Genomic DNA, 72,089 nt, shown 5'->3' with positions numbered 1-72,089 from the left:
GAAGAAAGTGGTGTGCAATTTAGTGTTCGTCTTGATGTATCGAAAAAGCCTCAGATCTGCCCCTTCTAAAAATTCCGAATTGTGTGAGTGGGAGAGCCAAGAATCCCCAAAATCCTCGGAATCCAGATCATCCTTCATCCGCCACGAAACCATCGAAATTAAATCTTGCATGCCAAATAACAATTCATCGTACAGGAGAGAGTGAGCTTGTTGAAATTCCGAAAGCACCACGTTCGAAATCTGTTCCATGGATATTTCTACCCCGCGATACCCCACAATCTGTCGATCCAAAGACCATCGAGCTTGGTGTTTAGCAATGGAAGCCTTACTCACCTTGAATAAATATAAACGCCACTGAAGAATGTAACCGAAGGGGGTCTCGGCTAATTGTTGAAAGAACTTCTTGCAGAGCGTGGTGAGGAGAATGGGAATTTGATCTTCGTCCTCTTGCTCTTGAAAACAGACAAAACCAAAGAGGATCAGTTGCGCCGTCCACGTGAGAGCCGACAGGTAACTATTAAAATTTCCTGGCTCTTCCCACAATCCCCGCCCATAAATCATGCGACTCTTCATAGCACAAAAACTCAAGACCGGTGATTTAAACGGTGCACTTCCAATCGAGTGACAAATCAAGGCTAGATATAATCGTCGAATAGCATGCTTCAAAGCTAATTCAGATTCTCGGGATCTTCCATATTCAAGGCTTCCATGATAGCATCCATCGCACGAATTTGGGTTGAGGTCGGTTCGATAATATCACGTGGTAATGATTGATCCGATTCCGTGGCGGTGAAAAAGCCATCCTCCGAATACACCACTCGATAATAATATACCAAGAGTTGTTTCCCGATCAGAAGTATTTGACCAACGTCGAAGCATTCTTGTGATATCGGAACCCATCCGCCTTGCCACTCGCTCCGGAATAAAATTCATTGAGGATGTTAGCTCGCTGCTGAGTCATCTTACGATCGGGGGATGTATCAGAGCACAATTGATAGGCATCTCGCATCATAGCTTCGGCGGCATGGAGGATGCGAACAAGTTGAGGATCATCCGCTTCAAGGTAATCTCCATCCAATTCCTTCTTCGATGGGAGCTTATACGAAGCCCAAATCTCCTCGTCTTTTAAATGAACTAAGTGAAAAGGGAACTTGGTGACGTCGTGCAACCACGGTACCCTCTCGGAGCGAGATTCCTTAATGTCCCGAACGACGCCCAGCTGCCTTGAAGAGATCCTTTTTGACATTCAACGCATCTTGCTCAATCTGATCAATGGAATCCTTCTCCGACCGGGTTAAAGGGATCACATCGCCATTTCCACCATGGGGCCAGGAATTTGCAACACCACAAAGTAATCAACATACCTCGGTGCAGTTAAAGTACGTTTGGAGTAAGCATGCCTGCCATAGCGGGGTCGATTTGTGCTCGCTCGCTTTCCGGCCATGAGTCACCATGTGATCCCGCTTCGTGGGAGGTGAGTGGTTATAAAACGGATGGATCGCATGATAACACTGAAAGCCGTGGAAGACTCTGAGATGCTCTAACTGCGCAGCCCTACGCGCAGGTTTGTCTTCTCGCAATTGACGCTTTCGTCTTCAGACCTTAACGATTGAGCGTAAGCTCAGTGAGGCTTTCAAAAGATCACCTGACAGGCGGTGGGTGGTCGTCTCGTGAGTTTTGGAGGTGTTGCGCGATACTTCGGGCCCCCTGGAGGCGATGCACGTCTGGCACTGTGGCAGATCAGAACCTGGTGGTCAGAGTTGTATGCGAGGTCGCAGGCCATGCGGAATGGCAACGAGACGTTCTACGGTTGCAAGATCGGGATGGGAGGCGGGGATGAGGAACCAAGAAATCCCCCTTTGTGAAATCCCTTTTATAAACTCATGTGGGGGTCGTGTGGGGTCTTGGGGTTATGTTCCCAGACAAATAACGGCCGTGCCCTCCTTTTATGCCATGAAAGGGCCCTCGCATAAGGGGTAGGGTAATTTGTAAATTAATAATCTGATTTCTTGAATATATAGTATTTTAATAATAATATATAAGGATTGTTTCGAGATTATATAAATTGTAAATAAAAAGAATTATTTCGAAAAGGAAATGAAAAACTCCTTTTATTTCGGATTTTTTAAAATCAACCTTACCCTTAATATAATCCTTAGCCTTTATATATATAATTAATTCAATATATTTTCATACTAAGTAGATTATTAATAATAAAGATTGATATAAAAAAACTTATTGTTTTTATATACTTAATTTATCTAATAGCGTTTTATAGATTAATATAAAGATCTTTATATATTAAAAACTAATTATAATAATATAGAATTATACTCAAGAATATTATAATAAGTATTTATAATTTAATTTCAAAGCATTAACTCTAATCAATATAAATTAATTAAACTATACTATAGATTTTAAAGATTTTCAATTAGAATTTCTAATTATTAAAGAAATATCTTTTCAGTATTGTTTTTGTATAATTTATGGAAATGTTATATTATATTATTTAATAAGATATCTTATTATCTTTTTTTAATTTCGAAATATACTTATATTAATATTAATATATTCTTAAAATTAAGATTTTTATTAATAATTTATCAAAATAGAATAATAAAGTATTATCCTTAAGTATTATTGAAAAGTATTGTTATATTGATTTAATTCAATATTAATATTCCTATGAAATTTATAAAATATTTGAAGTTTTTAATTAAGAAAATTATAATCTTTATTGATATATACTTTTATTATATTTGGAAATAAATTATATATATATTCTATATATAATATGTATAATACATTTTCTTTTGATATTATATAATCTGATATTATATAAGATTTGAAAATAAGATTGATTTTAATCTTATAAATATAATATAAATATTTGATTAAATAAATTTGAAATAAATACTGATATATATAATAATCTTTTCAACCTAATTATTTTATACATATTTAAATGATCCCTTCTTAAATCCTCTACCTTTTTTCTCAATCTTTTTTATACATTTATCTAATACTTCTTTCAAAATAAGTTTAATAAAACTTTAACATAATTTAAACCATCTTTTCATTATTTAAACTTAAAACCATAAACAAGAAGCTAAATTTATAAAAATTTAAACATTTTACAATATACAACTTTAAAAATAATTTTAATTCAATCATTATATCATTCTTAAAATTAATTTTATAATTATTACCCTTTATATTATCTAAATTATAAATTAATAATCTATATAATAATATTAACATTCATTTAGAATTATATAAGATTGGAAATACTTAAATTCTATTATTTTCCCTAAAATATAAAGTTTACTTCATATGAAGTGTTTCAGAAATTAAAAAATATATTAAATAATAATATTCAATATTATATTATATCGAATATATTTCATATAGTATATATAAAACATAATAGATACAAATAAAATTAATATAAATCAAATTATCCTAAAGAAATTATAATTATAATCCAAAAAGATAATATGAAGAATATAATATTTTAATTCTTTCATATAAATTATATATAAACTTAATTTAATACAATTTTGTTTATTTTTTTAAAAGATATCTTTTCTTATTAGATTTAATTTTATTATTTTCTAATTAAGTTTAATCAATTATTAATTAATATTAAGTAAATTTGATAAAATATATATAAATAGATAAATTGTTTGTTTCTATCTACCCTCTTTATATAAAAAGGAAATTATTATATTTATATATGTGTATTATCCTTATCCTTTCATTTATATTATCAATATTGAAAAAATAATCTTTTTATTTATTCATTATAAAATTTATAATCATTAGATATAATCTCTAATAAAATTAAAGATTTGATAATGAATCTAATAAATTTAATATTATTCAATTAATTTAAAAACTAAATATTTGATATTATCAATATAACACTCTCAAAATATAAAAGAATTTATAAATAATTCTATTATATTTGATAGATAATAAATAAATAATAAAATAATAACTTTATCAGAATTTAACAAAATTATATTGTTCGAAAAGAATAATATTAAATTTGAATTGAATACTACTAATTCTTATTCTTTAATATATATCATAATAAAGAATAAGATATAGATTAAAATTAATATAAAAGTTGTCACTATATTATTGATTATTCTTATTCATATAAAAGCAAATATGAAATTATACTAAAATAATATAAGAATTTACATTTCTTTAGAAAAAACATTAATTTTAATTTAAATCATATATTATAATTGAAATCAAAGTACTAGGCTCTTAATCTATAATATTATTAATTAATATTAGTATCACTATGAGAATAATAAAGTTAATAAAATACTATAATTTATACTATTGTTTCTATTACTTAATGTTCTAAAAGCTAGAGCTACGAAACATATTACTATAAGTCGGGTACCCTACTTTCGGGCCATCCCTGTTTTAGGCCACTCTTTACCATTAAAAATCTCAAAAAATGGAATTTTTAACTTTCTTATTTATAAATAGAATTTATTGAAAATTTGTGTATATATAATTCAGATTGTTTTGAATCTAATCTGAAAATTTTAGATTTTTAGGATTTTTCTGTATTGAAATCTAAAGCTTCAAAATATCGATTTTTTAATTTGTATGAGAATCACATATAAATTTAGAACTTTTATAAAATCTTTAATAACTTTTTAATAACAATCATTAAAAGAAAACTATATATCTTTTTGAAAGTTTTGAGCTTAAATCTATATAGAAATTCAAAAAAAATTCAAAAAAATTAACTGATATAAAGATATAGTATACAGTGAGTTTGAAGTAGTATAAATAATCCCTGCAATTTTGAGGGTATTCTTTTAAATTTCTATTTATAGGAAATTTTCTTTTTTTTCTAAATCCTTCAAAATAAATATGTTATAAATTTATAATAAAATTTTATAGTTTATTTTTAATAATTTTTATTAAAAAGTTATAAAGATTTTATAAAAGTTTCAAATTTGTATGTGATTCTCATACAAATTTAAAAATCGATATTTTGAAGCTCTAGATCTCAATACAGAAAATTCCTAAAAATCTGAAATTTTCAAGCTAAACTAAAAATGATCTAATTATATATATATAAATTTTCAATAAATTCTATCTATAAATAAGAAAGTTAAAAATTCCATTTTTGGTGTAAAAAGTGGCCCAAAAGGGGGGTGGCCCGAAAGTAGGGTACCCGACTTAGTATCGGAAGATACTAGTGTCAACGCTAGTGTAATCACATGATCCCTATCGCAATAATTATATTACCTCTAACTAAGCATATAAAAAGATTAGCTTATAAAAATATACTTTTAAATACAGAGATTCGTACACTTCAAAAGGCAAATAAAGCATTAAGTAAACAAAAAGCTCTTGATATATTATCTCAACAAGAGGTTGATATTCAGATTCGATACAACGAGTATTAAAAAGGAGGGAATTCTAATAGGAAAGCATTTTTTAATCGAAATTATAGTAAATGAGGAAGACAAATCATAATGCAAGAACTTATCAAAATATTATAATAGATCCTAGATTATTAGAGTCTTTATAGTTTTAATCAATCGATTCAATCGTTGTTGAATAATATAGGTTTGAAAGTATAAATTCAAGTAAAAGTGATCCACTCGGTGATAAACCTCGTTGTGACTTTTCAAAATAGTTTTCTAGTTGTATATATATCACTGCGAAATAGGACGTCTTTATCATATAAAAGGTTAGATAATAATAAGTTCGAAGTAAACAGGTGGAGTGAGAAGGATCATCTCTAGACTTATATAGGATTATGAGCGAGAGGTTTGAAATAAGAACTCTTGTTTTATAAGCTTGTTTTATATATCACTGGGCAGTGGATTCAAGGGTTACTCTCAATGAAATTGAATAAGAAGTAATTATTGACATTTGCTTGATAGGTTTAAGCTTTTAAGCGAGCTAGCCGAGTACTTTGCTGCCGTAATACCACAAAGATATCCTATAGAGACGTTGTCGAGGACTAGCGAACTAATATAAACGATGAGCGACTTAACTTGGCCACATTACGGAAAGCCTATGGATCATTCTTAAGGGATAAACATACCTGGGAGGGATACTCAATCAGCATTCTGCCCTCTAACCTACAAACCCAGAAACGTTGGCGATATTCAGGGTCTTTCCTGCTGGCATGGTGCACCATCCGTCGTCACCATTGGGAGGCTGGTAGATGTATTTATCGCCGTTCTTGTAGACAACAGTCAGTCCTGAGACGCCACCGCGACCAGGCCCATCGAAATAAATCTGTCCGTCGTCTTGGAGAGTCGCGCTACCCCCTTGCGCATTCCAGCTCCAGTGTTTTGGGTCGGAATTGTAGAATCTGAAGCCCCTTTGGCCCTCGATATTGCCTGATGCGCCGGGGCCAAAGTAGGAGCATGGGCTGGCTAGGGCTGAGGCCGTGAAGGCTGCAAGGAGAGGCAGAAGTTGTTGGGATGTGAGCTTCATTTTGACAATTATCGGGTAGGCGTGGAAAGCGATATGAGACTCTTATGGTAGGAGTTACAGGAATAGTAGCAATTGCAGAGAAGAGGAGTACTGTGAGGTTTGATGAGAACTTTGTGAAATGCGTTTGTTGTTAGACTATATATACGTTAGGAAAGTAACTCCTTAATCATCATGCGTAGGCTAGGCAGGCAGTTAACCGTAGTACTACCGCCATCAAATGGATAGTAGTGGGATTATACTTTTAGCTTTGCTGAGTAATTCGTATATCAATAGAGATTCTCCAATCTTAGCTCATTTTGAGAATATACTATTTCTATGCTCTAGTCTAGCTACCAGCCTCGCAAATCATCATCTTGGCTTAAGCGGCAGAGCACTTTGCGGATATTCGAGGTGACAGGTATTTCATGCATAGCCTAGGTATACTAGTCACATTCGGATGCATTAACATTACAATAAGCTTAATTCTGTTCGTCTAAACTTTAATATGTTGTCAAACGCGCGTTTCGGCGAACAAGCAAGTGGCCGAAAGTGAGTACCGTGCACACCATCAAAATACAGATGAACCTGACTATCCCCTAGACCGCTAGTTACGGCCGGGTTCGCTTATAATGCCTTATCAGCTAATCAAAGTGTTAAAATCTAAAAGGTTTTAATATAATAAATTGTATTTCTTTCGAAGATGAAATATAATAGGATTTAAAAACTTTAAGAAATTTCTTTATATGAATAAAATATATAAATCTATAATAAACCTTTTAATCATTACTATTCTAATAAAATCTAATAAAAATTTCAAGTTAAATGATTTTTATATTTAATGTAATATATAAAGTTATTAATGTTCTTACTCATATATGAACTATATTTCCTAGTCGTAACTAACGGTCTAGAGGATAAGCCTAAATGTCTATATATAGGAGTTACTTGTATATATGGTTTCAGCCTTATACATTCAGCTTTCTCATTTTCATTAAATCTGTTATATTAATTTATGAATTCATCATATAATAGATCAAAGCTTAAGTCATTACCATCATCTTTTATAAGGGCATTTGGAAAATTAGGATCATTTACTCTTAAAAAAAAACATGCCCGTTTAAGTCAAATTTATCATATACATTTTTTGGAGATCTAAAAGTATGCTTGTATAAAGGGGATTACCGTATTGTACGTGCCCGTATATCTAGGTTCATCTATAATACGTATTGTTAAGCACTCAGTTTCGACATTCTTTTCTTCGTCGAATAGAACGTACTAGCGAGGAAATTACGGGAACTGCCTTAAATTCCCAATCAGAAGCTATCAGCATTGAAAAGCAATCTCATTTTATGGAATTAGGAAGTATACTTGCAAACTTAAAGCATCTGTACCATATTCGCTCATTCAATCGTTCAAATGGCGGCAGCAAGCTGAAATTCATTTTGACGGATCATATAGCGAAATAATGCCACCGCGGAATCCCTGGTGTCACAAGGATCGGATTATAAACGGCGGATTCAGTGTGGTTTTTACATTAAAAATGATATTGTTTACGAAGTCAGGTGTAGCGAGAATAGAACTCTATTCCCTTTGGATAGAGGCTTGGAGAGCGAAGGAAGATAGGGAATACCACACCTGGTTGACGATAAAGGGGATGTCTGCTTTTGAAACTCTAAGCATAAGAAAGACTAGTCAACATATTATCAGATGATCATGTCATTATGCAGAACCATACTAACTCAACAGAGCCGAAAGCAACTGTAATTACAGGCTACACTTTGTGTTTTGCGAATCGATTAAGGTTTATTCGCAGCTGTGGCCCCTGTATGTGAGGAGAAGCACGGCCGCTTTTTAGTGTGTTTTAAAACACACTTAGAGTGCGTTCGGACATATTTATTTCAATTATTAAACATCGTTTATTTAGTAAATAATATAAAATAATATGTTTATTCAACATAATATATAATGAAATAAATTCTTAGAAACTATTTAAATTCGAATAATTATCTTGTAAATAATTTGAGCTTTTCTTATGTAATAATTGTAAAGTTCGATTTTCAAGCTTTACAATTAATATTTAAAAGAAAATCAACATTTCGATTTTTTTTTAATATTTTCCATTATTTCTATTTATATTACTTTTATAAAAATCCTAATATATATTTTATATAATTATAAATATAGTATATAATCTAGATATTATTCAAATATATCAATGTTTATTAAACATTATATCAAGTCAAACATATTAGGAATTGAAAATTTATTAGAATTTCTAATAACTTATGAAATTTCAAATATCGAGATAATATTCTACATAATTTATTCTAATTCAAACAGTATATATACTCTATTAAAATATTTAGAGTTATTTGAATTATTTGACAAATAAAATTAACTAATAATTAAGCTCTGATAATTTCATAAAAGTGATCCGAACGCACCCTTACCCTTTCAACCTTTATTCCTGCGGTGACGTTGATATACGAGTTAAATCCCTTGAGCAGCATGGAGTTACGCTTACTAATGCGATATCGTACGAGATTACTCGCGAAATAGTACTTTGGAATCCCCTGAGTCCCCGCATTTCTGCCATAACTGCCGCTAGAGCGCTAGCGCCGCCTAGATCCGGAGCCTGCATGCTTACTAGAGAAGGATTCAGGGCTGAGCATTAATATCAATAAGGTTTCTCTACATAGAATGACAAGGATGATTGTCACGAGATAATTTATAAAATTTATTGTTGGCACTTTCCTGCCGTTATTACATATCGTTAGAAAGTCGTCATTTGGCAAGTTCCGTCGAGGACAGGATGGTATGTTGGGCGCAGCGCCAAGTATGAGAATGTGTTTAGTCGCATGAATTTCGGTGATCAGAAAGAAGCATATGAAAACATATCACATTATATCTGTGAGTCCAGTATTAAGAGGCTGATGAAGTACTTAAAGAGTCTCATTTCCCATCATTGTTTCTATCCAGCACTCTTAAATTGACATCTTTACAACCACTTCGAATACTATTCATCCGACAATCATTACTCAATAATCACGCTCAATTTAATTCAGAAATACTCTGTTCAATCATCAAGATTACACTTCATATCAGGTAAGTGCGACTTGGGCTATTGAAAGACAAAAAAAGTCTGACCGAGTATTATCTCATAGTTCAATATGGTTCAGTTCGGAAGCACACTTCTACCTCTCCTGATGGCTGTGGCTACTGTCAGCGGTTATTCCTGGACGCAATGTACAAATGCAGACCGGTGCGACCTTGCGAGCGGTGGAGGCTCAACGACAGTAGGCGGTCAGAATAACGGCCGTGAAGGCCAGCGTTTCCATTATGTTGGCGGCTATGTCTTTACTTATGACACATGCTCCGATTTTGTCTACAGAGCCGGAGATGGCTACTGGTATTCACACGAGAAGGATGGACTCTTCGTCTCCCCAACTGGATATGTGCGTTTTGCTCATGATTGCAACATGATGGTAATCAACAACAAGGCTGCAGCTGTTGGCGTCACATACTGGACAAAGAGTTCAGGAGCTGACTGCTGCCTTCCCGATGAGGTTGGTCACAACATTTTCAGAGTTGGGGCCTATTACACTGGTAGAGGTGGTTAGAGTTGCGGTTATAACAATCACTACCACAGAGGGTCTTTATCTTTAAGTTGTGGCGAGGATTCAGACCAAGGGCCATATGGAGGGGGGGGACAAGCAGCTAAAGAGGGTGTATGAAGGGGCGTTGTGGGGGGTTTATATATAAAAGAGTCTCGAATCTTTACTTTCTTTAGAGCTTTCGATACACTTGTATACTATTTAGTAGTGTTGGTATCATCATAGGGGTATTAAAGTCAATATAGTACAATTCAAGCATTCACATCATGACCTCTGACATTTCATTTCTATTTCCTATAATTTAATCTTCGTAACAACACTTAAAGTTCTAACAACCAGAACTACAAAACCTGCATATCATAAAATGAAGGTACTAGGGTTTGCGCTAGTACCATCATGTAATGCCTATTCCAACAACTAGGCCTAGGCGTAAGCCAATAATTATTGACTAGACCCCCAACTCCTAACTATTATTCCAAGGATTTTTTTGATGGTCAGTACTAGTGGTGACTATAACCCTAAGGGCAGTAATGACCCTAACACCCTCCCTGTGGTGACAAAGTTAATATTACAGATGAAGAGAAATTCAGTATAAATCCCTATACAAATTTCTATTATATATATAACGATATTAATCTCTCTTTTGTTATTAATGAAATATTGGTTTTGTTAATAATGAATATTATCAATACAAAATGTAATCTATTTATTATTAAATTTTAATAGAAAAAAAGAAAATAAGGGTCTTTAAGATTCTAAGATCTTTGAATATTAGAGTTGTAGAAAAGGTGGATGGAAGAGAGTGTGTGTAGAGGTTAGGAGAAGGTTATAGAGGTGAATAGGAGTTAAGGAAGAGGAGGAGGGGAGTGAGTATAGGGGCTAGAATGAATGAAAGATATTAGTTTAAAGTTTAAAGGGGGGTTTGTTTATGAATTGTAATATTTTATCTTTAATTTATTCTTTAATTAGAAGTTTTATTATTATATTATATGATGTAGAATATATTAAATAAATAGTTTGATTTTAATATAAATAAGATTTTTTTATTTGAAAGTGATTATTTTAAGTCAAAAGTTAGAATTAGCTTTTGAAATTTAATAAATCCTAACTATTATTCTAAGGATTTTTTTGGTGGTTACTATTAGTAATGACTCATTTCGATAAGGGGGTAATAACCTAGTTAAAAACCCTCTAATTAGTTATTATTCTTCCTAGCTTTAATTTGAAGGGTTTCAAAAATCCGAAAAAAGAAATGAATAGAAATTCAATAGGATTATTTATATATGAAATTAGATTTTGAATATCTTTAATATTAATTGATTTATAAAGATTATAAGAAAAGCTAGATTTAATAAGGTTATTGAAAAGTTATGATAATTTATAGAAAATAAAGGAATAATAATTAACAAAAAAGTATTAAAAGTTATTAATTAGTTACTATTTTTTTTTAGTTTTAATTTAGAGCTTTTTAAAGATTTAAAAAAGGAATTTATAGATATTTAATTAAATTATATTTATTTGAAATTAGAATTCGAAAAGGTTTAGAATTGAAGATCTTATATTGAATTGAAATAACCCTAATTTTGAAGAGATTGAAAGGGTTGAAGAAAAACTATAATAATTCTTTAAAGGTAGGGGGAATAATAATTAGTAAAATGGATAAATTTAAATATCATTCTAAATCTAATCCAAAATGAAAATTTAATTAATATTTTATAATAAATTAGGGTTTAATTTTATTTATATATTGGATTTTGAAATTAAATTTTAATTATCTTTTAAATTAATTGATCTATATTACTTCTAAAAAAGCTTTAATTCATAAAAACAAGAAGATAATGATTAATGAAAAAAAGGTTATTATTCTATATGGAGTAATTATTATTATTATTATTATTATTATTATTATTATTAATAATATATACATTTAATTCTGAATAGTTTAGAATTAAAGAATCTATAGGAAGATAGATAAAAGCCTAAAAAGAAACTTATAAAATAACTGTAACTATTATTCTATAAACTTTTTTAATAATCAATATTAATAATAATTATAATCCTAAAGGAAATAATAATCCATATAAAAAATCACCATTTAATTATTGTCTTTTTACCCTTTAATTTTTAGTTTTTTAAAAATTAAAAAAAAAATGAATAAAAATTCAATTGAATTATTTATATATAAAGTTAGATTTTTAATATCTTTAGTATTAATTGATTTATATTATTAATTTTAAAGCTTAAGATTAATAAGGTTAAAGAAAAGTTATAATAATTTTCGAAAATAAAAGAATAATAATTACAACTTTAAAAATAATAATAATTCAAATAAAAAGTCATTATTTAATTATTACCTTTTTACCCTTTAATTTTAAGTTTCTTAAAAATTAAAAAAAAAGTAAATAAAAATTTAATTGAATTATTTATATATAAAATCAGATTTTTAATATATTTAATATTAATCGATCTATATTATTAATCTTAAAGTTTAAAGTTAATAAAATTAAAAAAAAATTATAATAATTTATAAAATAAATGAATTTGGTTATTATTTCCTTATCTTTTAATTTTAAGCTTTTCAAAAATTTAAAAAAAGAAATGAATAAAAATTTAATTTAATTATTTATATATAAAATTAGATTTCTAATATTTTCAATGTTAATTGGTTTGTATTATTAATTTTAAAGTTTAGAATTAATAAGATTAAAGAAAAGCTATAATAATTTTTGAAAATAAGAAAGTAATAATTTACAAAATAAATGAATTTAATTATTACTTTTTTATTTTTCAATTTTAGACTTTTTAAAAATTTAAAAAAAAATTTATATAGTAGTAGTAATAGTAAATTCATAATCGATTTAATCTATATAGTTATACTAAGACCATGCGATACATCTATATGTGTATTTAATTGAATAAAGTAAATAGAAAAAAGATATAAAAACCTATCCCTTTTCGATGTTCTATTGAATTATTTATATTATATAACGTAACGTATGGGGAACTCGGACATATGGGGAACTCGGACACTTTTTCAATTATTCTACACGCGATCTTGTTCTACGAGCCACACAATCCTCCAATTCCAATTCCGAATCATTTGAACTATTCTCTAGCTCTTCTTCTTCAATCTCTTCTTCTGATTCTTCAATTGGGCGTTTGCGTGGCCGTCCTCGTGGCTTTTTCTCCTTCGGTTTTTCCTCCGCCTCACGTACCATTTTCAATACTTCCTTAGTACTAAAGACAAATTGACCTTGTAATTTGACTCTTTTGCCTTTAGTTCTTTTCTTTCGAGTCTCAATTACCTCCTGAGCATCAGAGAGCTGTTTCCGAAGTAGGGCTATCTCAGCATTTTGAGATTCTACAAGCCTAGTCATTCTCTTGGCATATCGACGAGTTGGCGATGCAGGAGAACCACTGCTTGCTAGAGCTGTATTAAAGATCTGATTTGCTTGCCTTAGTTCTGTTCCATCTGGAGGAGAACTCCTGAGTATAGACAAGTCTAGGTCTTGATTGGGGGTTCTCATTTGTAGAGTAGAAGGTTGCTGGGAGGAGTTAAATGGTAATGAATCGAGTACTTTTCGTGGGGCAAAAGGTACTAAACCAGCTCCTCTCCAGCCAGCTTTAATATTAGAAGAATTCAATGCTTTTTTTCTAATATTTTGAAAGAGTTCTACCCATTCAGCTCTTTGGATTCGCTTTACACCAGCTCGAGAATATCGATCGACCTCTAAAGCATGATATCGTTTCATTGGCCCATACACCGCAATATCAAGTGGCTGAAGCAAGTGAGAGCAATGAGGAGGTAATATAAGTAAATCAATATCATTATCTATACAGAAAGCAATAAAGCTACCTGTAATATGGCTTGAATGGCCATCCATGATCAAAAGTCGAGGTCGGTCACCTGACACTTTCTTGGATTCTGGTTCGAAAACCCTTTTTAACCATTCTAATCCATGGCTATTTGAGGTCCATCCATTTGTACTAGTAGAGAACTGCCAGCTTTGAGGTGTGTCCTTTGGAATCCATGCAGAATTCGTATTCTGAGCCTTGAAAATGACCATAGGTGATAGAGCATTTCCAGCTGCATTGACACATTCAAATGCAGTTATCCATTCTTGCTTGCCAGCTGTAACTTTCCAATTCGATTTCTGAGTAGAATCGACTATAATGCGCGTACTTTGAGTACTTCCAACTCCAAATCCGGTTTCATCCATATTATACATATCATCTAATTAATTCATACTTTCGCTCAATGAGACGCGTGCGAAACGCGTCAAACCAAGCCTGAATATTCTCCGGAGTTGCTTCTTTAGCCCGATTAGACTCTAATTGACGTGAATAGCATGTTTTAAGTTCTGGATGTCGTTTTTGGAATCTATAGATCCATTCGTGGCCTATAGGTGGAATTTCTGTCGAGGTAGGATTTCGAGATGACGCGACCCGAACGCGTCGAAGACGAATTTCGTCGGCCATTTCCTTCACCAACATAGGTGTAGCAGGGAATCCAGTGATGGTAAGTCGTGAAATCCATCGTACAAGAGTATTTTCTTCTGCGTTTGAAAGAATTTGAGCCATTTCGTGGGTTTGGGAACGTGTTTTCTTCCCAGCCAGCCTATCAGCTAGGGTAGACTTAGGGACTTCAAAATGCTCTGCAGCCTTTCTAATTGATTTAAATTCTTTCAATTGAAGTGAAATTATAGCCTTTTGAAGCTTCTCTTCAATTTGAGCAGATGTAGAAGGTGATTGGGTATGCATAATAAAAGTTATTGCGGTTTCAAGTTGGTGATGGGCTAAAAGTGTCCGAGTTCCCCATATGTCCGAGTTCCCCATACGTTACGTTATTTATTCTATTTAATATTTATAATTTATAATATCTATATTTTTAAAGATAATATCGTTATAATTACTTTGTTTCCATTTTACAAATTAGTAATATATAGTCTATTTCCATTTAGTATAATAATGTAGACCCTCTTTTCCCTCTTTTATAATATAACGATTTTTATTATTATTAATATTATTATCATTATAATTATATAACCCTATAATTACCTGCCTTTACCCTACAATAACTATATTTCTTTGTTTGCTTTTTATTTTCCTTACTCTTTTCCTTTTTATTTACTTTATCTAATCTTTTATTTATCATTTGTCTTATTCTTTATAATAAAATATAAATCCCCCTATTTTCCCCTAAATATTTTATTATACTTTATTCTATATCTACCTTATTATCCTTTTATCCCTATCAACTCAAATTTTAATTTATTATTTTCGAAATAATACCTTTTCAAAATGCTTTTTAAAAAGAGGATAAATATTTAAAGGTTTCCTCCTTATTCTTATTCTATTATATACCTACTTTATAATTATTATATTAAATATTTATATCAATTTATTTATAATTCTATTATAACCTATATTTATACTTATAAGAAATGCCCCTATTATTATATCCAAAGGATTATATATTATAATATAAATATCTTGTTTTCAGATCTTAGCTTTAAGAATTTCTAGTTAATAAAACATTTATTGATATAGATTTCTATAAATTATATGAATATTGTAATAGCTGTTCTGTATATTGTTATTGCCTATAAGGAAAGTATATAGAAGATTACAAGTAATTCTGATATTTATAATAATAATTAGGACCTTAATATCTTTATAACTATCTATAACCTTTATACCTATAAAAAATTGCTTATTATTATTAATACTATTAATATCAATTAATCTACTGAAGTTTCTTCTAAGTATTACAATCTTTTTAATATGTTTAAGATTGTTATATATATTATAATTGAAAAGTTGTATTACATTTTCGTTGTTATTAAAGCTATTATATAAATATAACAAATTAAGGCTATAGAGTTTATTATATTTTTCTTTACTTAGTTTGTTAATATATATTATATTATTATAGATTGTTTTTTATATTCTTTTTATTATTGTTGTTAATTAATATAATATAGTTTTTAAGAAGAGAACCTCAATAATAATAATAAGATTAATATAGAAATTATATCTCGATTCTTTAAGAATGAAGTTTGAAGTTCGATAGGGTTTTGTTAATGTTGTTATATTCTTGTAATTATTTTTATAATTTTAATATTTATATATTAATATTCCTAATGAAAATATATACTAAAAAAGTAATTCTATTTTGATAAATTATATAGCTATCCTTTTAAGTAATTTTATGCCTGTGATCCTCTAATATAGGTTCTCTTATAGACTAAAAGTCCCCAATGAGTTTTATTATAGGCTCTCTTATAGGCCTTAAAGCCTATAAACGACTCCCAATAAATGAATCCTGGTGAATGAATCCCAATGAATGAATCCCGGTGAGCTTCAATTTAATGGCTATAGGCTATATAGGTCTAATTTATAGGCCCTATATGCTTATAAGTGGGTCACTGGGAGCTAACATTATTAATACTGATTTATACATAAAATAATTTGTCGGAAATTATTATTTTTATAAAAATTTATTGTATACAAAATTTTGATTAATGAGGACTTTATAAGTGTATGATAAAGATAAGTTGAATAGTATTTAATATATAATGATTTTAATATTAGTATTTTTTAGGCTTATTTTTTTCAATCTAAACTTTATATATTATTATTAAATATAAAATTCAAGGTTTTAATAGCCTATAAACTTTATTATTGAAAGTTAGAATTCTTTTATATATAAATGAGTATATATGAAATTAGTATAATTAATATATATAAAATATTAAAATTGATTTATATAGAGGATTAGAGTATTATAATATAAAAATTCATTCTATAACTTTTTGATTAGAATTCTAATATTATATTTTAATATTAAAATTCTATAAGCTAAAAAAGCTTTATTTAATTCTAATGATATAGTGTTATAGTTTAATATTTAGAGGGTTTTTATATAGTAGTATTTAAGGTATTTTAATTCAACTTTTTGAGGGCTTTTATTTTTGATATTCAAGACTTTTATTTTTGATATTTGGGGGCTTTTATTTCTGATTTTGGGGGCTCTTATTTTTGATATTCAGGGGTTTAATAGTTTATAGACTTTATTATTGAAAGTTAGAATGCTTTTATATATAGGTGAGTATATATAAAATTAGTATAGTTAAAATATATAGGGTATTAAGGTTAATTTATATTAGAGATTTTAATTCGATATTTTGAGGCTTTATTTTTGATTTAGTAGGATTTTAATTTGATACTTAGGGCTTTATATTTTAATACTTAAAGGCTTTTAGCTTAGTATTTGAGGGCTTTTAATTCAATATTGAGGAATTTATATATTGATATTCAAAGGATTTTAAATCATTTTAAGGATTCGAATTTAATATTTTGAGAATTTTAATTCAATACTTGAGGGATTTAATTTAATATTGAGGAGTTTATATTTTGATATTAGAAAGATTTAATTTAATATTAAAAGGTTTTATTTTTGAATTAATAGGATTTTAAGTTAATACTTGAGGGCTTATATTTTAATATTTTAAGAAGTTTTATTTTCGATTTTGAAAGCTTTGATTTTTAATATATATAGGGTATATATTAGTATCTAAGGGGGCTTTAAATGTTAATATTTAGGGGTATAAGGGTATTTTTTTTGATATTTTGAGGTTTATATTTTAATATTTAAAGAATTTAAATTTCGTATTTAGGATTTATTAATAATATATGAGAAGTTATATTTCAATATCTTTAATTTGATAATACTTTTTTATTTTAATTTTAAGCTTTTGGTAGGATTTATTAATGATTTTACTTAGGATTTTTAAATTTAAAGAATAGTTTTAAAGTAAAAAGTTATTCTTTAATTATTATTCTTTTATATATTAATTTCGATCTTTTTAAATTTGTGAAAAAAGTAATGAATAGAAATTCATTCGAATTATATATGTTCAGAATTTGATTAAGATTACCTTTTGAATTGTTTAATATATATAGGTTTTTTTCAAAGGTAATTTCGATATGATTAAAGAAAAAGTTAGAAAGTAAGAAAATGTATATATGAAAAATAAGAAATTTAATTATCACTTTTTATAATTAAATAATAGGCTTTTTGAAATTTTGAAAAACACAAATAATGAAGAATCAATCGAATTATATTTATTAAAAATTAAAATGAAATTATATTTTGAATTAATTAATTGTTATTATTTTAAATGAATATATTCTATTAATTTTGTTAATTTTATTAAAGTATTAATATTTATAATTTCAAAGCTTAAATCTTTTTTTTAGATAGGATATCAATTATCAAAAAAAATCGTCTTTTAATTTCAATATATTAATTTAATTATTAATGAAAAAAGAATAATTGAAAAAATAAAAAAAGATATGTTTTAGAATCTTAAGATTGAAGTATTTCTTATAGTACTTTTCAAATTAAAAATTTTTAATATTGAAAATATCGGAACACATGACCAACAACGTAACATTACATATTACGCTTTACCCTACATATATACGAAGTACATAAATAGGGGTAATACACATATATAAATATAGCAATTCTCTTTTCATATAAAGAGGGTAAATAGAAATAAACAACCCTTTTAATTATATATATTGTGTATATACATTTTATTAAGTCTATTTAATATTAATTAGTAATTAATTAGATTCAATCATAGAATAGTAAGGTTAAATATAATAAGAAGAAATATCTTTTGAAAAGATAAACAAAATTGTATTAAATTAAATTTACATATGATTTGTGTAAAAGGATTAGAATATTATATTCTTTATATTATCTTTTCGAATTATATATTAAGAAGAAATTTCTAATTATAATTATAATTTCTTTAGAATAATTTGATTTATATCGATTCTATCTATATCCATTATGCTCTTATATATACTATATGAAATATATTTGATATAATATAATATCGAATATTATTATTCAATATGGTTTTTCTAATCTCTAAAACATTTCTATATAAAGTAATCTTACATTTTAAGGAAAACAATTAAATTCAAGCAATTCCAATCTTATAAAATCCTAAATAAATATTGATATTACTATGTGAATTATTAATTTATAATTTAGATAATATAAAGAACAACAATTATAAAACGAATTTCAAGAGTAATATAAAGATTAAACTAAAGCTACCTTTAAAATCGTACATTACGAAATACTTAAACTTCTACGAATTCAACTTTTTATTCACGATTTCCAAGTTCAATAATCAAGGGATAATTTAAACTATATTAAAGTTCTTGTTAAACTTATTTTGAAAGAAGTATTAAATGAATATACAAAAGAGATTAAAAAAGAAACAAAGGATTTAAAATTAAACTATTCAAATATATATGAAATAATTAGGCTAAAAAGATTAACATATACATCAATATTTATTTCAAATTCATTTAATTAAATATTTGTATTACATCTATAAGATTAAAATCAATTTTATTTCGAATCTTATATAATATTAAATTATATAATATTAAAAAAAAAATGTATCATACACACCATATACAAAATATACATATAATCTTTTTTTAAATTTAATGAAAATATATATCAATAAAGATTATAAATATAATAATAAAGAATATAATTTTTTTAATCAAAAGCTTTAAATATTTTATAAATTTTATAGAAATATTGATATTGGACTGGATTAATATAATAATGCTTTTTTAATAATACTTAAGGATAATATTTTAATATTTTACTTTAATAAGATTACTAGCAAAAACCTTAATTTTAAAAATATATTAATATTAATATTAGCATATTTCGAAATTAAAGAAAGATAATAGAAATATATTATTGAATAATATAATACAACATTTTTGTAAATTATATGAAATAATTTCGAAAAGATATTTTCTTAATAACTAAAAATCCTGTTTGAAAATCTTTAGAATTTATAATATAGTTTAATTAATTCATATCAATTAGAATTAATGCTTTGAGATTAGATTATAAACACTTATTATAATATTCCTAAATATAATTTTGTATTACCACAATTAGCTCTAACATACAAAGGTCTTTATACCAATTTGCAAAACACTATTGAATAAATTGAGTATATAAAAACAATAAGTTCCTTTATATCGATCTCTATTATTAATAATTTATTTAATATGGAAATATATTGAATTAATTGTACATATAAAGACTAAGGATTATATTAAAAATGAGGTCGATTTCAAGGAATTTGAAATGAAAGAAAGTTTTCATTTCCTTCTCAAAGTGATTCTTTTTATTTACAATTTATATAATTTCGAAACAATTCTTATATATTATTATTAAAATATTATGTATATAAGAAATTAAATTATTGGTTTATAAATCATTCTATATAAAAACGAAAACCTTGATATAATCAATTTATAATGGAATATAATATAAATAAAAATTAATTCTATTAATTCCTTCTTATATATAAAAATAATCTAAACAATATAGAAATTGAATTCGATAAAGTTGTAAACGAATAAGATATTATTGAATATTAATAAAATGATTTATTAAATAATCAATTGATAAAATATGAAATACATTTTACTGAAATAAAATCTATTAATAGAATATATACAAATAAACTTCTTAATAAATAATCCTTTATACATACTTTTCTATAACAAGATTAATTTGAATAATTATATGAAAAGGCAGTTAATAAAAATAAGATTTTTTAATTCGAAGATCGATATTTGATTAACGTTTTTTAAGATATTATTCCTAATATTAATGTATTAGGGATATCAATAATAAAAGAACTTTAAATGTAAGTACTAAAAAGAAAAAAGAATGTGAAATGTATAAATAATGCTTAATATAATATTAAATTTGGAAAAGACTTTATATAATTATAAAATAATATTTCGGTTAAAATATCTTTTAATAATATTATCTTTTCAATTATATTAATCAATATTTCATTTCTTATGTATATATAAGATATAAATCGTCTATATATATTACTTAATAATTTTATGAATATTTTAAGACAAAATGATAAAATAATTCTTATTATATAAAAATGGGGATATCTTTTTATATTTTTGAATTAAAAAGAGGAATTAATTATGTATAATTATTTGATAGAGATAGAATTTAAGCAAATTTATTAAAGATTTGGTTATTTATTTATACGAAAACTTATAATCTTCTTAAATCGAGTAGAATATAATATTAATATTTATACAATTAAAAAACTTAATAAATTCTATAAATATTATTAATTTATATAAATTCTCTGAACAGTTTAAATTCATAATTAAAGATAATATTAAGTTTAATTACTTTATTATTTTTGATATCTTTTATATTAATAGAAATTTAGTTTTATATACTATTAATAAGATAATTATATATAATGCTATAATATTTATATAAGATATATCTATTAAAATAATATGGAATACTATTCGAAAATGTTGGATTAATATATATTTAAAATTATCAAATTATATATTATATAATGTAAATATAAATTTTATATTTAAAAAATTTAGATAAAATATAAAATCTCTTCAAATTAATATTTAAAAAGTCTTTATTAAAGTTTATAATATAATTAGAAAAGTTGAAAGATATTATTCCTTTATATAATATATATAATATATTCAAAACTATATTAAAAGATAATAATTTTGATAAAGAATTAATATTATAAATAATAGTAAAGGTAATGAACAATATTACTAATCTAAATGAGCTTGTACTAATATTATTTATATATAAAGCTTACCCTTAAATAATATTATATAATTTATTAATTTTATTAATTTTAAAATGAATGAGTATATATTATTTTGTAATAAAAAAAGTATATAAAATTCATATAAAATGAATGATTTAAGATATATTTATTATTTGAAATAGTTTAGTTATGTACAAAATATTTAATTTACTTTTTAATTTGTTAATATAAATATGAAAAAAAAGAAAAGGTTGAACAGGATTGTACAAATTATTTGTAATTATTAATCAAAACTGTACAATCAACCTTTCTTATAGTTCGATAGAATTTCATATAATAATAATAAAATTGTTTTATAAAAAAGAAATACCTGAAGAAAACTAATTATTATTTATTTTAGAAATACTTTTAATAATATTTTTAAATATTAAAAATTCAATATTTTAAATTTGTAAATTATGAAGTTTTATATGAATAGTTAAATAAATATCTATATAAATTTTTATTTAATATTTGATTTTTAAAATAGAAATTCTTAGAATTTCATTACTTTATATGATCAATATTGATAACGAATATAATCAACTTCTTATAGCTATATAAGATGATTAAGATCTAATAAAGAAATTCGTTATGAAGAAAGAATAAGAGGTATTGAATTTTGTAATAGAATTTTGTATAAAAGGAGTTATTATTATAAAAGACTTATTATTTGAAGCTTTATAAATATAAGAAATTAATAATTTGATTATAAAAAATGTATTTGAATTTATTAAGTATATTCCCCTTATATACATTAGAAGATTATTCAATTTATATCTTATAAATAAAATAATAAAATATACAACAGATTCCCTATATAAAAAGTCACATCTGGTTATATAAATATATAATAATTTAGGTAAAAAGTTAATTCTAATTCAAATATCTATAATATAAAAATTACATTAAAGAATCATTATAGTTTTAACTCTTATATTAATAAGAATGAGTATTAAATTGATAATACGAAATGTTATATAAATATATATATAATCAAAAACATTATTAAATCAAATTATATTAGTAAAACTTCTAAAAAAATTTCAGAATAAATACTCAGATAATATAATTATAATAATTAAGAAACTATTATATAATATTATAAAAACAGGGATTTATTAATAAATAATATATTAGAAATATTATTAAGAAAAACTTAATATAGTGATATCTTTATATAATTCTTATTTGCTCATTATTAATACAAAAGATATACAATTTGAAATTATAAAAATATAAATAAATAATATATTTATTTTAATAGATTAAGAATTTATAGATTTCAAGGATTTAAAACTTAAGAGTATAAATATTAAAGTAAAATTAGATGAATATCTAATATACAACTTATTTTTAATCTTTAATAATTATATTATATAATAGAATAAGAATCATCTAATCCTGATACAAAAAGGTTAGGGAAAGAAATTTATAAAAGTTATTAATTTTAAATAATATTGTAAATAAAAAGCTTGAGATGTATATATTGTAATAATTTGTTAATTAGAAGTGTTGTACAATTTATTTGTTATTGTATAATATCAAAATCTATTAAATGATAATATTAAGGTACTTAATAAAAGATTTGAATAACAAATAGAAAATCTCAATCAAAAACTTTTATTTGTTTTTTTCATATAAAATTGTATAAAATTATTTATTTTTGTTAATAGGTTTTTTATAAATAATAAAGGTTTAAGTAGTCAAATAGGTTTTATTATTATACTAACAAATAAGGATATATTAAATAAGAATATATTCAAATTAACTAGGAATATTGTATATTATAGTAGTATAAAAAGCAAAAGAGTTATATATAGTATACTAGCTTCTGAAATATATAGTATAGTAGAAGGTGTAGATATTAATCTTATAATAAGATCAACTCTATAAATCATTACCTCTCAATTAAATTTACCTAATATTTTAGTCATTGTTTGTACAGATTTGTACTCATTATATGAATGTCTTATTAAATTGGATACAATAAAAGAGAAGAGATTTATAATTAATATAATGGTATTATGGTAATCGTATAAAAGAAGAGAGTTTATTAAGGTTTGATGAATTAATGGACTTGATAATATTGCTGATATAATGACAAAAGAAAATCCTAATAAAGCATTAGAAAGATTTATCAATATAAACATTCTTGTTATATATATTGAAGGGTAAATGAAATAAAAGATATGTATAAAAATCAATTAGACCTTTATATAAATATAAATTGCAATTGAGAATAGAGTTAATAATATTTTGTTTTTTTGATTTTATTTTATAATTTTTTTTCCTTTTTTAAAAAGTTTTTAATAAACAATTTAACTTCAAACCAAAAAAACATAAAGAAAACCTAAGGATTATATAATAATAAAAAGAATATATAAATTAATTAATAATAAGTGGTTTTTTAGCGAAATTAGAATTAAGTAAAAGAGGGTGTTTATAAGTATTAGGGGTTTTTAAATTGATTAATGAAAGAGGAGTAGAACTTCAATCAAAAGAAGCGCAAAAAGGAAATGAAGATTGACATCGTTTACTAATGATACAAAAATACGGATAATCAGTGTTACGGGAGCTGCCTCTAGGGTCACGTGGAAGTGTCTAGAGATCTCTCGAGGTGGTTTAGACTAGACTTCAAGTAGGAATTCAATAAGGTTGTAACTGGTTGCAATTCTCGTAACTATAGTAATGAAACTAATGATTGTTCTTGAGCACGAAGCTCTACATTGTAATGAAACCCATTCTTTTATATAGACCTTCGTTCTTTGTTGTCCCATTGATCCCATCGTGTCCCACCAGGTGGGAGCAGTGGGATCCAGTGGGAATCTCTAATCCCGTGACTTTCTGATCAGGTGACTCGGTATGTTGGATGTCGTCGTAACAATCAGATTATATACATCGAATCCTATAATCTCTTTATTTATAATTCCCATAATTATTACCAAAATATCCCTATACATAACAATAATCTAAAAAAGATACAAAATCATAATAATAATATTTTTTATAAAAACTCTTAACAAGAATCCTATAATTTTATATTAACAAGTTATTTATATATAATACCTACATTGTACGAATTTATATAGATATAATTTAATTATATATATATGAAACAGAATTACTTAACATTATTAAAAGAATAAGTTAAAGATTATTATAATAATATAATACAAAAACTTACTCATTAATAGAAAGAATAGAATTTTGATTTAAACCTGCCACTGTATTTACTATATTATATAACTAAAGGTTCCTATTTATACGAAAATATTAGTATATTATATACAATATAAAACTAACAGTAAGTAGGGAATAATTAATAATATAAATTACTTATATCTCAATAAAAACTAATATATATTTCAGATGATCAGTTAAATTCGAATTTTCTATAGTTTTAAAAGGATTAGTATAATATTAAATCTAAGTATATTGTCTAATACAGCTAGAGAATATATACATAATAGAATAATTTAAATTTTGATAATTTTAATGATTTTCTAGTACAACATTTAATTGATTTAAAATAAAGTCTACTATATTCATTTGATTTATTATAAGAAATAGGGATTGGATTAAACAATAAAATGATTGCCTATCACAAATTCTAAATATCAGTCTAATTCATACAAATTCTATTTGTACAAAAAAGAAAGTTAAGTCTGTATCAAAACATATGACCAATAACATAATATTATATATTACACTTTACTCTATATACACACAAAATATATAAATAAAAGTAGTACATATATATAGATATAGTAATTCCCTTTTTATACAAAGAAGGTAAACAGAAAAAAAACAATCCTTTTAACCATATATATTATATATATACATCTTACCAAGTCTACCCAACAAATAGTTTCGATAACAAGGAATATACAGGCTTTTTAATTATTCGAATTCATTATAAATTGTTGATAAAAATGTATATTGAAAAAAAAGAGAGTGAATTGAGATGAAAATGATTTACACACTGATATAACCTATACACTAATAAATCACATTATATAATTGAATAAAGCTATTATAATAAAAAACATATCAAAATAATAAGAAAACCCATCTGTATATATTGAATCTATATTAAAGTGATGAAATTATTGAGTGATTTATAATCTTTAATTGAAAAGTCGAAAAATAACGAATTATTATTTTTCACATTAAAGCTAGAATCAAATTGTTTCAGACCCTGTGGTAATAAACCTTCGGGAGGTTCCTGCCTCGAAATCAAGGCACTAAATTATGTAATCACCGTGTGGTCTGAGGATGAGATAAGGTAGCGCACCTGTATACTAGCTATGTACACGTGATCGTGCACGTGAGCGATCGCAGTTGCGATTGAGGCCGATTCGTAACAGAATTGAGAGTAAAATACTTATAGAATACATCTATATATTAGTTATATATATGTAATTATAAATATACGTATATGTATATACAAGCGATCGTAGTTGCGATTAAGGCCGATTCGTAATAATGTATATAATTCAATTATTTATATTTTAATACTATTAATAAATAAGATTAATCTTTACCTCCTTTTTATACTTCTTTTAATCAGAACCCTACTCCTTTCTTATTAGTTAGTTTTAAATCCTTTAATACTTATAAACACTTTCTTTTATTTAATTCTAATTTTATAAAGGAATTATTTATTATCAATTAATTCATAAATTCTACTTGTTATTATATAATCCTTGAATTCTTTTTATTCTTTTTTATTTGAAATTAAATTGTTTATTAAAAACTTTAAAGAAAAAAAGACTACAAAATAATAAGAAAACCAAAATATTATTAACTTTATTTTTAATTATAATTTATATTTATATAAATTTATTCTTTCTTTTTTTTTATATAATAAAAGTATTTATATTAATAAATCTTTTTAATACTTTATTAGAATTTTCTTTTGTTATTATATTAATAATAATATTAAGTTTATTAATTTATTAAACTTTAATAGACTTTTTTTATATAATTATTATAACATTATTATATTAATTATAAATCTCTTCTTTTCTATTATATTCAATTTTATAAGATATTTATAAATTAAATATAAATTTGTATAAATAATAACTATTTTTATTTTTATATTTTACATCCGGGGGGCAAGCCATAAAGGCTCGCTACAACCTTCTAGGGGGTATTAGGGATAAACTAAGCTAATAGTTCTATATATATATAATTGTCCGTTTAGCCAAGCGTTTTGTTTTTCTATAATTATAATATTAATAAAGAGTGGATAGCATTACGAATACTACTCATTATTTCTGCTAGCAAGTTCAGACTGTTCAGCTTACTTTATATTAAAAAGTTTAAGAATTATTTAAAGCCTTGAAAAAGATAGGGTTTTGTAAACTAATAAAGGCCAGAATAATTATAGATTGTTGTAAATAAATGGTTATATTGTTAAGAAAGAAAAAAGGATATTGTATTTGCTTGAATATAAATAGAATTGTTTCTTAAAAATAAGAAGGTGAAATAATAATAAAGTGAAAGTTCCTATTGAAGCTAAAGAATTGAGAAGAGATTCCGACTTTCTTTCTTGATTATATAAAAATGATAAACTATAAATTCGAAAATGATTAAGCTTCGAAAAGATAGATATTAATTGAAAAATGGTTCAGAATAAAAACAGGCATGAATCGCTTTACCATTAAGCCAGTCACTCCTTGCGGAGAATAATTGTCCTTTTGTTTAAATAATAACTATGATGTTAGATAAATTCAATTAAAAAGTAATAATTTATTAGGTTGATTTTATTGTAAAATTAAAATTTATATCTTTTATTATATTATATATTTTAAAAGTTTATATATTATATATAACCCTTTTACTTTTTATATTATTATAATATATAATATTCCCAATTAATTTAAATATATTCTTATTCAATATATTCTCATTCATTAATATAACAATAAAATCTATTTAATTACTTAAATCTTTATTATGTATGAAAAATCTATTAGTATAATGAAAATAAATAGTTTTATATAATTTTATATAAAGAGAATAAAAGAAAAGTTTTAATTAAGGTCTTTCATTTGTTATTTAAACCTTTTATTTAACATTTTAATATTATTATTTAATAGGTTCTAGTATTATATAATAATAAATAAGTTATATAATATTTTTAATTAATAAATTATTATAAAATATATTTTTTAAGCTCTTTATTTATAATATTGTATAAAATTAATAACTTTTGTAAGTTTCTTTTCTTAACCTTTCTATATAAAAATCAAATCATTTTCATTTTATCATATAATATAGTTATTAAAGATTAAAAATAAATTATATATTAGGTATTTATCTAATTTTGCTTTATTATTCATACTCTTTAAATTCCTTGTCATTGAAATTCATAAATTCTTAATTTATTAAAATGATTATATTATCTATTTACATTCTTAAAATCTTGAATTATATATCTTTTATATTAATAATAAGTAAAAAAAAAATTGTAACAATATTATTATATTAATCTTTTCTTAATAATATTTCTAATATATTGTTTATTAGTAAATTTCTATTTTTATAATATTATATAACAATTTCTTCATTATTATAATTATACTATTCAAATACATATCTTAAAACTTTTAAAAAAAACTATTAGTATAATTTAATTCAATAATATCTTTAACTATATATATATTTATATAATATTTTATATTCTTAGTTTAATGTTTATTCTTATTAATATAGAAATAAAAGTTATAACAATTCTTCAACTAAATTTTTATATTAAAAATATTTAAATTGAAATTAACATTTTATCTAAATTATTATATATTTATATAATCAGATAGGACTTTTTATATAAAGAATTTATCATATATTTCTTTACTTTATTTATAAAATATAAATCAAATAATTATTTAAATATATACATAAGAGGATTATATTTAACAAATTTAAATATGTTTTTTATTATTAAATTGTTAATATTTTATATTTATAAAACTTTAAGTAATAATCTCTTTTATATAAAGTTCTTTTATAAAATTTATTTATTTATTTATTTATTTATTATTTTACATCCGGGAGACAAGCCATAAGGGCTCGTCACAACCTCCCAGGAGGTATTATGAATAGATTATATTAATAATTCTATATACATACAATTATTAGTATAATTAAGCATTCTATTCTTCTATAATTATAATACTAGCAAAAAGCAGATAGTGCTATAAGTACTGCTCATTACTTTTATTAGCAAGTTCAAATTATCCAGTTTATTTTATACTAAGAAGTTTAAGGATTGTTCAGAGCCTTTATGAAAAGATAAAGATTATAGATTGATAAAGGCTAAAGTGATTATAGATTATTATAAGTAAATGATCAATATTATCAAAAAAGAAAGGTATATTATAACCATTCGGATATAAATAAAACCATTTTCATAAAAATAGGGAGGTGAAATAATAATAAAGTAAAGGTTTCTTTATATTAAAATTAAAGAATTAGAAAAAAAGTATAATATCCTTTTTTAATTATATACAAATAATAAGCTATGGATTTGTAAATAATTAGGCTTCGAAAAGACAAATATCGATTGGAATATAGCTCTAAATAAAAGTGGGTATGAATCACTTTACTATTGAGCTAGCCACTCCTTGCAGAGAACAATGGTCTTTTTGTTTGTTCTTTTATAAAAACTAATATCTTTTATTCTTTTTTTATAATAAATACTATTATTAAATCTTAATTGTTTTATATAATTATAAGAAATAAATTATATTTATTATTAATATTAATTGTATAAGGTAATAAAATTTTAGGAATTTTTATTTTAAATATTAAATATTGATTACAAGTTTGTATTAAGATTTATTTAAATATTTATATAGAATATTATAATTTATAAATTTCAGATATTAAACCTTGAATATATAAAAGGATTATTAAAGTTATATCTGAAATAAATAATAATTAATTCTCTTCAAACATTTCTTTTTTATAAAATGGTTTTATCGTTGTTTTATAAAACTCTATTAGATTATAAAAGAGATTGATTATATCGTTTTGATTAATAATTATAAATAATTTATATGATTTTATACAATCTTTTCTTTTTTTTAAATAAATGGAAAAATAAATTAAATATTTTATATATATTTAAATTATTTTAAATAATGAGTGTATTCTGAGTTACTTATTTTATATAAATTTTATATACTTTTTTTACTATAAAATAATATATATTCACTTATTTCAAAATTAATAAGAGTAATAAATTATATAATATTGTTTAAGGGTAAGCCTTATATATAGATAAAATTAATATTAATCTATTTATATTATTACTATGTATAATATTCATTCTTTATTAAGATTATTATCTTTTAGCTTACTTTTGAATATATTGTATATATATTATATTAAAGAAAAATAGTTTTTAATTTTTCAAATTATATTATATACATTAATATGGATTTTTTAAATATCAATTTGAAAGCATTTTGTATTTTGTTTGAACTCTTTAAATATCAAATTCGTATTTATATTATACATTATATAATATATAATCTAATAAACTTAAATATAAATTAATTTAATTTTTTCGAATAATATTGTATATAATTTTACCTTATCAATAATATAAAAAATTAAACTTCTATTAATATAAAAGATATTAAGAATAATAAGATAATTATATGTAATATTATTTTTAATTATAAACTTAAATTGTTCACAGAATTTTATATAAAGTTAATAATACTTGTAGAATTTATTGAGTTTTTTAATCATACAAATATTAATATTATATTCTACTCGATTTGAAAAATTTGTAAGTTTTTATATGAATAAGTAATGAAATCTTTAATGAATTTATTAGAATTCTATTTCTATTAAATAATTTTATATAACTAATTCTATCTTTTAATTAAGAAATGTAAAAGAATATTCCTATTTTTATATAATTGAGATCATTTTATTATCTTATCTTAAAACATTTATAAAGTTATTAAGTAATTTATATAAATAATTCATATCTTATGTATATAAAAGAAATCAAATATTTGTTCATATATTTAAGAAAATAATAATATTAAAAAATCTTTTAATTAAAATATTACCTTATCATTATATAGAGTCTTTTTCAAATTTAATATTATATTAAATATTATCTATATATCTTATATTCTTTTTTCTTTTTTTCTTTTTAATATTTATATTTAAAGTTCTTTTATTATTAATACTCTTAATATACTAATATTAGGAATAATGTTACGGAGGTACCCGCACCACAACATGGATTATAAGATAAACCTAAGGCCTTAATATTGGAACCTACAAAAACAGCACTATAGGGACAGTTGAATTAAAGGGTAACTAAAAATAGCAATAACCGAATAAATAAGTAGTGATTAAAAAATAAATACCTATCTTTTGTTAGCACCTACCCTACAATAAGCACAAAATATACAGTGGCTACAGGTTAACTAATAAACATAGGTTAAATAAACAATAGTCTTACTAGATCACAAGGATAAGCATCACATAAGGAAAGTCGATTCGATTTATCGATTCGAATAATCGAATAAACTTATTGATTCAATCAAAATACAAAGGTCTACATAAGGAAAAAGGTTTCATTATAATATAAAGCTTCATACTCAAGAACAATCATTAATTTCATTACTATAGTTACAAGAATTACAACCAATTATAACCTTATTGAATTCCTACTTGAAGTCTAGTTTAAACCACCTCGAGAGATCTCTAGACACTTCCACATAACCCTAGAGGCAGCTCTCATAACAAATAATACCTTAAAAATATTACTCAAATATCAATCTTAAAATTGAAAAATCTTATTTCTATTAATTATCTTTTTATATACTCACTCGAATTGATTTTATTATAAATATATATATATGCTGAGTATTATATAATTAGTATAGCTTAGCTATAGATAGACTAAATCGATTAAGACTTTATTACTATTACTATAGTTAAGTTTTACTTATTATATTTTATACTTCTTCAATTGTTTTCGGACTAAGTTAGAGAACTGACCTATATCTTTTAAGTAAATTCACTATATTACGCTAGAGCCGCGAACTCGAAATAAATTCACGAGTTGTTCTTCTCATTCTAGGTATTATTGATTTTCCTTCGATAAAGACAATTTATATCGATAATATTTCCACGACATGTAATACGCTCTGTTAATAATAAGATGACTTATCGTATTCTTTTGAAAAATTCGTATAAAGTCAGTAACGTTTATTACTTTAAGATTGTTTTAGAATTAATTAGCTTGCTTTTCTATAGAGTAAAACGCCTCGAAATAAAAGTATTTAGTAGAATTTTAAAGTATCTCATGAATAATCTAATAAGAAAGCGAATCAAACAATTCTAATATATACTATAACTTTAATCTATAATGAGCTTAAATTTTTAATCCTTACTAGCTCTGCACGAGTTTTTCGAAAGAATACGATATGTTTATAGATTTATAGGTAAGTGTTACGACGGCATCCAATATACCGCGTCACATGGTCAGGAAGTCACGTGATGGACCTAGAGGATCTAGGGGATCGAAGAATAAACATCTAGATCCATAGGATCCAGAGGATCCAGACAAGACAGAACTGTAGGTTCTGCAGAGCAGGAAGGTCTATATAAGAGAACAGATTTCATTACAATGTAGAGCTTCGTGCTCAAGAACAATCATTAGTTTCATTACTATAGTTACGAGAATTGCAACCAGTTACAACCTTATTGAATTCCTACTTGAAGTCTAGTCTAAACCACCTCGAGAGATCTCTAGACACTTCCACGTGACCCTAGAGGCAGCTCCCGTAACAAATAGTTTCGAATTAGGAAATTTATAGGAAAGTAAATGAAAGTTTAAAGAGAAACTCTAACTATTATTTCATGGACTTTTTTAGTGGTTATTATTAATAGTGATTTATTTCGATAGGGGGGTAGTAATCTAATTAAAAACCCTTTAATTAATTATTACTTTTCTACTCTTTAATTTTAGATTTTTTAAAAATCTGGAAAAAGAAATGAATAAAGATTTAATTAAATTATTTATATATGAAATTAGATTTTTGATATTTTTAGTATTAATTGATTTATAAAGATTATAATAAAAATTATATTTGGTAAGGTTATTGGAAAGTTATGGTAATTTATGGAAAATAAAAGAGTAATGAATAATGAAAATGTATTAAAAATTATTCATTAGTTATTACCTTTTTTAATTTTAATTAAAAACTTTTCAAAAATTAAATTTTTTTTTCTTAAAGATTTAATTGAATTATATTTATTTGAAATTAGAATTTAAAAAGCTTTTGAATTAAAGATGTTATAACATGATTTATCAGTATGCGGATTATATTAGTGTATAGGTCATTTTCACCTCAATTCACTCTATTCTCTTTCAATACGCGTTTTTATCAATAATCCATAATGAATTCGAATAATCAAGAAGTCCATATACTCCTCACTATCGAAGCTATTCAAAAAGACAAAAAAACAAGTATTCGAAAGGTTGTAAAGATATATAATATCTTGAATACAATATTACAATATAGAATTAATAGTATTACTTCCCGTTCCGAATATCGACCTAAATCTTATAATCTTTCAGAATTAAAAGAGAATATCATTTCTGAATATATAATTGATATGGATTTGAAAGGATTTCCATCTAAATTAAGAAATGTAGAAGATATGGCGAATCATATTCTTGAATCGAGGGGTGCAAAGCACGTTGGGAAGCTCTGGGCGCATCAATTTGTAAAACATTGAATCAAATTAAAAACATATTTTAATTATGTTTATAACTTTCAAAAAGCTTTTTATAAAGATCCTAAGCTTATTAAAAAATGGTTTTAATTGATTGCAAATATACAAGCGAAATATAGCATTTTGGATGGCGATTTCTACAATTTCGATAAGACGGGCTTTATGATGAGTATAATATGCCCCGAAATGATAATAACTAATACTGAACGGAATGGCAGAAGCAAGGTAATACAACCAGACAATAGAGAATGGGCTATAATAATCATATATAGTAATAGAGAGGGTAAAACTATACCCCCATTTCTAATGGTTCAAGGACAGATTCATCTTTCCAATTAATATACCGAAACTGATTTTCCTATGGATTAAGCTATTAAATCTATATCTAATAGATGAACAAATAATAAAATAGATTTAGAATAATTGAAATACTTTGATAAGCACATTAAGAATCAAAAAAAGAGTAGGTATCAAATGTTGGTATTAAACAGACATGAAAATTATGAATCAAAAGCTTTTCAAGCATATTACAAAGAGAACAATATTATATGCTTAAATCTACCATTGCATTCAAATTATTTAACTTAATCACTTGATATGGGTTGTTTTAGCAATCTGAAACGTTCATATAGTGGTCAAATTGATGGATTTATCAAGGTATATATTAATTATATTTCAAAGATTGAATTCTTTATAGCTTTTAAAGCTGTATATAAAGAATCAATCATCTCTCAGAATATGAAATCAGAGTTTCAAGAAACAGGTTTAATACCATTTAATCCTAAAACTATACTTTCGAAGTTAGATATTTGAATTCGTATATCTACCCCTTTCTCTTTCGATTTAGATCAATGGATCTCTCAAACCCCTTACAATCCAATTGAAGTTCTTTCTCAATCAATTTTAATAAAATCTCGAATAACTTGATATCAATTAAGCTCTCTTATACCTATATTTGAAACTATATTAACTCTAGTTAAAAGTATAAAGAGATTAGCACATAAAAATACACTTTTGAATATAGAGATTCATATACTTCGAAAAGCAAATGAGGCATTAAACAAGCATTAATACACAAAAAAAACCCAATTACATCAAGGAGGAGTACTTATTAGACAAGAAGTTCTTAATATATTATCTCAATAAAAGATTAATATTCAGATTCAACACAACAAGTATCAAAAAGGAAGGAATTCTAATGAAAAAGTATCTTCTAGTCAATACTATAGTAAATACAGAAAGACCAGATATAATACAAGAATTTGTTAAAATAATAAGTTAATAGATTTTTTTTTAATAAATCCTTTTTCTTTTTTAATAAATATTGATTGATTATTAAAATTTAAATATTAGGAAAAGACTAATTTTAATGTATTTTGAAGTAGCCCACTCAATGATATAGTCCATTCGATGATAAAAGACGTTAAGAGCTTTAATGTATAAATTAGGCTTTCACTAGAACGAGCTGAGACTTGCTCCCTTTCCTCTGAAACTACATGGACCATATCCATCTAACGAATTCCATGGTTGCGGTTCAACAGAATTGGTTTGAAACAGCCTCGTCGTACATATAGCATATGAACTCAAGGTCTACCATCTAAACTCAGGTTTAACTCATAAACGTGTAGTCTATCATTCATTCTTATCCATTACATTATTCATAAATAAAAGCTTAAACCTAATCATCAATATGCTTCTCATTAACCAAGACATATCTGTATCTTGCTTTACCATCCTCCATATCAACAATAGCTTGGTTAGCATCCTTCATTGGAACATTGTTGTTCCATGTCTTAACACCCTTTTCAGCGAATAGTGCTAACATATCCTTAATCTCATGTGGGGGACCAATGAGTGAAGCACCGATGGAAAGCTTCTTGAGGATGAGGGAGAACACTAATTTGTGTTAATGGTGATTTTTTAAACCGAAAGAACAATAACTTACTGTTGAATCCAGGAATGGTATCTTCAGGAGCACCGACTTGGATGAATTTACCCTGAAATCTGAGAAGGGTAAGGTAGCTTTGAAGTGGGAGTTTTGGTGAGGAAACAGTGCTGACGATAAGGTCGAGCGAATTTCCATATTTTGTGGCCCAATCTGGTTCTTCATCGGTAGCTGTAGATTCATAAGTCAGTAAAGCTTTTCACTGAAACGAGTAAAGACAAAATACTTACCGATAAATCTAGTAGCACCCATCTTGAATGCATCTTCCTTCTTAGCCGAGGTTCTAGAGATCGCTGTGATTTCATCACAACCTAAAGCTTTTGCACTCATAATACCAAAATGTCCAAGACCACCAATTCCAACGATTCCAACCTTTTTTCCTGGCCCAGCACCATTTTGAGCAAGAGGTGAGAAAGCTGTGATACCACCACAAAGCATAGGAGCTGCAATATCAGATGGGATTGAATCCGGGATCTTAATTACGAAATCACCACTTCCACGCCAGTAATCAGCATAACCTCCGTAGGATTTGCTTCCGTCAGCCCATTTGCTGTTGTAAGTACCGGTCATGTGAGCGCAGTATTGTTGTTGACTGGGTTATATTAATATTATCCATTGATATGATGAATAGAAGACCTACCCATCAGCACAAGCTTCACAATCACCCTTTTGGTTCATACAAGAACCACTTTGAGCACCAACACCAACACGATCTCCAAGCTTAATATCCTTAACCTTGGATCCAACTCTAACAGCCTTTCCAACAATTTCGTGACCGACACAAACTGGGTAATCAGAGGCACTCCATCCGGATCTCAAAGTGTGTATATCAGAACCGCAAATACCACAGTGAGTGATTTTGATATCGACATCTGTCTCTTCAAAAGGCTTAGGTTCAAACTCTTGCCAAACCATCTTGCCATTGGCGGCTTCGGAGTCGAGACCCATCCATCCCTGGAACTGGTAATCGGTAGACATTTTAAGGCGAAATTTTTATTTTTCGAAATCAAATGGTATATTTTTGGTGTTGAGTGAGAATGAGGCTTGAAAGACACAATCTGGACCATGGATTTTATATCTATTCCTTTCATTGTGAGAATGACATCGTTTGCCTCCATACACGGAATTACAAATCTGGGTGGAGTCATGATAGGTAGATAGATAAGAAAAGATTGGGTCTTGATTCGGAAATGTTGAAGTTTTAGGAATTGCGCTTGAGCCGTCGATAATGGTCAAGGGTATGGAATGAAAAGTTTGATATTGGAAAAAGATGGAACTGGCTGGAACTATGGTAATGATCTAGATTCGTAATTGAGGCATTCATTTCGATAGTCGGCACTTCAGGGGGAATTAAACCATTCACACTTATCATTCTCATCAAACATCAGGGCATAGGTGCGATGAACTGGCTCTTGTCCATAAATATTGCGGAGAGTCAAGATTTTTTTTTGGCTCATTCCAGTGAGTTCTGTTCTTAGAGAGGCAATGTTGCGTTCCTCTATTAGATGCATATACGTATGCTCACTTACTGGAGTACAAAAAATTCGTGGAAAAACAGTTTCGAGGGGGGTCAAAATAGCAAGCCGCTCTATGCTCTACTACAATGTCTGAACATCAGCTCCATTGAATACTACGATCTAGATGATGGATATTGAACATGCACTCGAGTATTTTGTAAAGCCGATGGTTTCGTTTTGTCTTGAATATTTTACCTTCGGCCGATGATGTATTATGCATCATACTCCGTACATCTATTGTGTACGATTATGATGTATGATGAATGCATTTAACAAGGAAGATGGGTGGATCCGAAGATCTATTCTCCACATGTATGGCTCGTATGTTTTAACTGTTGAAGCTTTCTTAGGTCTTCTAGGCGTTAGCCTCTGTCAGCACCTTAAACCCGATCCGCTAAGGTTAGTGTGTCCGATCCGACTAACCCCTGAAAAAAGTTTACTTCAGAAAAATCATATAACCGACAACTCGACAGCAACTTACGAGGTAGACTGTACGCTGTAAGATCTCTCTCATGTCGGTCAATACCCTCCGCTAAGAGGCTATCCCACGTAGAAAAAAATGGAGGATCTTTGGATTTTACGAAGTTTGTAGTCACAAAATCCGATAATTCCATGGGCCGGGTAAGATCATTCGATAAGAACCGGTAATTGATGTCGGTTACCTAGACGCTTTCCCGTCGGCAGTATCCTCCTCAATTCATTTCTGGGTTGACAATATGATAACACTTTGGAAACATGACAATGTTTTTGTGAGAGAAAGGTTGATTTACTATCAGTTTTCTATTTGATCTTGAATATCGAACAAATGTACACATCCCTCGTACTTCAAAGCCCTCAGTTTTCATCAAGAACAATCTGACTAACTCATAGGTACAACAGTGAGTGCATGGATTGACAGGACACTTCGCAATTTCCAATATTTCCAATAAATTGATTCTTTGGTTGTTTGATATCAAATTTCATAATCTTCCATTTCTAATGAATGATTGTAGGACATCCTAAGATATATGAATAGATATATCAAGATATATTCACATGTCAATTTTTTGCATTGTCCCGTTAGTCTGTACACCCACTAAGTCAACTACCCCACTTTCCGACCACCCCCTGTTTCCGACCACCTAAAAAATTCATATTATCTACACTTAAAACTTTAATAACTCAATAACTATTGAACTTCAATGAAATCGCCTGTAGAATCACTTTCTATAGCACTAGAGCTATCATCTACCTCATCTTCACGATCTCCAGCTTCAATTTGTGTACGCCTTATAGCTCTAATCCCTGCGAACTTCGAATTTGGAGATACCACAACCTTTCGCCTTTTTCTAGGTAATGCTTCATCTAATTGATATTCTAGCTTTCTAATCTTATTCTCTGCCTCTAAGAGTTCATAATCCTTAGCATCGAATCCTTTTATAATCTTGCGAAATAGTAATCTTCGTGTTGGCAAATCGATCTCCTTCTCTTGAATCATTATATCTCTATATTTTCTGATATCGGCTCCTTTTTGAGGGGTTTTCCATTGAATAAACGATGAATATATATTCCATTGAAGAATAGGATCATCATCAGATTCAGGATTAAGTGATAAAACCTCTCTATTGCTATTTTCAAGCAAAAGTCGACTCATAAGAGGTTTAGCCATATTTTTGGGCCAAAGACCACTAGCTTGCCACCCAGACTTGATATTTTGAATAGTTAAACCTTCTATTCTAGCCTTCTGATAGCAAGAAAGGAAATTGCGCTTTCCAATTGGTGAGGAATCGGATAATAGACTTAATTTATTAAGTTCGATTCGATATGCACTTTTTAGGGGTGAGAACACAGATAAATCGAGTGGTTGTAGTACGTGTGACGTATGTGGTGGGAGAAGTAAGAGATATATGTTGTTATTAAAGCATTCTAACATAAATGCTGTAGTTTCATGGCTTCCGTGTCCGTCCAAAATGAGGAGTCTTGAATTTTCCGGCTGAATAGGGGTAGTTTGAGGGATATAGATCTTTTTCAGCCATTCTAAAGCTGTAGCATCTGTAGTCCATCCATTTTCTGTAGCGGTAAAGTTCCAACCCTTGAATAGAGTCAAATCTGTTGGAAACCATTGTTGTTGAACTGATTTTCCCTTATATATTACAAGGGGAGTAATGCTTTTTCCATTGGCTGAAATGCATTCTATAAAAGAGGTCCAAATTCGAGATCCAGGTTGCTTTTTTTGAATAAATCTTCGATCAGTGCTTCCTACTACTAGTCCATTAAGACCCTGACCCTCCATTATACCTGCTTCATCCATATTCCATCTGTTGGCCGGCTTAATAGCCTTGATTTCAGGGATTGCGAGGTTCCGGAACCACTTCTTAATAATATCAGATGTAGCACCTGAAACTCGTGCAGAATCGATTTGATGTTGCTTCTTAGTTCCAATATTAGGATGCCTTCGAAAAAAGCTATGTATCCATTTCTTTCCAAGTGAGGGATCCTCCCCTCGTACAATAAGGAGGTGCTCTGCCATCTCTCTGATTTGACGATGTGTAGGGCTAGTACCAAGAGCTTCCTGTACTAATATCCATTCTGCTAGTCGATTCTCCTGAATTGGAGATAACTTTTGAAGTATTTGGGCGCCTTTTTGATGCGAAACTCCACCATATATTCGATCGTGAAGTGTGGTACGTGGAACACCATAATCCAAGCTAGCTCTTCGTATGCTTGCTCCATTTGTAATCGCTCTAAGAGCCTCTGCGATATCTTCTTCGGTATATCTATTCTTCATATCACAATTATAATAATATCAAAATTTCAAATCAATTGATTAAAGCATTGTTGAGTTATTCAAAGTATAAATTTTATAATTACTCAAAGCGGTGTGGTTTTTGAGGTGGTCGAAAAGAGGGGGTGGTCGGAAAGTGGGGTAGTTGACTTAGTGGTACTCCCACTTATCAAGCTCAATTTGAACGCTGTATGTATATCGCTCGTGGTATGGCATAGGAAGTCGTCTAACGAATCCTAATCCTTCTGGGCATTCCCTACCTTGATCTCCCCATTGGGATCGGGTAAATAATAATAACTCAGGACTCACAACCTGGTCATCAACGTGAAGAATTGATTCGACTGCTTCAAGGGGAGTGACGTCAGTCTTTGAGACTAGTTATAACTGAAAGGACTAAATCGCAGGCCCTGGCATGACCCTCCACTATCGATGTTGGATTCTAGATAGGTGGTATCTAGGAAGGTTCATGGAATCAAATGCCTTTCATGTGAGATCGTTTTCAACAATTCAAGATCCGAGGTCTAAGAAATGACTGAACAGATTCCAAAGCAGCTCTTATCCAGATATTTCATTGCAAAGATATCACGGTTTATCTCTCGATGATAACAGCAAGTACCGTGCCTGGAGATTCTCTGTCATACTTGAACCTATGAATCCGATGATAGAAAAGAAGTTGTATTCAAGGCACACACATCTATCTGAGGAGTATTCTACTCTAACGAAAACCCAAAACCCAAAACTCAAAATCTGTCGGCCATATATCACTCCATCCCTTTCAATGTAATCGCCGCAAACGCCATAGCTATGAATTGCACAATGATACACACATTTACATTATGTGCAATGAAAATGAGAATTGTGTAGGAAATCCGATCTCAAGTCTATCTGCTCATCTCATCGACTGTGTTTGGAATTGGTATCAATAGTAATTTCAGTCAGTATTTCATACATCTCTATTATCCACTACGCCGGGGTTGTCGCTGGCAGTAATTGGTGGCACCATCGTGTATTTATTTGCTCTCGCCATCATCTTCGGGAAATAATTCGCAATCAGTTGCTCACTTTTTGATATAAATGTTAGCTTTTGTTCATATTGCTACTTTCGAAAAACAGATTCAAGGACAAACAAGGGGCAACACTTACGTATAGAAGCTATGATCGGAATTATGTGGTCCAACCAAATTATGCGCCAATTCATGAGCAAGTACTATCCACCAGTAAGCGCCCGCATCTACTTTTTCCTCTCCGCTTTTTGAATCGAGTTTCTTAAGATGTAATTGTTGGAAAAATCTGAAATTACAAAAGATACTTCCTTGGCTATTGAAAGCAATAGTATTTCCGTGATCATCGTAGAAAATATGAATAGCTTTTCTGGGCAAATTGTAAATGTCTGCGGCTTCATGAAGTAAAGCAGCGAAGCTATTGAGGGGAGATACATTTGCAGCGAGAAAATCGGTAAGATTGGGACCGTCAGGGTTTTGCCTATCGTTGGATATGAATATACGAGTGCCATTCGAAGCATCTGCAAAGTAGGAGAGGTTTTGACCGGAAGTTGAGTCGCAATATTCAGCTTGTTCCTTGACCTGATTGGTAGATGGAGGGGTAAACAGGTCGGAGGAATCATGAGCTCGAGATGATTGAATGGCATTGAGCAGATTTTGTTTGATAGCGCCGTTGGAAGTAACACTTTCGGTTTGGGGTTTCTGGCCCGCAGTCTCGGAGTAAGGGGGTGGTAGAGCATCTCCGGACAATGATGTGGGTGATTTCACTGACTCGTCACTACTACTATCAAGACCAAAGCGTCGCGAAAGATTTGAGAATAATCCTCGACTCTTTTCTTTCTTGGCTTGAGGTGGTGATGGAGAATCGGAACCAAATGCACCGGGCATAGCAACATGAGAGTTTCGACGATTTTCATCTCGTGCAGAGGTCACAGCCTCTTGTTTTTGATCTTCTCGCCACTGGTTCTCCTGCTCCCGAATTTGTTCTTGTTCTGTTTCGAGTTGTCTCTTTCTTTCTTCTTCGGCAATTCGCGCTTCCGCTGCCTTGGCTCTAAGAATTCTCTCCACATTGTAACCGCGAGAACGTAATTGCTGCAAGGATAACGTGAGAAAAGATTCGAAGGTGAGATATGACTGCTGTTGTGGGCGTGCTAATAAATGCTTGCACATAGCCAAGCTAATTTGATATGTATCATATGCATTAGTCACCAGTAGTTGTAATCCTTTGTGTCGCTCGTGAATACAAGCAGCAGTCCTTTTTTCTGTATTCGACAAATTGTGGCCTTTCAAAGATCGTCTAACTTGTATGCCACTGACAACTTGTACCGTCAAGTTTTTCTCCAACCATCGACTATCTCGTTTCACATTCTCACGTGGTGATTCATGCAAGAACAGTTTTGACCGCTCAAGAATATGCTTACGAAGTTTGACAGAATCTCCTTGATAAGAAACAGCCTGACCAACACGGAGGTCTTCTTGTACAATGTTACTAAGATTGGTAGATCCAAGTGCGAGATAAAATTCTTCCAACGTGTCCTCTAGAGGCGCGCAGACCAGATTTTCTTTGAAGAGACGGTAGCTGTTATAATCATCAACAACAACAATCTTATTAGGTTGCTCCAAGTGCCACTGTTTAAGGGGGGCATCCTCGGTTTCTTCCACGTCAAGATCCTGCTGGTCTATAAGACTGGTCGTATCCGATATTCCCTTTGCAGCTGAGATTTCCTTCGATCCGAGAAGAAACTTGGAGACCATCATCTGCCTGAATAGAACCGTATCTCTTCTTAGCATGGGCAGATCATTTGCAAGAGACCTCAGGAGATTCAAGTACTTTTCGGGACTTTTCATGATTCCAAGAAGACGAGCAGGTTCTTGGCAAACTAGAGCAGCAAGTTCTGACTTGGTAGGTTCATTCTTAGACCCACACTTGAGAAGAAACGTATTGGCCTCGGTACCAAAATCAACGAAGTCGAAGATATTGCTATACTCCGAAGAACTTCCCAGATAACATTGTCGAGGTGTAAGATACTTAATCTTATTGGAAGATTGTGGCTTTTCGTTGGAAAGTCCGCTCGTATTTTCTCGATTGTCTGGTATGGGAACAATAGGAGAATCACTCAATTTGGCACAACTATTTAGACCAACCTCACCAAGCCTGCTCGAAAAATATCCAAACAGTGTAATAGCTTCACGACGAGATTTTGGAGGACTTTTGATAAGTCGATTGACGCATTCCGTAATAGGGGGATCAACAGAAACACCAAATTTGTTAGCATGGATACGAAGATCTTGTCGCAATATTTCGAAACCAAGAACAGAGCTCTTCTCATTCGTGAAGCATTCAAAAGGTGCAACTCTTCGTTTCTCGTCGCCTTCGATTGGAAGAATTCCTTTCGTAGTGGTATTGACATCAAAGCTCGCGTAACCATTCATGTGATGGTTTGTGATAAAGTAAACCATAGCTTTGTTTCGGAGGATGAAGTCAGTCGATGACATCAGATCAATAAGTTCAGGAACAGAAGGGAAAGATCTCAACCCAAGCATAGACAAGAAACGGCCTTCATTGCTGCTGGATCGATAACTAAACAGAGGTCCAGGCCATTGAAGTATTGGTAGTCCCAAGTCCCTGAGTGCGTCTTTAGGCTCAAAGAGTTCACGAACTTTGTACATCCGGGCTGTACCTTGGGACGATTCCTGACCAGGCGGGCCTGCCTCGGCAGGGCAGATTTGTGATTCTTTCAATCTCTTAAGATCTTCTGATGGAATGTCTTCCTTTACCGAGGCTAGATACTTGATCAAGTCCATGTGACGACTGTTCTTGGACACCTCACCTTCTTTGGCTTGTGTGGGAGGTGCAAGAAGTCGACTGAAGATTGTCTCCAGATCTACTGTTTTTCTTACTCCAATAGCTGCAAGAAACTTCTCTTTGACACCTGGACAATTCGTCAGGGTGGGTAAATCTTCAAAAAGCTTCACACTTTCAAAAAACGACTCGCCCGGCTTTTTCATGCCACACTTGGTTGGAATCACTGTCAAGGTTGAAAGTAGTGATGTGACAGTCGCTTTGGAATTGGCACTCATTCCTTCCCACGATTTTGAGATGATGTGAAGAACCTTGGCCGCAAATGGTGGTGCCGTAGTTATGTTTTGTTCAGGTCCACTTCTATCTCTCGATTCTATTAAGTAACGCAACCACGGCACAATCTCGAGGGGTTCCCATCCCAGGGCCTGAAGTTCGTTTGGTTGACATTCTCGAGTGAACTCAAAAGGGATTGTTGTTGGAGGAACCGGAGCTTCAGGTGGTATTCTATTGACATTCAGGTAACTCGTGACACTGCCTAGCGCAATGATTTCACCCTGATTTTTATCATCTCCTAGAGTGGCAACAGCAACGTCGAATAAAGAGTGAATAGTCTGGGCATCGATCTTTCCAAGGATGGCCTTGTGGCCTGCCCACTTGATAAACTGAACGAGTTGTTCTTTAGTAAGTGCCTTTGCTTCAAGCTCTTGCTTAACATCGCGGATTGTAATTTCAGTGATGAGCTCAAAGTCTTTGAGCTTCTTCACGAATTCAGATTCGAGAAGTGCGTCTGGAACGACAGGGATTCCCTCCACGAATCCACTCAAATCTTCTGTGGCTAACCGAACTTTTGTCGTTGGAAGAACACTCCTAGTACTATAAATCTCGATCGATGCCTTCTGATACGCTGTCCAAAACGCTTCCTCGATAACTTGGGAAACCTGAGAGCTTGGGGTAGAATCTCCAAAGGTAAAAGTTTTTAATATGTGTGCAGCTTCTGGCAAAAACTGCTCAATCTCGCGCTTCGTCACCTTATTTCCATTTCCATTTGATTGAGTTGCACGTTTGACCTTATCAGCGAGATCAGACATTTCATTAGCAAATGCTAATCTTGCCATGATACCAGCAACTCGAAGCATCTCCAGATTCCAAGTCCGAACATATCGAGCATTCAAATCAATAGATTCACGTTCTACGGTCGGAATAACGGATGGCGCAGATAGATGCATACCTGCACCAGTTGTTTGATGAGTCGGGAAACCGATGAAAACCCGACCACCAGGTTTCTTTCCCGGAAGAACAGATGCAAAAACGTCAACGTTCTTTGAAACTAGATTATCATGTGCAGATGCTTCGGTTTCATCGTAAGAAGATGTGAGAATGGCCAATTTGGTTGTCTTGGGGGGTGGTTTCTTAGTCGCTCGTTCCAGCTCCGCTGCGAAACTTGGCTGAATATAAGTCTTAATCATTGCCGTAGTCACACGTAGAAATACATTGGTTGTTGTTAGAGCTGTCAGATCTTCAAGTAGCACATCTTGCATGGCCTTTTCCTCTTGCAAGGCTTTTGCCTTTTGTTGAGCCTGGCTATTGTTCGACGTAAGTCTGGAAAAGAAGGAACGGAGAGAGGGTACATCGTTGGAACTCCCGTAGCTATTATCATAAGAGGGTTTAGATGTGGATTCTTTGGCAGGTTTCCAACCCACGACATTCATAAAGGTTGCATCCATTTGTACACTTTCTCTCTCAAGCTTTTGAACTTTCATGAGACCTTCTTTAGACCTTGTCGTAACATCCCTCGCGATAGGGACATCGTAACTTGGTGCTGATTTCTTCTTCAAAGATATAATCTTAAAATCATCGACATATAATTCGATATTTTGAAGAGCCACGAATGTCAAACTCGTTGCTAAGAATTGGGCTATAGAAAGTAAATTTGGCATTGGCGTTGTGTTGTTCCGGTAGTCAAGGACGAAGCTTGTATTGGGATTCGCTTCACTAGGAGGTAATTGAATCTTCTTGGTAAATAAAAAGTTGCCTTTCCAGTAAAATGCCATAGCCTGATCGCCCGAGCTGACAAAAGGGTCTTCACAATCGGCGAAAACACTATAGAAGCCTACACCGAAAGCTCCAATCTTCGTTTCATCTGGATTCCCCTCAGCTATTCTCTTCAACCTCGACCAATCATTGACTCCGAATGCCTGCCCGTTGTTGGTGGTTAATAATCTCTTCAGTGTGTGATTAAGAAGGATATGTTTCAATATCGCTGATTGATTTGTGGTATTTGGGGTTGGGACTTGAATAGAGGGTGATGTCTCGAACTTGATTGTAACTGTCGTCGCCTGTGCATCCGCAGCATTCTGGATTAGTTCTCGTAAAGTTGTCCATTCCCCAGAATATCTAGCTAGAACTTTATCTATCAGAGCTCGCGTATTGACTGTAACAGCCTCTTCATCGTCACCATCGTTCAGCGCAGCTGCTCGTAATTTTGTAAAGTCCATGGCGATAATGGATGTTGTTGATCTCGCAGAGTGTCGATTTGCCTCCCCTCGACAGCTCGATAAATCTGGGGGTTTATGTCAGACAATCAAACAAGCTAGAAGTTTATCCTTGGTGAGCCATGAATTAATGTAAATGACAGCTTGCTATATGTATGATGTATGCCTATGAGAAGTAGTGTCTATCGTAAGGAGTTGTGATGTGTGAGTAGCGGTGGTTTACTACCGGCATAGGGAAGGCTAGAAGGAAGGCTGAGACACACTATCTTACTCCAGCGGGTTCTAGAACATGGAAAGTATGATAAATCTAAGGACAAAATAATAGCCTGGTAGTTAATGAATGAATAACCGAAAGATGACGCTTAAAATGCAAAACTTCAAATTATTTGGATATTTTTCAAGGAGAAATGTGATTATTCAAAAGTCTATCAAAAAGCGCGGGTGTTTAAATGGCGAGAATAGATTAGGTTACCTGCAGAAAGGCATCATCTAGTTCCACGGAATAAGGCTACGAGGTAAGGCTGCAGATGGTGGCATTCCATGCCCGATGAATGACAACTACCTATGTACTGAATGATACTGGGTGCGTATATACACACCCTGATGAAATAGATAGTCTCTATGGTATAAGTAACAGGTAATCTTGGAAATCAAATAGAGACATCGTCAAGTATGCGCAATCTTAAATCATTACTTTGTATTCTTGATGTCCATTTGAGTAGACAGAATACTACAAATGGGTATACTTTTGTTATATTATCAACGCCATTTCGATGACTCCCTTCCAGAAATGAGACCAAATATAATGGAATTAACGTCGTTTCTCTGGCATCCTTTCTCTGCCTCGTATGTCTGGCGAGCGACTTCTTCGAGGCACTCGCTCCCGTGGATCGTTGTGTCTAGAATTCTCATCTTCTCTCTTTGACCGATGTCTTCGATCGGGACTTCTGCTCCGATATCTGCGGGGTCGAGCTGCTGGACTGCGGCTTCTTTCCCTCCTTCGCGGACTAGCATCATGTCGACGCCTATGATGTTCCCGCTCACCACTTCTTGATCTATGTCGATGCTTCCTGTGACTTCGCTCTCGTTCATGATCCCTACTTCGACTTCGATGTCTTCGTCTATCTTTTTCCTTTGATCGCCCTTCTCTATCCCCTCCGGATCTATTGATTCTTTCATTATTGCGGTCATTCCTCAGCAATCCACCTCTCTGCTCTGAAGGCTCGGATTTTATCTGCAGCATCTCTTGCCCATCAGTATTACCAACATAATCGCTAAATCCGGTACCCTTTCCCATTCCTTCAGCATCATCGGTTCCTTCTTCCGATTCTTTAATAACTCTATTCAATTCTCCAACTTCCACGTTATTTGCTCCTGTAGCTTCACCACGCTGTGCGACCGGTAATCCTAGAGCCCTTGCTATCGCGTCTTCCTCAGCCTCTTTTATTTTTCGAATCTCTTCTTTTCTCTCTCGTGCCTGTTTCTCTTCTGCAGTCTCATTGCCAGTCGATTCCGCGTCTCCCTTTGCGTACCAATTCAAATCTTTTCCCTTTTGCCATCGACCAACTGGGGCCATAAGAGAATGGCCCAGGTAATTTTCTCGATGCTGAGAGAGTATTAAGTAAGTAAACGACGTCCATGCGATTGATTAATTGGTCGGGGGGTTTACTTACTTGGGAACTTTGAACCTCATCCCAACTAAAGTTTACACCTCCTCGTGAACCAGATTTTCGTATAGTAGATAAGAGATCCATAATGCAGGTGATTGACTGCGGTGATTGACTGCGGGTGATTGACTTTCGAATGGCTTTGCGATGATGATGGTCAGTACTCTAGGCTACGCGAGGCTACAGGATCGGTATAAGGTTATCGGCGTCGGTGGCATCGGCATCTGAGCTAATAAGCATAAAGCATGTGCATGGAGCATTGACATCTCGCCTCTCGCTAACCCCATGAATGAGGAGAGGAGAGAGCCTTATTATTATTATTATTATTATTAACTTAGGTATTCTACGAAGAACTTTACTAGAATAATTGAGTAGAGCCCCGAGACCGCCTAGGAGAACGCCAGCTTCTCAGCCTCAGGTTGCCCTGTCATGATCTAGTCATTCATGTCATTATATCCATTTAACTTCTAATCTTTCAATATTTTTCACCATCATCAGAGAAGAGAAAAATAGAAAGTTCGCAAAACTGGCCTGCAAAAGGTCCTCTTGTGTGCTGCCCGAATATCTACCTTATTAACCACCAAGGTATCTACTTGTCTTTGGAATCATTGTACGTTGGTTTCGTGCCGCAGTAACCTAGATGGCCCCATCCATTCAATCATTCAAACGAATTTGCAGCTTTCCAACATGAATCACCCCTCTTTGATCGATCATACTTGATTCATCAATCATATTGGATTCATCAAGTTTTAAATTTTATTATACGATGACTATTATTGTACTGGATTTTTGAAACATATATAGTTCTTCTCACATCATTCTCGGAATGGATTATTCTACTTCATACATCCACGAAACTTACAAAATTCTCCGCCATGTTTACATCAAAGCTGGAATCCTTTTTTCAAAAGCACAATATGACTGGTTCAAAAACTCATAACCCTATTCCGGATGGCCTCAACGACATAGAGACGGCCGTCTATCGAAAGATTATGGATACTGTTACTACCTTGCGCAAACAGAACTTTGATCTTCCGCACGTTGTTGTCATCACAGATGTCGGTAAAGACTATGATGATCTCGCGGCTATGATAGTTTTGAAAGAACTCCATCGTCTAGGTGCGGTGAAACTCGAAGGTTTCATAACTAACCTGCTACCGGAAGATGCAAGGGCACACCTCGCACGTCAATCTCTCGATCTTCTAGGTCTTGAGGAAATACCTGTTAGACAAGGCACCAGAGGCACTGAAAAGAACATTTCTCCGGATCTATATGAATTTCCTGTCAGCATCATGGGAGGGAAACCATATCCTAAACAACCAAGAGGCCTGGATCTTTTGCAACAGCTCAAAGATAATGCCGAAAGAGACAATTATCAGTTAACATTCTTGCTTATATCTTCTCTACAAGATATTTCTGAGTTCGAAAGATCATTACGACCAAAGGATTCCTCACAGATACACCCTTTAAAGCATGTGATAGCCAAGGTTGTCCTACAAGGTAACTACAAACTCGATCAAGCTAGAAATGACACCAAAGAGCCCACAAGTCACAGTATCCTCAAAGCGGACCAAGGAGCTGCCAACAATGACTTTCATTGGTCATCTGCGCAAGATTTCCATTCGTTTCTAGATCGAGAAGGAATCTCTTCAGTGGTCTACAACAAGATCGCAGCCTATGACACACCATTGAGGCCTACAATATTTTCAGAGATGGCCGAAACTGGACAAACTTTGGGAATCGCTCTGAGAGATATAGAAGCACCCCAGAATATACTCTACTACAAAGGAGCATGTAGGATGATAAATGGGAAGCCTGCCCCGATCATGAAAGATCGCGATCAGCAATGGTTCTTACTGAGAAGAACCACTTATTTCGATACGAGAGATCGAGAGATAAATCCCGAACTGCTTCCGGATCCGGAAAGTGAAGAAATCGTGGAGTATTGCAAAGTTATAGTCTATGATGTGCTGGCTGCTCTAGGTACATGTCCTGAAGCTATCTTGGATGCCCTAAATGTCCTTGAACCTCCCGATTATGAGAAACAACCAGATCATAATGAACTACATCGTGTCGTAGGTGTTACTCCGAAAATGAATCCGGAGACTGCTACCCAGGAAGAACTTGATGCGGCGGTTCAGTTGGGTGAGGATGAGGAGAACCCATTCAAGTCTCCAGCAAGTACCAATGCGGAGACCATGAAGAATGTAATTGAGGCACTTTTGAAAGGAGCTTTATTGGATTGTAAAGCCAAAGGTATCGGACAAGCAAAAGTAAAGGATAGGTTTTAAGAGGAGAATAGGCTGCGCAAAAGAATATGCACCTGCAGGTGTTCCGCAAACAATCTGGTCTGCAGGTGCTCTGCTAATGGATTTATCTGCAAGATCTACTACTTGCTCTGCAGCATTCTTCTTAATCTAGTATAAATTCAGTATAAATCTAAGCCTGAACCAATGATAAGCCCTAGAATCACCTGCAGGTCATCTTTTCGAACCATTCAATAATCTAGTCTGCAGGTACTCGTTGGGCAGTCTACAGAAGGAGAATGACGTTCCATGAATCTACGCTTGATAGTCAATGCACCGAATGCATACTTTTCGAGGTACAATGTTTCAGGAATCTGGTATTTAGGCAAAGGAAAATACTAGAGTTCAAGGTTCGGGAATTAGAGGTTATAGATTGTGGGTTTAGGATCCGATTTGGAACAATTTGGTGGCGCTCCTTTATTTTTAAGGGAAATTCGCCAGTCTTCTAGTACGATGAGTTTGATCGTTGCACTTCATACTGCCATACCAAACAAAAACATTCATTTGTACAAATTGTTTTGCTAGCGAGTATTTACTTCCCGTCAAAAACGGCTTTCGGTTGTCAAGACAAGATAGGGGCAGGCAAGGCCAAAGTGAGATTGATTAAAAGTTATTTGGGAAAGAACGCCCCTCGAGTTCCTTTCCTTGGACTAGACATCCTTCTATATTACAAGTAAAACTGTGAGACTAGGACGTTGCAAACGAAGCCGACATTCTCATCCATGATTTTAATTAGATCTGGAAATTAACCATTTTTCGATATTTTTCTGGAGATTTTGTACCAATAGAGAAAGTTACAAGCCCTTCTTAGAATCAATGAACCAGATGTTGATGTAGAATTTAATCAGAGCAATTGTTCTCTATGTCGAATTTGAATTTCAAAGAGAGGCAATCCTACACATCAGTTTGCATCGATGTCGCCTCAACCAAGTTCACATGCCAATTGACACATAAACGACTACCGCAAATGTTTTGCAAATGCGGTGAATGATATACAGACCTGATCATATAATCTTCCGAGTTTATCCAGGTCCTCCAGATTCCTCGAGGCAACTTCATTCTCCGAATTTCCATACTCGGGTCTACGAACAATCCACCCCCAAAATACTATACTCTGTCGAACTTCCCGCAAGCATCAAATATCAGACAAAGGGAATCATTGAAGTTTCGACTAACATATTTTCCTAATCACTCCAAAACTCATATTATAAATCATTAGATAGTGTCTGAACAAAGAGGTCGATCGAATCCACGAATCAGGACAAAGAAAATCCACTCGAAAAATGTAAAAGCGTGTTCACTTCAACGAGAGCTTTTCATATCATGTTATCGTGGACTTCATTTCATTCCATTTTATCTCGATGATTTGATTCCCAACTTTTATTGTTATCTTGATTTTCCGAACAATGCGAAGTTTGGTGCAGACAGCTCTTCAATAATAGCAAAATCAAGTTCCAATCCAATACGAGGAACCTTTATTCCTCGCCGTTTACACACCTGAATTCTGACCAGGATGCCGTATACACCCCCATCAACGGCAGACACCACCATGATAATCAATCGACCGCGACCTCCCACTTGGGTATTCCTCCCCCCTTCCGACGAACCAGAATCAACTTCGGATTCGGATGCCCTCCCTCCCTACCCTCCCCCTCCAACTCGTCCACCACCCCGCACTCCACTAACACCACCGGCTCAAATCCACATTCCCTCTCCAACTACTTCAAATTTCAACCGTAACTCGTATGAATATGAATACAACAGCACATCCACAATCAACCGCGAGCTCAAAGCATCCAGCGCGGCAAACAAAGAACCCCCTGACTTTCCACCATTCTGCAAAGCACTCCTTTTTGATTCCCTACAAACAAATCTTGATTCTCTAGGGCCGCCATCTCCTTCCATCTCCCCTTCTGTGTCCTCACAATCGTCGAAGCCACCTACTCCCCAACCATGGTTCCACCCCATCTCGCACCGTCAATTTCCCAAAGCTTCTGTCCCTCGAACCAGAGATCGTCCACCTTCCCCCCTCATTCAAAGTATCTCTGCTTCAGAGTTTTACATCAGTTCTCTTTCTCCCCCGGACTACTATTCCCAACAGCAATTAGAAGAGGAAGACACAAATGATTGGGTAATAATACCACCCGATGTCTATTCACTTTCATCATCCCCATCTTCATCATCGCCATCTTCATCATCGCCATCTTCATCATCGCTATCTTCATCATCTGATCCCGCTGCGCTAATTTTACATAAAAATGGAACAACCAGAAGAGAAGAATGTAGAGGTACTGAAGGCAAAATGAGTACACTAGGATATCTATTCAGCTTTTTGTATGCATCCTAGACTTTAATCCTTCATTTATAATTATCAGTTTGGGAGACAAGAAACGGTGACAGAATGAGGATTGCACTGAAAATTGGAGCCAGGATGTCAACGAAAGGGTATACATCAACAGGGTCCTTGAAACTTGCTTACCAAGAGGACAAGGAAAATGGCAGAGAGGGCACAAAAGACCTCATTCTTTGATTTCTTATCTGTTGAATCATTATCTTTTATCAGAAATGAGAGAGTAGTATAACAATAATAAGGAGCAAATGGAACGTGTAAAACATGTGAATACAGATGTGAGCATACAAGTGGCCGATTTGACATACGGAAATGTTCGATATCATGTTTGCTTATATCGAGATTTGGAACGAGAGCAAAAGGATTGAATGGAATGATAGATGAACATCAATAATATGCACACCAAAACGTGAGTTCTTATCATTACAACATGATTACAGCGATGCCAGGAAATAGTGATGATATGATTCGCATTTATAACACTAGAATGACTGAGATGTTATAAAAATTCATTTCCATTCGACAAAAATATGAAAGTACCCGCATGGCCCTTGAAGACTTCCAATCCACCGCCGTCCAAAATACTGCAACTTAAAAACTCATAGAGCGTATAATGCGTGACCTAAACGCCTGATCCATATTTCCTTTGCCATATTCCCTTCCCATAACCTTACTATTGTTTCTGCACCTTGGCCAAACCCTCTCCTTCTCTCCTAACCACCTTCCTAGGCAAGATCATCACCTTCCTACTTAATAATTCTCTCAGCTCCTTGCTAATCACCTTTGGTCTCTCAGGCATGTCTTCCAATTCCCCATTAGTTGGCTGCTTTCCTTTGTCTTTTCTTGCACCCTCGATTGTACCACCCCCCATATCTGTACCTCTTGATGCGCTGACAGAGCCAGATGGCTCAGCAACTTGTGTACCTTGAGTAACACGGTGTCTAATAGATGGCTTTGGGAAATTTGACTTTTTATCAATAGCCTCAACTGTTCTCTGGAAGCGACGGAATAATGCCTCTGCACGAACAAGAGTGGATTCCAAATCTATCTGATTGGATAATTCATTAACTATGTCTCATTAGTATTCGTCACCCTCGAATCTTATGTTATGAGAATGAAAACATACCATATTTCAATACTTCATCGAAATGTTGCAAATGTGTCATGATAACATCTCTATGCTTTTCTAAAATTGCTAAAGCAATGAAGAGATGGAACTCTTGACTCAAATAATCTGTCCATAATACCTCCCAAAGATGTAGAACGTCCAACCATGCAAATTCACGCTTATACCAGACGAGCAACATGCGGAAGAAGAAAAAGAAATTAGTACTATCTGCGCTTTGAAGGTGGAGATAAAGCTTAGGATCCATGAGTTGGACAAGGTGATCGAGAGTGAGAAGCTGAGAACGCATTCCTGATTGATCCCGGAGAAAGTTACGTTCCATACGCTCCATGAAATGTTGAAACCCCCAGAAAGCGATAGCATCGTCTTGCATGACAGCATATATTGGAGCGAGAAGATCGGACATGCCTTGTACATAACCGAGGTCGCGATTGTATTCGTTATAGGTTAGAAGCATATCTTTCATTTGCTCCAAGTGAACATTGGTACCCACATCAGCAAATGGTGAGTTCGGGTCTGGATGTGGCGTATCCTCTCCTGCGTATAATGGGATGTTACGATCCGTCCTATGAACATCTTTCTCTATCGTGTGAGCCCCAAGAAATGGGATATGTCAGCCTTTTCAAGTCTTCAAAATGATAGGATATTGAGCTTTATTACCTATCCGATTTTTCTGTTCTCGCCACCATTCCCCTTCCTCTCCTTCACCACCCAAGTCGACCAAACGGTCCCACCAAGCACCTTTCAATTTCACATACTCATCTCGTAATGCTGCCATCACGGCTTTTCTTTCATCTGCTGAGGAATCCCATTCATAAACACCGAGCAAGAACAACCAGGCCTCTTTTCTAACTCCATCTTCTGGGTCGAGTCCACCATGAAATATCCTTTCTTTAACCTCATCTACGGTAACAGATAATCTGCCAGTCCTTTGATCGAAAAACTTGTTCCATTCTCCAGACGTTACGGGTTTCCTCTGTTCCCTTATAGTCAAAGAACCCATCTCCGTTTCCAATAACTCGAATTCGCCGACATCTGTTTCCTCCATTTCCAAGACATCCCTTGCTGTCCATATTCTCTGATTCTTATCCCTTTCACTTTGCTCTGCGATACCCATAGCCCATCGCGCTAAGTATATCCTAGCACTATCAAACTCCTCTTGTATTGTTTGAACTTCCGGGTTCTTCATGAACCTCCTAACCTGTGGAGGTACTTTAGGATTTTCAACAATTGAATCGGCCGTCCTTCTCGTGAATGTCGTAACCTTACTAAACTTCTCCATCAGATTCCATCCTGCTTCCTTCACAAACTTTGTAACTGGATCCATCCCAGCGTCTCTCTGCGCACTTCTATATGCACTCGAACCAGCGCCAGCAGCACTTCCAACTCTGGTACCACTACTTGATGGTCTCCTCACTGGCGCAGATGTGACTGGCTTGTCTCCAAACGCTTCCTTATCTTCGGCCGAAGGTTCCACCAAGTAGATATTAGGTTCTGCACCACTTCTTTCAATATCAACATATCGTCTCAGCCACCTTAACACCTCATCGCCACCCCAAAACATCTCTCCATTCGCGCCAAATGGATCGAATGATTCCCTCGTCCTCTTCTTCTTTTGTAAGATTGTAGATTGACATTCCGAGTCGTGAAAGAATAGTGCAGGGAAGGAATCTCCTGCTCGAGAGTTTATTATGACACTTCCAAACCACCATCCTAAGCTCGGTGGTCGCACGAGAAGGCTATAAACCTGCGAGACGGGTATGGCGAAGGCATAATGACCGACGGATCCAGAATGGGTGGTGGTTGTTGGAGGAGGTGGTACGAGATATGATTGTTTAGGTGGAGAATCGCCTTCTGCAAGATCGACCTTCACATATGAATTCAAGGAATCCCCAAGAGATGATTCTGGAAGCCATGCCAGGAGTAAGGAGGCGGAGGTCTTAGATTTTGCATCTTTAGAGGAGGAAGATGTGGGGCGCGAATCTGGAGTTAACTTCTGTTGCAATAGAGCTATGTATCCGGGTATGTTATCTTTCGCAGATGGAGTAGGATGAATATAAACCTGTAGTTGTGGTTGTGATGTTAGTAACGAGCTGCTTGAACGACCCCGCACTTTGCTTGAAACATCAAGCTGCTGGAAGTTATTACCTTGCTCTTGGAGAATAGTAGTTTGACCCCTCTCCCCGATTCTGTATATGTGACTGTATTATAATCCCCCTCCTCGTCGTCGCTCAAAGCATAGAAGCTATTCGGCGATACCGGTCTTGCGGGGCCAGAAGACGACGTCATTGCCACGATAATGGGAATTTTGTAAGTCTCGCTGAAGTTGCAATCAAGCAGAAATGTAGTTCGAATGACCTCAGCTATCACAAAGTATTAAATTGACAGCGGTCGTATTGAAAACATTTTATCTTGAGGTTGTATCGTACTGTAGTTTGTGGCTTTGATGGAGTAATATGACGCGATTGTCTCGTCCTAGAATCATGGTTTGATTTGGTGGTGTTTGCGCGGCAGGCGACTTTAACTAACTCGTGATCTTATGCCACATTCACATGAAAATCAACATTTTCGATATTCTTTCTTATGTAACATTCTAGTAATTTTCTTGGTGGAAAGGGACTTGATCACAGTTATTCTAATAATTTGCATAATAGAAAGTGTTAAACCGAGCCGAGTGAGAATTCTGGCCTTTGCCGGCTGCTACCAAACAGCACTGATAAAGCTTTAATCTAGAGATTGCCTATGACCTTATCCATTCCCTTTCGGCAGGGGGATGAGAAGATACTTCTCGCGTTGGTGCTCTGAGCATTGTTCTCTTACTAAAAGAACTTCGTAGACGCAACAGACGAAATAGGGGCAGACCACATTCATCCATCCGGACGGCGAATTCGTGATACATTACATGATCTTTACGATTTTTTGTTGGTCAAAAGCAAAGAACCACAGTCTTCAGAAATCAAAGCTAATTCAGATCGATTCCCATACTCAAAGCCAGTTTACAATCAAATCTCATCTGTTCTGTTCAATACATTGCGAATATGGTCTTCTTTTGAGAATGCTGTCGTTCATGAATTTGGCTAATTTCATTGCTCATCAATCCATCCACAAAACATTCTCCTACAAAATTATAACGTCTAATTTCGAGAGTTTGGTATCCTAATTGTTTCTTTTCTAGAATGATTGAGATTTTGGCATCTAGGCATTTGGCAGGTAGTTCTTGTCTGGGTCCCGTCGAGTTATTCCACCAGCGAGAGAGATGCTGCAATATTTTCCAAGCTCTCCATCCATTTCCAGACTTAATATTCGTCGATTCAATTGGCCTTAGAATATAGGGTAGTGGACTACCAATGAATTGAAAAACAATATCACCAGTTTGGGTCCCTTCTAGTACCAAACAACAGATACCTTCAAGCGATTCGGCATATCTTCGATTGTATATTAAGGGATGTAAACGATTGAAAAGTTCCAAAACACTATCCGGAAGCTTTTTATCTTTCCACTCTTTCCACAGTATCCGACCTATTCTACCTTCGTCTCTGCGCCGAGTATCGCGAGGGTAGTCAGTAATCAGGCTTATGGTGCCGATTTTATCGCCCACGCAAGCGAGGACTCCTTGATCCCTGAGATATGCACTATTCGAGATAGCACTTCCTGATTTGTCTAGAGGTTCAACCCAGTCAACAATCTTTTGTTTGTATTTTGCACGGGTTGTCCAGTCTGGCACCCATGATGGCACCCATGATGGTACTGATGATCGAATATGACAGGCGTGATTGATATATTGTTCTGCATGACTTAAAACGTCATAATTATTGTCCGTCTCAATGAGATAGTTGACAACGTCTGAATATACTTGGCGAGGTGATTTCTCATAACTTATAGTAAATGGCTATGTACCTTCTGGCCTTTTAGCAATACCAGAGAGCGCAAAGATGATGTCTCGACTGTCCGAGGCCATATAACCTCTCTTTGTCACAAGAAGATCAAGGAGATTCAATCGTTTTCCATATTCAGGTATATGAGGTGGCCCACACAGTGGTAGTGATGATTTCTCGTCATTTTCAGGTGACTTTCGATATTCAAGTCGTTCCCAATAGAAATCTTCCAGGCGATTCTTGATCACATTATCATAGCCTGCACCAAAATAGCCTGTGCTAGTACTTAGAGCTACGACCATAGCATAGTAAAAATCATCCCATGAAACTCGTATTGTTCCACATTGTATCCATATTCGAATGGAGACAATTATCTCTTGATAGATCCATACCCGGCTCCAATAAGGACGCCAAAGGACTTCAGATGCTGAATTTCTGATTTCTTCTTGACTTATCCCCCAAGATTGGGTAGGATTTGCCAATATCAAAGTCTCTTTTGTAATGTCTACTGACCCTTTGTGTTTCGAATCCCTTGTCGCTTGAAAGATATTCCCTGACCGTTCACTTGATTCACCAAGGAAAACAATGGTATCGCAGGCTGCAGAGTAAATAGACCGCATGTGAGCTACATGCCTGTTTCTCTCATCAACGTCAGACTGATTGATACATAAACCATCAGCCCAAAGACGAACAACCTCTGTCTGATGTCTTAGATGTCTCAGAGCGGACTCCAAATTTCGTGTTATATATAAAGTTTTCCCGTCGACTTGTATCATCCGTTGATCCTGGGCGTCACCCCATGTCTAGGAGAGAGCTGTAAATTTTTCAGATCTCGGAAGACCAACGACTTTCAATCATCGAACAACGAATGGCCGATGTTATGCAAGGAGAAGGCTTAACTAATATAAGACGAATAGAGTCGAGTGGTCCCAGAAGTGGTTTGTAGATATATAATGAATTTTTTCTAGTAATGAGGAGTGGTGTATAGGGTAATGAATTTCTGTTAATGATGGTACGCATTTTGTTTACTTCTATAATGAATTGGGAATTCTATAAGGTAGATGGTTAGCATATTGTATGTTGATGGCGCGCAGGTATGCAAATGATTTGCTGCATAGTGCTTATCTATGAACATGGGGAATTTTGAGACGAGGGCTTAACTACTAGATAACGTGATTCATCACCGAGTAAATCATATCACCAAACAAATCACTTTTATCTCAATTAATATATTCAAATTCATATTATTCAATAATCATTAATTCAATTAATTAGAACTATTAAGAATCTAATAATCTAAAATCTATTATATCAATTTAATAAATTCTTATATTATAACCTATCTTTTCATAATTATTATAATATTAATTAAAAAATACTTTTCTATTAGAATTCCTTTTATTTTAGTACTTATCATATTGAATCTAAATATCAACTTTTTATTGAAATAATATATTCATAATCTTCTATTTAGTAAATACTCCTCCTTAATATATTTATATTTTTTATATATATTAATATTAACTTAATACTTTATTAATTTTTCAAAATATATAGTTTTTTATACTTAAAAGTATATTCTCATATACTAATCTCTCTATACTTTTAATTAAAATTAATACAATTTTAAATAAAAATATAGAAAAGCTTGATTAATAATAAGTTATTTAAGATTTAACTAATATTAATTAAGAAAAAGCTTTTATAGGATTATAAGGAGTTTAAAAAACCCAGAAATCTAAATTAAAAGGAAAAGAATATTACGACGGTCCTGTTACGGGAGCTGCCTCTAGGGTCACGTGGAAGTGTCTAGAGTTCTCTCGAGGTGGTTTAGACTAAACTTCAAGTAGGAATTCAATAAGGTTGTAACTGGTTACAATTCTCGTAACTATAGTAATGAAACTAATGATTGTTCTTGAGCACGAAGCTCTATATTATAATGAAACTCATTCTGTTATATAGACCTTCGTCCTCTGGAGCCCCTGGGATCCGTATGCTCCTGGAGCCCGCGGCTCCCCAAGGCTCCCTCACGTGACATGCGAATGTGTCATGTGATGTCTGTTGTAACAGGTCCTTGCGAAGTACCGCGTCACATGACTATGAGCAGGTGACGGAGCGTCAAGGAGCTGTAGCGCTCCTGGAGCGCAGTGAGGTCCGTAGCGATTCAGCCTATAAGGAGGTCCCAAGGAATATAACAAAGAATGAAGATCTATATAAGGGAATAAGTTTTATTATAATATAAAGCTTCGTGCTTAAGAACAATTATTAATTTCATTACTATAATTATGAGAATTACAATTAGTTACTAATCTTATTAAATTCCTACTTAAAGTCTAGTCTAAACTATCTCGAGAGATCTCTAGTCACTTCTACATGACCCTAGAGGCAGCTCCCATAATAAAGAAATAGATATATAAATTCGAATATCTAATTTGAAAAGCATTGTTTTAGAATTAAATGAAATTAATCCTACTCCTCGAAATTTAGCTTTTATATTCTGATTTATAATTAACCATTAATATACAACTTTAAAAGCTATAAAGAATTCGATCTTTGAAATATAATTAATATATACTCTTATAAACCCTTCAATTTGAGTATTATATTCTCATTTTAAAATATTAAAATATTTAATATTAAAAGACTAAATTAAATAACTTGAATATAATAGTAAATATATATATTTAATATTATTCTTTTTATAATAATTCTAGAATGATATTAATTTATAGCTTTCATATTTATTCAGTACTAGCATTCTATATTTGTTCTTAATTCGATTTCTTATATGTTTATCAAAGTGTTTCAATTATTTTAACCCTATCTCATTGTTTATCCATTCATTAGAAATAGATTTAATAGTCCATTCTACAGGAAGATCGATTTCTATATACTAATTAGAAAAATGCATCTATTCTTGAATTATGAGAAATAAAGGTATAGTATCCCCCTCACTATTATCATATATAATCACTATCGCCCATTCTCAATTATCTAATTGTATAACTTTACTTCTACCGAATCTCTTAAAGCTAATAACAATTATACCAGCATTTATAATTCCTATTATAAAGTCTGTTTTATCAAAATTCTATAAATTACAATCAAAAATACCAAATTTGTTTCGTATATTCGATATAAATCGGAACTAATCTCTAATAAGCTTAGGATTTTTATAGAGAGCTTTTTGAAAATTATAAATACAAGTAAAACGTGTTCTTAATTCTTTATTACATTTTATGAATCAATACATCTATTATTTTCCAACTCTTTTTGCTTCTTTTGTGTTACGGGAGCTGCCTCTAGGGTCACGTGGAAGTGTCTAGAGATCTCTCGAGGTGGTTTAGACTAGACTTCAAGTAGGAATTCAATAAGGTTGTAACTGGTTGCAATTCTCGTAACTATAGTATGAAACTAATGATTGATCTTGAGCACGAAGCTCTACATTGTAATGAAACCCATTCCCTTATATAGACCTTCGTTCTCGTCTGGATAGCTTGGGTAGACTGTCTATCCTGTCTATCCACGGATAGCCTGGATAGCTTGCCTATCCTGTCTATCCATCACGTGACACTTGCCCCGTGACCTACATGATACTACTGCTTATCTAACCTGTGCTTACTAGATAACCTGTAACCGCTATCCCTCCTGTGCCTACTGTAGGATAGGTGCCAACAAAAGATAGGTACCTATCTTTTAATCATTGCTTATTGATTCGGTTACCGCTATCTTTCGTTACCCTTTAATCCAACTGTCCCTACAGTGCTGTTTTCGTAGGTTCCAACACCAAGGCCTTAGGTTTATCTTATAATCCATGTTGCGGTGCGGGTACCTCCGTAACATTTTGATTTAAGAATATAATTCACTATATCTTCCACCCCCTTATGTTTAGATACAAAACCTCTTATATTCATATTAATTATATATTAAATAATAATTTCCTTTTCTAATTTCAAAAGGTTATTATTATTTGGTAGAGATTCGATATAAGGAATAAAACCATTCATTCTATAGTGTAGTATTATATATGGTATATTATATAGCTTGACAGATCGTTAAATGCTGAGTTTTTTGTCTTTTCGAATAACTTTAATGGCTAAGAGTATTCAAGCTTTATTATTATTTAATTATATAATAATTGATTAATAAAATATGTGTTAAATTAAGATATGAATATTTGAGGTGAAAATAATCTATTTGGTGATATGATTTACTCGGTGATGAATTACGTTAGCTAATTCGTTGACGTCTTTTGTAAGATTATATAGGCTCGAGATAGGTTCACGATATGTGGGTATATTTATAGTAGTAGCATCAATGTTTATAAGAATAGTAGAAAATGTTATTACAAACTGAATGCTTTATATGAATATCGTATTAACTTACTACAAGATACCAGTCAACTCCTAGTGACACCCGATGCAATTATATCGAAGTCAAACTCGGAAATAGACAAGCTCACCGGGAGCGGGGTAATACTCTCCGGTGGAATAGACAAACCAGATGTGCAAGTTTCCAGTCCTCGCGAGCTGGTGGAATTTATTCGGCACTTCTATTCATTGTCTTGACATTTTCTATATTCATTTGAGAACTCAATCGAAAAGCTTCTCAAAGTTTATGCTTGTCAATGCTTCGAAGTGTACCTTCAAGGTCCAGGCACTTACGGCGCAATGTCATTCATCGCAGGCTTGGTATAAATACTAGCCGGAGGGTTTATTCTTCATCGACTCGACCTGCCATTTCCTCAATATTCACCGGTCAATCTGGAATTTTCAAGACCTTTCTACACACAAAAGCAGAAAGTAAAATTGAGTTTGTAGACGATACAATATACGCGCTTTCCACGGCGTCTGGCAGAGCCGGCATAGCTATCATACGTATATCTGGCTCCGCATGCCTCGATGTATGGTACCTTCCTTTCACTTGATGAGTCTTTGATATTGACTATTATAGATCTATCACAGCTTGTGTCCATCTAAATCGATCCCAAAACCACGATATGCCGCTGTCAGAACACTGTATGAACCGGCGAACTCGATTCTAAACATTCTCGACTCCGATGCTTTAGTTCTTTATTTGCCCGCGCCGAAAACCGTCACTGGTGACGACGTCCTCGAGTTGCATGTGCATGGAGGTCCAGCTACAGTCAAAGCAGTTCTGGGAGCAATTCCACAATCTACCTCGCCTGCGAAGATCCGATATGCTGAACCTGGAGAGTTCACACGTCGAGCGTTTCAGAATGATAGGCTAGACTTGGCACAAGTGGAAGCATTGAGTGATACATTATCTGCAGAGACAGAGCAACAAAGGCGTGCTGCTGTGCGAGGAAATTCTGGGAAGCTTGGTCGTACATATGAAGCATGGCGAGAACAATTGTTATGTGCGCGGGGGGAATTGGAGGCATTGATTGATTTTTCCGAGGACCAACATTTCGATGAATCTCCAGCAGAGTTATTATCGAATGTCACAGCTCAAGTCGAGATTATGTTAACAATGATTGCCGCACATGAGTCAGCAAGTCATCGAGGTGAATTACTCAAGAAGGGGATTAGGATTGCTCTACTAGGACCACCTAATGCCGGCAAGAGTTCCCTACTAAATCAAATCGTTGGTAGAGAAGCTTCTATTGTTAGCCAAGAAGCCGGGACTACTCGGGATATTGTCGAAGTTGGTTTAGATATTCGTGGGTACCTTTGCACGTTTGCAGATACAGCCGGTTTGAGGACTCAAGTTACACTAGTTGGAAGCGCGAAGAATGACTCAATAATTGGGGATATAGAGCAAGAGGGTATTCGAAGAGCTAAAGCAAAGGCATATGAGTCAGATCTTGTCATTGCCCTCGCCAGTATAGAGTGGTCAGATATTCGGACCGGGTGGGAAATTCGCTACGATGATGAAACATTCGAAATAGCGGCTCGAGCCTCGAAATCCATGATCGTTATTAATAAATCTGATTCAGTCACCCCTGAAATACTGTCAGAACTTATAAATGACTTCAAAAAGTCTCAAAAGGGCAGATTTGATCAATATCCCGTTCCGTTGATGTCAATTTCATGTAAAAATGCTCAGGCATTAACGGATAAAGGAAGTATTGGCCAATTCGTCGACGAAATGGTATCTCTTTTCGGCAATATGACATCTCTTCCGAATGAACTTGAGGATTTGCTCGGTGTTACTGAGCGTCAGCGCCAGCTTCTCACAGCCTGCTCAGCCCATCTATTAGACTTTATGAATGAGGCACAACAGCATGTCGATCATGAACAAGAAGCGGATATAGTTTTGGCGGCTGAGCATCTTAGATCCGCAGCCAATTGCTTGTCACGAATTACAGGTAGGGGTGAAGCTGGCGATGTTGAAGAAGTTCTAGGCGTAGTTTTTGAAAAGTAAGTGAAACACAATTCACCTCTCGTATCTTGTACGTACAGTGGACTGATTTTTTGGCCCCCAGATTCTGTGTTGGCAAGTAGACGCGAGACGGGAGTCAAGACGCATATTTGCAAGTTAGACGATAGAAATGAGATGAAGATATAGATTTGATATATCTCTGCTAAGTATAAATGTTTATGTATTAATAATACATGAAGTAAAACCCGAAGAAGTGATGGAAGAAAAAGAAGCTCTATGTAATGCAATGCTGTAACACCTGAGAAATGCCCAAAAATTTAGAAAACACCATCAAATGCATCATCATGATTCATCCCTCAACCGACGTTCCTCTAATCCCTCCAATCCCAATCTTTAAATTTTAACATCGCCCCCAAATTGTGACTCCTCCAAATGGTTGATCAACTTTGTTCCACCCCACCCCCGATGTGCATGCGGTCTACAATGCAACCAAACTCGCCAATCTGAATTGCAGCCCCAACATGTTGGATCTATGGTAATGAAGATGCGTAATAATAAAAATTCTCGGGACATGCTAGAAAAGAATTGAAAGAAAGCCAAAAAAAAAAAAAAAAAAAAAAAATGATGACTCCGTGTATATGCTAAGAAATCTATGCCTTGCGTCGCGAAAGGAGAGAAGAGTAGGGAAAGTAAAGGAGAACCCGTGAGGATGAAAAATTCTTGATCATGAAATGAATGAAAAGTAAAAGCCAGTGGAGACGCAAATGCCGTGTATAGCAAGAAATGTATGCGAATTGAAAACTCCGGAAAATGCTATGATGTAGTCGTGAGACTAGATGTTTAATGTGCTGTGTTGCCAATCTAGAAGTCTATAGTTGTATATGCCGTCCGTGCTATGCAGATAAAATGGATCGCTCAATCGCTCGAAATCAAACCGCCGAGAATGATGTGGATATGATGTGATGAAGGGGTTTAACCGAATAAATGTTTATCAGGTTATCTGATCACGGATAAAGAGACGAGAGAAAGAAACATTTAGTTGTATCCACCTCGTCCATCTTCTTCCTCATCATCATCTCCGCGACGAAGAGAAGAGACGGTAGGACGGAAGCTGTCTTCATCTTCGTCATTCTTGTTGGGTCCATTGTACCCTCCTCGTCCGAAGTTGAGTGGAGTTGACGAGGTGGATGTGGAGTAGGTGGTTGAGGTGGAAGATTGTGCGGCCATTTTCGAGATTTAGTTAGAAGTTGATGTGATAGTAGAGTGTATTGATATAATAATTTTTCAAGGTGAAATCGGAGAGAGTAGATGATATTGAAGTGCGTTGAAAAGTGAGTTTATGTAAGAGACTGTCTGTTTGATGTAATATGAAACTTTGTCTTGTATTGTTGTGAAGGCTGTTGATGATGATGGAAATAAGAACCTCAACGTAGGAAACGATGCCACTCTATATACTCTCCCTCTTCCTCTTCCTCTTCCGCGCTCGCAAATTGTTATAACAGTATCGCATTCTCAACTCATCATGACGACAAAGCCTCACCTCATCCTCTTCTGGCCCCAGTTAGCAACTCTGGGAGTTCGAGGAGCCCGCGAGACCCCATGCAAATCCATATCAAATTCACGCTAGCACAACAAAAACAATGTATTTCAAGGCAGTGAATACCCAGGTAGGTAAGATTGTAAGAAAAATACTGGAATAAGGAATTGATTAATGAACCTACATTAACTCCAGACAAATAACCTACCAAATCCTGACAAATCCACTCATAGCGTCCTAAAGTTTCCTGGTCTGCCCATCCACAATCATCCTCGTTTGTTTTGTTCTTACTCCAGTGGTCACTAAAAGCTAAGATCAAGGACATGTCTGCTGCAATGTCAGATACCCAGTTGTGAGATAGTCCATCACGTTGGGTCGGGTACTTCGCAAAGTTCTCAGCCTCCTTCGTGAACCGAGCTCTGTACGCTTTGGCTTCGTAGTTAAGGTTAGAAAAATGCAGTTGTGATTACATGCCCCTAAATTCTATTTTTTGGTCTATGAGTGGAGATTTATGGCTAAATCTTACATGTACTTTTGGCGGGGCATGGGTCATGGTCATGGCCATCACATCGCCATCCCATTCCCATTCCCGAGATCCCTCAATGCCCTTTCTTTGGCACTTGGAGGAACGGAGATTATCTAGGCGCGTCTATTTAGAGGACTTCTTATAACGGTAATATTTTGTGAAGAAACTGGATTCACTGCGCAAAGGAAGCTTGTTGTTCATCGTTCATAAAACTCTAATCGAGTTTGAGATGCATATCTACTATGGATGTGTGTTTTGGTCGGAAAATTAAGAGGAATCCATCGGAGGAGAGACGGAAAGTAACAATACAACACAATATGCATGTAAAGTACCTTACATCTCATCTGTCCATCCATCGATCGTCCACGACACGTTTCCTTCCAGGATTGTATTATGTTGTGTGTACGAATCTCACTCTCCGCTCTCCAATCAACCTCGATTAAAAATTAGTATCTGTTAGCCTTAAGGCTACAAGGTTCTAGTGTTCACCAACACACCGGTGTATCTCAGCCCTATGATCTAATCTATTCGCAGGGGCTATTGACAGGTCGGTTATTTATATCCCAGTTCAATTGTTTGAATTAGTACATGTTAGAGATTGATTTGTGTATGGTGGGTACAAGAGTTGGAACAATCTTTCTTTTGGCTAAATAGTTTGTGGCTAGTGTAATATGCATGCACGATTCCGCTTCTTCTCGGAACATTTCTAATACTCAGAGAAGTAAGAGCTGTGGCACACGCGCATGTTGAAAGTAAGTCCATTTTTGTCTATGTTTGTTGTTTACGTGTTGCTTGGCCCGAACCTGAACTTGCAACGGCTCTTCTAATGAAAGCCAAGGTGATAAGCGCGGAACTAATCCATTTCCCAGCTAAGGGATCTCCAGGGCATCTCGATACTTGCCTTATATTATTAAAATACTAAAGTCTAAGTTATCACCTCCAAATTATCCTTAGCCCAAGGGAAAGGGGAACAAACGACAAACAGGCGATACTATCCAAACCAAAACGTCGTAAGCTTACTACCATGTCTCTCGGTACCAAACTATCTCTATTTTCTTCTCTTCAGACAACTCAAAAACATAACGAGATGGAAATCACTCTCAACGGAACCAGTCATTACTCATAACATTCACCGAAAGTTCCAAATAAGAAATTCTGAAGGCTTTGATATGTGGATACATACTTTTGACCCGTCTAGATTCCTAAAGGAGTACGAGGACTTCCAGGCGCTGTGCTTTTACGGAATCACAAGGGATTCGTACGAACATGCCAATGGGAGTTTGGTTGAGGGTTCCCCGGATCGGGATTCTCACTTCATCGCAAGGTGGATATTGTATAATATATTAGGATCATAATGAATAAATTTTCGACATTTGGGGGATTACCGTATTTGTCCGACCTAAGAACATGGCCATGAAGAAACCCCCACCTTATCGCAATGAATAATAAACTCACATACACGAGATTATCTTTTTGAATTATAGTTATATTTGACAGAGCCAGATCCTGACAGATCTTGGTAAGTTCCCCGACCCCGAGTTCGCATCATTTCATCACCGCCGCTGATAAGGAATAGAACTAGAATTCTCACATTTGAAGATTGAGTCATTTTGGATAATCTCGCTATACATACGTTGCTCCGAATGTAAATTTCTAGGTTGCTGTTGAATTTTTTCAGAGGGGACTCGTACATGTCTCTCGATCGAGCTCGCTAGGTTATTCCAGAATTTATTAGATGGAACCAACAATTAGATAGAATGTGTGCTGACTCTTGAATTTTTAATGACTAAGAGACTTTCGGAAATTCGAATCTTTTTGTTGCTTATTGTAATCTATCTAACCTGATATTCGTGAGCGCTCCCCTCTCATCGTCACCCCTGAATCTCAAACGACACGCGACTGTTACCGAACGTTTCTCGTTCTTTCCGCACTCTCCACGTCCAGGAACTAACTCGAAAGCTTTGTCCATTTCAACAAAACTTGACAGCAAGTGGAGAATAAACACATAAAATGATGAGAGTGATTGATGGAGAGGCTGGCTGGTACGGGGCTCTGGCTGAGTAAACATCATCATGAATAAGCAACCAGGAGATGAATAGGTCATCAACTTAGCACTGCCTTCTTCAGTCCACCGAGAATCACCGAGTCGGTCGTGTCCAGGTTGAAAAATGTACGATATCGTGACAAATGATTTGAACAATTTGATAAAAAACAAGCTTTGGAGATCCTAACGGGCATCACGGCATCGCGCGGTAACTTTCCACTTAATTTCTTAATCATTAGTAGTCCACTGTGACAAATTCGACCTTCCAAGCCCTGAATCCAAGGTTCCTATACGGCCATCCCACGATGGGCAAAAGCAGAAATTCCATTGGCACCAAGATCGTATAATATCATCTCTATCAAAATGCTCACCGATGGGTTCCTCCGAATCTTATTCAAAATTATCTAGTAGTACACAGCTCACCGCAGTGAGCAGCTAGATCTCCACGACAATGGAACGTTACCTCGTGATATAAATCAGGCCTTAAGAGACACTTTTTTTTGGGGGGGGGGGGGTTGAAAATAAGCGTTGGGGCTTATCGGCAGTTCAAAGCCTGGGCAAATCCCAATAAAATGAGTGGATGCCAGAAGGATGGAAGAAAATCAGAGCTGGGAAATGTTTTGGATTGCGAAAACAGGATTGATAGGTTACGGATGTCATCAATTAGCGCCCGCGACAGATTGGAGAATCGAACCTGAGTGGAAGTGACGCCAAGCCTCGTCTGTTGAAATGTTTTGTGTTTGATTTCTATTAATAGAGTCCAAAGGGACAATTATATAGTTATTGGTAGATACTACATTGCACTTTAGTGTTGTGTAAATACTTGTTGGAGCAAATTAGTGAGGGCAAGAATAGATATCAAATTTTGTGATACAAATTCCTAACTGTCGATCAATTCCATTCTTCCAGTCAAAGATCATGTAATTCCAGGATCGTGCTATATCGTATGCCAGAAATAGCCATTCAAATTGTACGTTGTATGTGATGTTATCCGAGGAGTCATCCGGTGGGGTATCATATTGTGAGATCTTACATTGGAGATTTATCATGATCGCATCTAGGAGAAGGAGGTGGAAACCAAACGTTAGTTTATTCGAATATCAAATTGCAATAGCGACGGCTGCGCAATCATCGCGACATGGAACTGAGATGGATTTGTGTGTAAATATTCATCTCACATTCCAAGTGGACCAAGTGGAAGATCATAATACAGACTTACCCAGTATATTTTATTTGCGCCATCAATTTGCACATTCAACTGTCTAAAGTATCAAATACCCAAATTAGGAGGCTGGATCGATACATCCCAGTCAGTCACTCTTCCTAATCCATTTAGGAATCTTACGAAAATATTCCCGAGGGTACATCGGTAAACGACCAAAGTAGTGAAAGCACACGGTATACGCATTAACTCCATTCCTTCCGGTAAAGTACGGCGCGGTACTTCTCGTATTAAGCTTCGTTTGCTAAAGATCCAGTACCTAGCACATCTTTTGCCTGTCATTTATATCTCACATAGCCATTCTAACCATTAGGTACCTAGTGCTTGATGACAACAGAAATCCAAACACTATGATATGGAGCGTAGAGAGCATAATGCAGAAGAAGGCTTACAGAAGAAACCAAGAAAGCCCCGAGATGACAGTACCGTTTCTTAGCATAAGCATTTATGATTTCTTGCCGTCTGGCGTCTTGAAAAGCCATTTCGTTTGTAAATACAATCAATGGTCCCCAAAGTTGAGGCTCGTTTGCTTCCATATTAAAATACGTGGGAGAGGAACCTTGTTGACATGCGTACGGAAGGCACGGAAAGGGTGTGCAACCACTAGCTAGATGGGAAATTCTAGCAGTTGACTTGGCCTCGTGGCTCGGCTTCATGGATGAGGTTGGGGAGGAATCCGGGACTCTTGGGTTTTGCTTCCCAAGAGGGGGTGTTGTCAGATTTCTGCGGGATAAGGGGGAACACGTTTTTAATCACGGGGGTTTCATGATTACCATACATGAATGCAATGCAACATCAAAGTGATGGGAAATAATAAGATAGGGCTGTGTTCTTGATGTCTAGAAAAATGGGATGGTTTTTCCATGGGTTCGGATGTAAATAAAATCATGTGGGGGTTAATAAGCAAGAAGAATTGTTGCGGTGAATTCTTCTTTAGTTCTTACTCCTTTCATGTATCTGATAGGTCTCCGAGTCGCAGAGTGCATTGAAAAATAATGTATTTGTACGGGTATGGGAATTAAGAGTCATACCGGACGGAGATGCTCGGACAATGCTACCTAATTATTACGCTTTAGAAGATGATGGCTCTCACTTCTACAAATTGAGAGATACATACGTGAATGTAGATTTGACTAGCGAATAAAGATACGATAGAAAGGCCAGGTTTCAGTTTCGTGGAATTTGAACATTTGGAATAAAATGAAAATCTACATTGTAGGATTCTAAAGTTTTTCTCCTTGACATTAACGATAAAATTGGTTATGATCGTTGGTAATCAAATCCCAAATCCATCATCTCTCATACCAGTAACATGCAACATCTCTCTGGATCGTGTCGAAGGGAATGAAGAGAACGATCATGACTGCTTTGTCAAAGCTTTTTTGAATACCGGACTTTCTAATACCTTTGACCAGTCGTGTAGCATTGTTGTATTGACAACACTGAGATGTACTTCTTCGCCAGCTCTAGCAACCATCTCTTCTTCATACTTAGCAATGGCAGAGCTTTGACAAACATTTGTTTTGATTAGTTCGACAAGATTGCCGGCGTCAGTGATGGAATGATTGAGACCTTGACCACGTTCTATCGACAGGTCAGTATATAGTTTCGTGTAGAGAACTGGCACTCACGATAAGTCATTGGATGAGCAGAGTCACCAGCCAATGTCGCTCTTCCATTCCTATTATCCCATCGATGACTTTCTTCTCTCGGGTCCCACACAGCAAGTCCAAAATACCAAACTGGTTGATCTTCCGGTAACCATTCAAATGCACTTTTCCAAGGCTCCGCATACCCCTTGGCCATGTCTCGAACTTGTCTCAACCTTGCCGCATTATCGAATATCTTAGATTCTGCATCTTGAGTTTCAACACTTGACTTCCATGAGATAAAAAAGAAGAACGTCCAGCTTTCTGGCTTCTCCGAATCTGGAGCATCTTGCAAACCAAAGAATGCAAACAGATTATCGGGATGAGGTGCAGCCAGAAAGAGTGGATGAAATGAGCGAAGGTGAAGAGCTTGCTCTCGAGTATATTTTGCTTGCACAAACGAAGCAGCATATGGAAGTCGTGTATTCAACGATTGTTCAGGCCCTAGAAGTAGTCTTCTAACAGTCGATCTCGCACCGTCCGTACCAACTACCAATCTGCCAGTTATATGTTGACCATCATCAAAGACACAAGTTGTACTTTTTCCATCATCTGAAAATATTATATCTTTCACTCGTTTGTTCCATCGGATGTCGAGGTCCTGGGTCAACAGTGCGCGAAGTTTGGATCGTCGTAGTCTGTGGAAGTATGGAATCTCTGGAGCGAACATAACATCTCCTGTTGAGCCATTGAGAAATGCAAGAGTATCCAGGGGTTTCGTAGGTGTGTGTGGATCGACTTGACAAGATTGCAGTTCGTCAAGGGCAAATTCGGGTATCAAGGTCTTCAAGGCATTCATTCCCCAATGAAACCCCATATTCCAATCCCGTTGACCAGGAATTGATATGCCGGCATATTTTTCGAATACAATTGTCCGAATTCCTGCCTAATATTGCAATTAGCAGTTGCGCGTTGCTGAATGGTAGGTATACCAACTTTATGAAGTCCTTGTGCTATGGCAAGGCCTGTACACCCTATGAGACAACATGGAATGGTGAGCAAGTGCCTTAAACCGCAAGGACCATTCTCAGGGCCAAGTTTAGACCTACCTGCTCCAATTATAATTACGGGGTCTGATGGACCTAGCGGGGAATCTTGAATGTTTTCCCCCATAACTTTTTTGAGATGATGATTGATACGAAAAGGAAATGAAATCAAAGATTCAAGACTTGGAGGGTATTAAAAGGTCGACGATGAGAGTCGCTTATACAACAGTTCAAAGTTATTGTGGAAGAAAAACCACGTCCCTGGAACTAATCTATCCTTGATGATTGTTTACTTACATCGGAACCCAATGAAGCAAGATTCTTGCCTTAGTA

The 72,089-nt window shown here is 33.0% G+C and overlaps 13 protein-coding genes across 13 annotated transcripts; 4 read left to right on the top strand and 9 right to left on the bottom strand.

Annotated features, from left to right (window-relative positions):
* Nucleotides 1-6,126: 6,126 nt before the first annotated feature.
* EAF01_009002 (uncharacterized protein) lies at nt 6,127-6,492 on the bottom strand (the record flags this gene model as incomplete). Its single annotated transcript, XM_038917258.1, has 1 exon — nt 6,127-6,492. The coding sequence occupies one exon, from the start codon at nt 6,490-6,492 to the stop codon at nt 6,127-6,129; it is 366 nt and encodes a 121-aa protein (XP_038767652.1).
* A 3,149-nt stretch (nt 6,493-9,641) lies between these two features.
* EAF01_009001 (uncharacterized protein) lies at nt 9,642-10,091 on the top strand (the record flags this gene model as incomplete). Its single annotated transcript, XM_038917257.1, has 1 exon — nt 9,642-10,091. The coding sequence occupies one exon, from the start codon at nt 9,642-9,644 to the stop codon at nt 10,089-10,091; it is 450 nt and encodes a 149-aa protein (XP_038767651.1).
* Nucleotides 10,092-35,279: 25,188 nt separating this feature from the next.
* EAF01_009000 (uncharacterized protein) lies at nt 35,280-36,524 on the bottom strand (the record flags this gene model as incomplete). Its single annotated transcript, XM_038917256.1, has 4 exons — nt 35,280-35,497; nt 35,547-35,717; nt 35,777-36,138; nt 36,187-36,524. The coding sequence occupies 4 exons, from the start codon at nt 36,522-36,524 to the stop codon at nt 35,280-35,282; spliced, it is 1,089 nt and encodes a 362-aa protein (XP_038767650.1).
* Nucleotides 36,525-38,231: 1,707 nt separating this feature from the next.
* Nucleotides 38,232-39,830, bottom strand: EAF01_008999 (uncharacterized protein; the record flags this gene model as incomplete). The annotated part of the gene is made up of 1 exon (XM_038917255.1): nt 38,232-39,830. The coding sequence occupies one exon, from the start codon at nt 39,828-39,830 to the stop codon at nt 38,232-38,234; it is 1,599 nt and encodes a 532-aa protein (XP_038767649.1).
* A 940-nt stretch (nt 39,831-40,770) lies between these two features.
* EAF01_008998 (uncharacterized protein) lies at nt 40,771-46,126 on the bottom strand (the record flags this gene model as incomplete). The annotated part of the gene is made up of 2 exons (XM_038917254.1): nt 40,771-40,888; nt 40,971-46,126. 2 exons carry the CDS (start codon nt 46,124-46,126, stop codon nt 40,771-40,773), a joined length of 5,274 nt encoding a protein of 1,757 aa, XP_038767648.1.
* An 808-nt stretch (nt 46,127-46,934) lies between these two features.
* On the bottom strand, nt 46,935-48,125 carry EAF01_008997 (uncharacterized protein; the record flags this gene model as incomplete). Its single annotated transcript, XM_038917253.1, has 2 exons — nt 47,797-48,125; nt 46,935-47,729 (listed from the first exon to the last, which is right to left on the bottom strand). The coding sequence occupies exons 1-2, from the start codon at nt 47,875-47,877 to the stop codon at nt 46,935-46,937; spliced, it is 876 nt and encodes a 291-aa protein (XP_038767647.1). The 5' UTR covers nt 47,878-48,125.
* A 582-nt stretch (nt 48,126-48,707) lies between these two features.
* Nucleotides 48,708-50,081, top strand: EAF01_008996 (uncharacterized protein; the record flags this gene model as incomplete). Its single annotated transcript, XM_038917252.1, has 1 exon — nt 48,708-50,081. The coding sequence occupies one exon, from the start codon at nt 48,708-48,710 to the stop codon at nt 50,079-50,081; it is 1,374 nt and encodes a 457-aa protein (XP_038767646.1).
* A 1,528-nt stretch (nt 50,082-51,609) lies between these two features.
* EAF01_008995 (uncharacterized protein) lies at nt 51,610-52,626 on the top strand (the record flags this gene model as incomplete). Its single annotated transcript, XM_038917251.1, has 2 exons — nt 51,610-52,402; nt 52,472-52,626. 2 exons carry the CDS (start codon nt 51,610-51,612, stop codon nt 52,624-52,626), a joined length of 948 nt encoding a protein of 315 aa, XP_038767645.1.
* A 275-nt stretch (nt 52,627-52,901) lies between these two features.
* EAF01_008994 (uncharacterized protein) lies at nt 52,902-56,035 on the bottom strand. The gene is made up of 4 exons (XM_038917250.1): nt 55,721-56,035; nt 54,233-55,634; nt 53,573-54,154; nt 52,902-53,514 (listed from the first exon to the last, which is right to left on the bottom strand). Exons 1-4 carry the CDS (start codon nt 55,859-55,861, stop codon nt 53,120-53,122), a joined length of 2,520 nt encoding a protein of 839 aa, XP_038767644.1. The 5' UTR covers nt 55,862-56,035; the 3' UTR covers nt 52,902-53,119.
* A 559-nt stretch (nt 56,036-56,594) lies between these two features.
* On the bottom strand, nt 56,595-57,749 carry EAF01_008993 (uncharacterized protein; the record flags this gene model as incomplete). Its single annotated transcript, XM_038917249.1, has 2 exons — nt 56,595-57,415; nt 57,470-57,749. The coding sequence occupies 2 exons, from the start codon at nt 57,747-57,749 to the stop codon at nt 56,595-56,597; spliced, it is 1,101 nt and encodes a 366-aa protein (XP_038767643.1).
* A 4,325-nt stretch (nt 57,750-62,074) lies between these two features.
* Nucleotides 62,075-64,075, top strand: EAF01_008992 (uncharacterized protein; the record flags this gene model as incomplete). Its single annotated transcript, XM_038917248.1, has 3 exons — nt 62,075-62,350; nt 62,401-63,830; nt 63,896-64,075. The coding sequence occupies 3 exons, from the start codon at nt 62,075-62,077 to the stop codon at nt 63,912-63,914; spliced, it is 1,725 nt and encodes a 574-aa protein (XP_038767642.1). The 3' UTR covers nt 63,915-64,075.
* A 752-nt stretch (nt 64,076-64,827) lies between these two features.
* Nucleotides 64,828-65,019, bottom strand: EAF01_008991 (uncharacterized protein; the record flags this gene model as incomplete). The annotated part of the gene is made up of 1 exon (XM_038917247.1): nt 64,828-65,019. One exon carries the CDS (start codon nt 65,017-65,019, stop codon nt 64,828-64,830), a length of 192 nt encoding a protein of 63 aa, XP_038767641.1.
* A 5,459-nt stretch (nt 65,020-70,478) lies between these two features.
* On the bottom strand, nt 70,479-71,883 carry EAF01_008990 (uncharacterized protein; the record flags this gene model as incomplete). Its single annotated transcript, XM_038917246.1, has 4 exons — nt 70,479-70,705; nt 70,753-71,656; nt 71,707-71,744; nt 71,820-71,883. The coding sequence occupies 4 exons, from the start codon at nt 71,881-71,883 to the stop codon at nt 70,479-70,481; spliced, it is 1,233 nt and encodes a 410-aa protein (XP_038767640.1).
* Nucleotides 71,884-72,089: the final 206 nt, after the last annotated feature.

The sequence above is a fragment of the Botrytis porri genome, assembly GCF_014898465.1.
Source record: "Botrytis porri strain MUCL 3234 chromosome Unknown BPOR_012, whole genome shotgun sequence".
NCBI lineage: Eukaryota > Fungi > Ascomycota > Leotiomycetes > Helotiales > Sclerotiniaceae > Botrytis > Botrytis porri.
Note: the sequence above shows the minus strand (reverse complement) of the source record. Positions and strands in the feature narration are given on the sequence as shown.

Excerpts from the sequence above, each read along its gene's own strand:
- EAF01_008994 (XM_038917250.1), bottom strand. The coding sequence starts at position 55,861 with ATGACGTCGTCTTCTGGCCCCGCAAGACCGGTATCGCCGAATAGCTTC. Across the intron at positions 55,635-55,720 it reads TACTATTCTCCAAGAGCAAG|GTTTATATTCATCCTACTCC; the intron begins GTAATAACTTCC and ends CCACAACTACAG. Across the intron at positions 53,515-53,572 it reads CGATGAAGTATTGAAATATG|TTAATGAATTATCCAATCAG; the intron begins GTATGTTTTCAT and ends AATGAGACATAG.